This window comes from Eleutherodactylus coqui, chromosome 5 (assembly GCF_035609145.1).
Source record: "Eleutherodactylus coqui strain aEleCoq1 chromosome 5, aEleCoq1.hap1, whole genome shotgun sequence".
NCBI lineage: Eukaryota > Metazoa > Chordata > Amphibia > Anura > Eleutherodactylidae > Eleutherodactylus > Eleutherodactylus coqui.
Window position 1 is genome coordinate 144,155,125 of NC_089841.1, and position 71,841 is coordinate 144,226,965.

Sequence of the window (71,841 nt, forward strand, 5' to 3'; positions counted from 1 at the left end):
CAATTGCTGCGTACCCAGTGCACAGTCCATATTAGACCGTGGGAGGACTTCTTCTACAGGAATCACAGTCTCCCACTCCTCATGCCCTAATTTAAGTCCCTGCTTCAGCCTTATAAGGGGCACTTCCAGTGGAGCAGGCTCAACCATCCTCCTCCACCAATAAGGACTTGCTGCAGCCAAATCCACATATTTTGCATGCTCTTGCTGTAGTACCAAATTTCCATGTGGACAGTTTGAGCTGTTGTGTCATAACTAACTTCCATTGGGACAGGCTAGCACTGAACCACCTGCAGACACCCCTCCTGTCCAGCCCCCACCAACTGCCAAACCGGAATGGGCAGACTCCCTCTTGTGGGCAGTATCGGACCTTACTAGAGCATCTACCGCTATTATAGATAGGTTAAACTGCTCTATACCATCAACTGCTCCCAAACGGGTCTGACAACGATGATTTTTCCACAAATGACCTCTACCTTGGTAGACCCAGGAAGCGGGCTAGGCCTTCTTGCTTGACACAAGCCTTGGGGTCCCTTGTGTCTGCATTCCTCCAGTCCCTCCTGGGACGGGCTCTGGGTTTTCCTCCACAAACAAAAGTCGCTCTGAAGGAGAACTTTCTGAGTCTTCCTTGGACTCTGACTTGGATGAGGAATGGGCATCTTAACCTACCTACTCTGGTCGATAGCCCGATACTTGCAGTGAAGGATATCCTTCAGATAAAGGGTCATGCATCATCTACATCCACAGAAGCAGTTTCCTTTACATGCCCAAAGTGTTCCCCGAAGGTCCTCCTCCAACTCCATGCTCTGCCATCCCAGTGGGCCATTCTCTGGACTAAGAGATCCACCTATCTCAAACGCTTCAACACTCCCTTCTCTGATGGCTGGAATCTACACCGCTCCATCTGGGATGCTCCTGCCTGACTCGACACTGGCAAGTACTCATCATGGCTGCTAGCCTACTTGGCTGGGAGGGTGGGATGGCGGGGTACATTGCAGAAACTAACAGCGCAGGGCACTTAGAAAGTAAGGGATTCTGCCCTTCCGATAAACGTGTTGGAACTTCGGACCATTCTGTTGTCACTTCCACACTTCGATTCTCAGCTAACACCTCTCCCTCCCAGTTCGGGTCCAAACAGACAAAGCGACGGTCATTGCATACATAAATTCTCATCGCTACATGTGTAGTATGCAGGTCTCGTTGACACTCTGTGGCGCCTTTCTCTTTGAGAAGATTTTCTCTTACAGGACTCCTCCTTTACTTGAATTTGTCCACAGTTAGTTTCACAGTGTGGCGGTTGAAGTCATGGTCCTGAGAGTCTCTGGATTTGCAGAATCCGTTATTCAGAATATGTTGAAGGTTAAAAAACCCCTCCTCTTTCAGGGTTTACTATAGTGTCTGGAAAGCTTTCTTCATCTGGTGCGAACAACTCAACTTCCATCCTATGCTGTTCTCGCTATCCACCCGGTTTGATACTAAGAACTCTCCAATATCGATCTTGCAGCATTCGCTCTGGTGTTGCATATGGTTCTGTGTTATGATTTTAATGTTCTTATGGTTTCGATTTGACAATTTTTTATTTTTTTTTCTTTATATCTTGCTTGCTGCTCCTACCGCTTGCATACAAACTGGTTAACTTGGTGCCTGCAGGAGGGGTATAGCTGGTAGGAGGAGCTAACCCTTTTTTTGCTTAGTGTCCACCTCCCAGTGGCAGTAGCTATGCCCATGTTCTTTAGCTATGACCCCAAATTAACTGGACAAGAAAGAGATTTTATGTTAAGTACAAAAATCTTATTTTATACATGTCTTAGTATTTTATCTGGGCAGAGTCCCTGCATGTTCCTCTACACAGTTCTCCACTATAGTTCTGGCTCTTCAAACTTCTCAACAATATTTATTTTTCCTTCCAGTGCGTTTGTTCATCGGTGTGGACGTACTGCAAGAATTGGTAACCATGGCAGTGCACTTGTATTTTTGCTTCCTATGGAAGAATCCTATGTCAATTTTCTTTCTATAAACCAAAAGGTAAATATTTTATCATTTTATCTCTGTAATGTTTTTACTTTAAATACCTAGTACTTATGCAATGTTCATCAACAAGTAATTCATCCTCGCTTTCAAACTACATGAAAAGAAGCCTTATAATAATTATTAAAAATATTATTAAAAAAAAAAAATAAAATATATATATATATATATATATATATATAATTTTATTATTATTTTTTACTTTTTACTTCCACTGCTCATAGTTAGTTACACTGTCGTATGTGACCTGTAGCTATGCTATTCTGATACACACTCTATGCCACATCAGAAGGATATGCAGTTGCTTGGCCCACATATACACTATATGGAGTGTTAAAACAAGGCTCCAGTGCCTGCTGTGTTGCACTCTTTCTCATGCTGCTCCTAGCAAGAGGGCTCTTGCACACTCTTTTAACTGAATGTTAAAAACTAAAGATGAACGAGCACGCTCGTTTAAGGCAGATACTCGAGCGAGCATTGCTCTGCTTACTCGTCCGAGCAAATGCGGTGGGGATGAGGGGTCAGGAAAGAGCTGTGGGTTTCTCATCTCAACCAGGAAACGCTGAAATGAGACAATCCCTTTAAGATGGCTATCGGCCAAACACTTGTTCACAAGCTTCACTGAGCTTGCCTGTGTTCTGAATGCGGAGAGGGCTGCTGACGGACAACTGTCAGCATTTTGTTATCAAAATGTGTTTATTCAGAATTTTAAACATACAAGTTTGCAAGTGGTTGACATGCATAAAAAGCAATAACTGTCCCGAAGCCTGGTTGGCAGTACAGTAAAGGGGTGCGATTGTCCGTTGCGGTGGAGACTCCTGTCGCCGCAACAGGAAAATGTAAAATAGCTCCAGACTTCAGGGCTTAACTTCAACAGTTAATTATTATCGAAAACAAAAACAGTCTCTTGCAGACTATTAAACCATGTTTGTGACTTGTGTGAAATTAACCTTAAAAGGCATGTGGGAGTCGGATCGTCTAAGAGTGAACCTCGACTCAACGTGGATGTAGTGTGTCATGAGGTAGAAAGGTGGTGTGTGTGAAGGTGTAATGTGGGGGTTAACATCAGTGAGAGTGATTGAGTAGAACTTAAGTAAATTGGGGAGAAGGGGGGTGACTGTGTAGTAGAGGAGAGGGGAGGTGGGTGAGGAAGAAGAAGGTAAGGGGGGGGGGGGGGGGAGTAGCGTCCCGGGTAGGGCCCTTAGTGGGTTCCCTGTCGTCTATCAAGTGGGTAATACCCCGTGTTCAAGCCATTGCTTGAACTTGTCAGAATTTCGAAACGTCATCCATACCTCCCACACATCGTAGTATTTCAGCCATTTGTCGTCATCTTTGGCTCTCAGCTCTTCCATATATCGGATATCATCTAGGGCAGCTGTCCAGTTCAGGCGTGTCGGCATCGTCTGGGACTTCCAGAGTCGGGGGATCACTGTTCTCATAGCTAGAAGGAAGAATCTCAAGATATCCCTCTTAATGGCAGCGATGGAGCCTGGCAGGACTGAGAGGAGCGCAATCTCAGAAGAGAGAGCCAGTGAGCTTCTTTTCAGTACATTGTACAGGGCTTGTATCTCTAACCACAGACCTCTAATCCCAGGGCAGGACCACCAAATATGCGTGAGCGTTCCTGTTTCTTTCAGGCATCTCCAGCAGTTGGCTGTGGTGCCAGGGTATATTTTGGCTAGTAGTGACGGTGTGCGATACCATCTCATAATGAGCTTATAATTTAGCTCGTGGTGTCTGCCCGAGACTGACATTCTGTGGGTCAGACTGACGCCCCTAGCCCAGTCCTCATCGGGCAAGGGTCGCCCTAGCTCTCTCTCCCAGGCTCCACGGCAACCTCTTTCTAAGTCCCGGGCTCCCCGAGCTACCAGCATGTTATAGACCACGGAGATCAGTCCCCTCGCCTCACGGGGGTCCGCACATAGCTTCTCAAAAGGAGTAGGCGGGGTAGACAGATCTGAGGCTCTGCTCTGCGTTCTGATAAAGTGGCTTAGCTGCATGTATTGAAACCACGCACCCGCTACGGCTCCCCCCTCCTCCATCAACGAGCTCAGTGGCCTAATTCCTTCCTCTCCTAGTATGTCGTGTATTCTTGGCAGATGGACTCCTAGGTTACTCAGGAGTGCCAGGCCCCCTATCCCAAGAGGGAACTCCGGGTTTCCCACAAGAGGGGTCCAGGGACCAGGAGTAGATATCAGCCCGTTATTGCTCGCGAAGTTGTCCCATATTCGTAGAAGTGAGTTCAGAAATGGCGACACTCTGATCCCCCTTCTGCCCAGTCCGCCCCTGAGCCAAAAGAGACCCCGAGCTTGGAATGGGGCAGAGCTCTGCTCCATTTCGACCCATAATTTAGTTTGCCCTCTGTGCATGAGGTCCAGGACGGTCTTACCTATTACGGCCCTATGGTAAAGCAACATGTCTGGCAAGCCCAGCCCGCCATTTTCCTTTTTCTGGGTGAGAAGTTTGTAACTCAACCGAGGTCTGGACCCACCCCATACGAAATATGTCACCGTCTTTCGTATCTTGATAAAGAAACTCCTTGGGAGTTGTATTGGGAGGGTCTGAAAAAGATACAGGAGTTTCGGGAGGAAGATCATCTTGACCGCATTAATTCTGCCGGTCCAGGAAAGTGTTAGTGCGCGCCATTTTTCTGTGTCTTTCATCAGGGAACGGTATATGGGCTCAAAGTTTAAGTCGTATATCTGGTCTGGGTCTGAGGGCAGTTTTGTGCCTAGGTATTTAATGTGGTCTTCCCGCCACGACAGTGAGAATAAGGGTCTCAGTTGAGCTATATCAGAGGACGGCAGTGTTATATTTAAGATCTCTGATTTTTGTAGGTTGATTTTGAAATTACTAACTTTACTGTATTTATCGAATTCTCGTAGGAGGGCGGGTAGGGCTCTGTTGGGGTTCGTTATATAGACCAAAAGGTCGTCCGCAAATGCGGCCACCTTGTGCTCAGTTTGGCCTATATTGTAACCTTGAATTTCCGGATTCGATCTGATTGCGTTGGCAAGGGACTCCATTACTAACACGTACAGGGTTGGGGAAAGTGGACACCCCTGGCGCGTGCCGTTTCTGATGTTTATCGGGTGGGAGAGTTTCCCGTTTACTCTTATCTGGGCTGTGGGCTTGTTGTATAGGGCCATTATCCAGTTTCTCAGTCTCGCCCCTAGACCTATCTTCTGTAGTGTGGACTCAAGAAATTTCCATTTGACCCGGTCGAACGCCTTTTCGGCGTCCAACGATAGGAGGCATAACGGGCTTTTCGCGTTTCGTGCCCTGCTTATCAGGGATAAAGTTCTAATGGTACTATCTCTTGCCTCTCGGCCCAGGACAAAACCAGTCTGATCTCTATGTACGAGTGTGGGGATAAGTGGTCCTAGGCGGGTGGCTAGTGTTCTTGCGAAGACTTTAGTGTCCACATTCAGTAGGGAAATGGGTCTATAGTTCCCGCAAGATAGGGGGTCTCTCCCTTGCTTTGGTATGACTGTAATGATGGCCTGTAGGGCCTGTTGCGGGAAGGGGCAATTGTCGGAGATGGCGTTAAAGGTCTTACAGAGTATTGGCGCCAGTTGGCTTCCAAACGTCCTATAAAATCGGGGCGTGAAGCCATCTGGGCCGGGGAACTGTCAGCATTTTATCTGCAAACAGAACAAATGGATTGGGTAAGTTGAAATCTAAGGCCACTTTCACACACTGCGTCAGAAAACACTGCAATCTTTATTGGTGTTTTTGAACGCAGGTTACATAATTGTGATGGGTGATGAGGTGCGTTAAAAAGTGACAAAATCGAGCAGATGGTGCTTAAAAATAATTTGAGCGCAGGTCTACGAGGCCACATTGAAATAAATGGGAGTGTTGTACCGCGATTAATCGCGGTAAAAGGCGCATGTGTGAGAGTGGCCTAATAGTGCAATTATTTCTTACCCCTGAAAGTCGGGATCTCCATAAGCATTAGATAGTTGGTTGGGCCTAGCGTAACTGTCTGCATCTGCTGATGAGAAAAACTCTGTTGTTGCTATGTTATGGCCACATTGCTTTTTACCATCCACTTAGAGCTGTAAAATACGCTTTTTATGAATTCTTGAGGAATGTTGAAGTTTTATATAACTATTTGTTTTTAACTGACATTTTGTTTGCCGCTTCCCACTTGTAAAGCGCTGCAGAATATATTGGAGACACTTAAATGATTTTTACTTAGAATAATCTTTATTTGATTTAGTATTCTACATTATATCCACATTTTATTGTGGTACCATCTAACACTGTGGCTCCCAGATGAAAAAGTGTTCTGCACCCAAGCTGTAAGCTAGGCTCTGTACATCCTATTCACAGAGGGCAGAAAAAGTCCAAAATTAGATTTAGAAAGCCCTTCACAGATTAGACTTCTTAAAAATCTTTTGGATAGCTAACTTTTATTTGATGATTCACTAAAAAACATGCACACATAAGGGCTACAGAACTATGGCAAGAAGCCCCTAGAAGCTCTATATGGGGCCCAGCCACAGCCGGAAAACAGACAATACGAAACACTCAGACACACCGAAAAATTTGAAAGGGGGAGGAGCCAACTGTGCAGAATAACTGCTGATAGTCACAGTGATGAGATCCCTTATAGAGCATCAAGCCCCGATAAGACACCGCAGAGGTGCCGGCACTAGATCTCAATTACTGAACCAATGAGATTTATTTCTATCAACCAGAACAATGAGCCTTTGAAGCTCGACATCTGTGCTGTGTACATCTAGTGCATGTCTCGAAAAGTGACTCAGAAGAAACTTGACTCCATGATAGTGTTTGCATGAATCTCCTTTTTACATTTTTTTTTAAAATAGTTTTTGCCAATTTATGGACATTTCCTCTGACGTTTATTGATGGCACAGAATAGTCTTTTTATCGATATCGTATTCATTCCACAGCTTTTTTCCAAGTTCAATAGGAGACAGAAAAAGATGACTTGATTTAGTTTGTGACATTGCGTACATCTCAATGTCTTCTTCCAGCTCTAACCCATGTCAGTATGTTCTCAGTCATATGCTCTTACAGGTTGGCAGTAACTACTTTTTGTAATCTCTTGATCAATAGTGCCCTCTGCAAGAAATGAGTGAATTCAAATGTACAGTGGATCATCTGCCAAAACTGCGATCTATGGCGAAAAGTGATCGGGCAGTGTTCGAGAAAGGCATGAAGGCTTTTGTGTCTTATGTACAGGCTTATGCCAAACATGAATGCAACCTAATTTTTAGAGTAAAAGGTGTGTATACAGGGGAAAAAAAAAAAAATATATATATTATGATATAAAATGTCCTTGTGCAGCACTAAACACTTCTGATAGCAGATGTGCTCCATGTCTTCCCCACACAGCCTAATTTTCTGCCACATCTTTATATACCTGCTATTTGCCCTTGTAACTTTGTCATTTTCTTTCTATAGATTTAGATTTTTGCAGTCTTGCTCATGGCTTTGCTTTGCTGAAAATGCCCCGAATGCCAGAATTGAGAGGAAAAGATTTTTCCGACTTTGTTTCCAGTACTATCGATACAGACTCTATTCCTTACAAAGATAAAAACAGAGAAAAGCAAAGACAGAAAATGTTGCAGGAGAAAAAACTGAAACACGAAGGGGAAAGCAGAAAAAACTATGCAAAAAATAAGGCCTGGTCAAAGCAAAAAGTCAAAAGAGAAAAGAAGAAAAAGCTGGCTATTAAAAGAAAACATGAAGAGGTAAAACTAGACCAACTACCAACATTTTATATTACTTTTATGTTTCCTTTTTATGTAACTACCCAAATGAAGTAGTTAGTTGAATTATTTGGGGGCTAATATATGCTCTTATAATAGACCATTTAATCTCTGAGATCCTGGGACAGCAGCTGCAAGGACATACAATATGGTTTGTTACACATTGTACGTAGTCATTTATACGTTGTACGGGGAATTCTGGTTATATTTTGTGGCCATAGACTGATGCATGGAATAAACAAATTCTGTTCCTATGTAGACCTAGTTCAGTTCCCTGAAAATACTTCAGAGAACTGAACTGAGTTGATCCTCTGTAGCAAAAAGAGCGTTTTTGAGTGACAGTTTTGAACGTTCACTTTGCATAAGTGTGTAAATGAAGGCTCACGTGGCATACAGAAGCTGAGCGCTCCGAGTGAGGTATGTAGAACACAGCTGCAGAGCTGTCTTCTGCATACTCCTGCTGTGTTCTCCAAACGGGATACCAGCTGAAACAATAGCATCAGCGGTATCCCGCTGAGAACTCAGCGGGTGGCATTGATAAGGCTCATCACTCTTTCAGCTTGCTGAAAGACAACGCTGAACGACTCATTAACGAACACTGCACAATGTCCGTGCAGTTAGGCCCAACTATTCTTGCTCAAAAGACGGCTTTGAGCCAGAATCGTTGGGTCTAAATCGGCCTTTAGTCACTGAGATTTGAACAAATGTTGCATAAGTCAACAAATCCACTTAGCAATTCTTTTTCTTCCCCTAAACTGTCCATTTACTCTGAAATCATTCTAAAATTGTCTTAAGGCCCATTTTGATGTAACGATTGTCACTCGGACAAACAAAAGTGTGTGAGAATCGTTACGTCTAAACGCGAGTCATCGTGCACTTTTTGTTTGCTCTTCTTTGTTGCTCAGTTTCAGCCTGCATAAATATCATTGCTGGTCTGCTGACTTCTCATTACGTCGAAACCCACCCCTTCCCAGTCTTTCACATAGGAATGTGAAGCACTGAGTGAGAAGTAAACAATTCTCAGCGATTATCTGCCTGTCTAAACATTCTTCGAGTGCAAACAACTAGCGGTGATGTCACTTGCTCATGCGCTCATTTAAATGAGAATTGTCCTGTATATAAAGTGCATTAGAAAAAAATTCTTTGTTGCCTAGAGAGGATGGGAGCAGAAGCTTAGTAAGAGAGAAGTAGTGTGCTACATACTGCTGCTAATAGTGTTTTAATTGTCTCATAGCTAATAGAATCACATCTACACTGCTCAGTACTTCTCTATAATGTTTTATTTCCTTGCTTTTCTGTATGAGAGTGGTGAGAGCAGAATCTCCTCTATATTGTGTATAGGAGACCTCATAACAGCTGGTCTCTACTTGCTAGCTAAGGGGAAACTGAAAATTAGGTTGCTTGCAGAGCAAGCAATTTTAATATGCTACATTGCTTATATTTGCCCAAGTTTCTTAAAGGGGTTGACCCGCGCCGAAACGTTTTTTTTTTTTCTTCAATAGGCCCCCCGTTCGGCGCGAGACAAACCCAATGCATGTGTTAAAAAAAAACCAAAACAGTTTAGTACTTACCCGAATCCCCGCGCTGCGGCGACTTCTTCCTTACCTTAGCAAGATGGCCGCCGGGATCTTCACCCACGATGCACCGCGGGTCTTCTCCCATTGTGCACCGTGGGCTCTGTGCGGTCCATTGCCGATTCCAGCCTCCTGATTGGCTGGAATCGGCACACGTGATGGGGCGGAGCTACGAGGACCAGCTCTCCGGCACGAGCGGCCCCATTCACCAGGGAGAAGACTGGACTGCGCAAGCGCGTCTAATCGGGCGATTAGACGCTGAAATTAGACGGATCCATGGCTACGGGGACGCTAGCAACGGAACAGGTAAGTGAATAACTTCTGTATGGCTCATAATTAATGCACGATGTACATTACAAAGTGCATTAATATGGCCATACAGAAGTGTATAACCCCACTTGCTTTCGCGGGACAACCCCTTTAACATTTCAAAGTATTTATCAGTCTGGTCATTATGGTTTTGTGTATATAGTAACTTTGTTGATGTATCCTTTTAGGGCTCTGATATAGATGATGAAGATGTTAATGAGCTGCTACGTGATACCAGGCTGTTGAAAAAACTGAAAAAGGGTAAAATCACAGAGGAAGAATTTGAGAAGCAACTGACAGCTGTTGTAAGATGTGACGGTGGATCAGAATAATCACGAAAGATGCAGCTTTTTGTAAAGAAAACCAAATCAAAGGACAATTGCTCAAAGATATGTTTTATATCTAGACCAGCTAGAGACTAAAGGTGGATCGCTCCTTCCCAAAATGGAGAAAAAATATCAGATTTTCCTTGCCTGTCTTTAAAAAAACGGATAACTGGATGAGCTGTGCCCAGCTATACACTTTAGCTTGTTCACAGACCTTGCTTTTGGGTAAAGTTTGGGAGCTTAACCTCTTAAGGACTAAACTCTGTAAATATACAGTGCTTGGTCCTGGGTTTAATCTCGCCTGATTGCAGAAATACGGCGCTGGATTAAAGCCTCTGATCCTGCAATGGAGCTGGAGCAGGTCGGGTAGTCAGCTGTTAGTCACAGCTGTGAACCCGGAAGAGGAGGGAGAAGCAGTCTTTAATAGAGATGAGCGAGCACGCTAGTTTAAGGCGGATGCTCGAGCGAGCATCGGTCTTCTCAAGTAACTGATTGCGTGTCCGAACAAATGCGGCGGGGGCGGGGAGAGAGATTCCCCCCCCCCCCCCCCGCATTTGCTCGGACGAGTAATCAGGTACTCGAGAAGACCGATGCTCGCTCGAGCATCCGCCTTAAACTAGCGTGCTCACTCATCTCTATTAAAGACCACTACCAAATCTGCTGCCGTCTTTCCACAGTCGAAAACCTTCAGCAAAAACACATCCAAATCTGCAATAGCAAAATCCAAACCTAAATGGTGCAGAAATGCTTCAGATTTTAACCCTTGAATTTCAAGGGTTGAAATCTGTAGCATAAAAAGGCATGCTGCAGATTCTTTGTGGAAATTTTTCCCACCATGTGCAGATTATAGAAATCTACTCTATATGGCTTGTACTGTAAATGCTGCAGAAATTCTGCAACATTTCCGCCATTTGTGAAGGCAGCCTGTTTGTTTTATTGAGTTTTCTAACACTTTTAATTCTTTATTGTACAAAAACCTGTGAATTTGCTGTATATATACTTTTTCACAGAGTTAAATTTTAATACTATAAATATAATTAGAGATGAGCGAACGTACTCTTTTAGATTTCGCAATCGAGCATCGCTTTTTCGAGTAACTGACTACTCGAGCGCAAAGATTTGGGGGGCGCCAGGGGTGAGCGGGGGTGGGGGGAGAGGAGAAGAGAGAGCTCCCCCCTGTTCCCCACTGCTACCCACCACGCCGCCATCCGAATCTTTTCGCTCGAGTAGTCAGTTACTCGAAAAAAAACGATGCTCGATTGCGAAATCGCCCTAAACGAGTACGTTCGCTCATCTCTAAATATAATGGAAATAAAAATTCTATGTATATACATCTTTGCCTGGTGTGCTGCGATTATTCACTACTTTGCCCTCATGTGTGCATTATGACTACTACATGCTGTGCCTCACACTTGACTAATCACCATAGCAGCTACAACAAACTTCATGCCTTCCATCATCTACACCCACGTACGCCACACAAAGCTACCTCTCTCAAATGCACAAGCTTGATGTATAAAATGTACACCTTTTTTATTCATCTGCTGATGTTTCATGAAATGGCAGAATCTTGATTTAACAAATTGCAAACTTAAAGGAGTTGCCCGGGGTTAGAAAAACTTGGCTATCCTCTTCCAAACACAGGACCACCATTGCAGCTGAGCTCCATTGTGAGGGGCAGTTGAGGTCCAATACCAAACAACCTACAGACAACGATGGTGCTGTGTGGAAGAAAGCAGCCATGGTTTTTCTACAGCCGTACTTACATGGCCAATAGCGAATCTCGGGTGTGACTAGCATTGCACCGCATACAGGCATCGTGTGTGTGTGTGTGTGTGTGTGTGTGTGACGCCTCACACTTGCATGTACTAGTGTGAGATTCGCACAAAAATATTGTCACCATTCTAGCACAGGCCTTCTGCTAGTAGTACAGTTTGTCAAAAAAAAGTCAAGGACCTAGGAGGGGGAGTTCTTGCTGGAAAACTCAGCATTCAGTTCCATCTCAGGCAGATATGCAAATGATTAGAGTTGTGATTAGATGAATCTTGTGAGCCTAGGCTCTAATAGTGGTTCCACCCTTGGCCTATAATAAGGCTCTCAGAGGCTACTTGTGAGTAGTGGACCTCTTTTTCCACCTTTTTTGTAGAGCTTGTTGACCACTAGATGCCTCTACGACGCATTTGAAGAGATTTTGCCCAGTTAAGAGTTTGAGAGGGGCGCATTATTGTAAAGTTGAGAAGCTGGATGATCGTGTCAATGAATTGCTGCTGCCTGGGCTGTTAAGACCAGATTGTTAAGAGGTGTTGGGACCAGTGAAGGCATGGCTATAAGGCAACCAGGCTCAGGACGCCCTCGACAGACCACCAGTAGAGGTTCATCTGGACGAGCAGCTCCAACTGTTTCATTGTCTGCAATCCAGAGACAGGTGGGATCCTTGTTACAGGTCTCTGTGTCTGTCAGAACTAGTTCCAGGCGCTTGGCTGAAGGACAATCGGTCTCACGGCGCCCATCAAGTGTACTGACTGGCACCCACCCTCAGTTGCCTGCATTTCAAGTGGTGTCATGAACTGAGCGGAATTGGGTTGCCTTCAGGATATTCTGCAGCCACATGTGTTCCAACAGCAGGGCTTCCTAGAGGCAGCAGGATAATGCTCAGCTGCACACAGCAAGCGTGCTAAAGAAATGCCTCCACAACATTGTCACACTTCAGGGGCCTGCCCGACTGCCAAATTTATCACCAATAGAACATGTATGGGACCACTTGGGACACCAACGTCAACAGCCTTTGAGTGTGCACAATTTAGCGTCTCAATTAGAGCAAATATAGACAGATATGCTGCAGGCTACTATATGGAACCTTTATGCCTGTCCATATCACATCTTGCATTCACACAAGAGGCAGGCCAACAGGGTACTAGAGCCTCCCTTAAAGTATTCAGTTTTTCACAAATTATCTTTTTTTCCTCTTACTGTAACCTTACGGCCCTTTTACACGCAACAATTATCGCTCAAAATTCATCCAAACAGCCAAGGTGAGCAATAATCATTACATGTGAAAGTGAAACAATCACGTTTTGTTTGTGATAGTTTAAGCTGACTTCTCTTGCTCTGTTAAAGCTCCCCGCACAGAGCTTTCCATAGCTATTCCTCTTTTTTTTTTCCCCTTACAACTCTTTAGGGCACGTCCCTAAGATGGCCTCCCCTTTTCTCCACACCTGTGCTGGGGAGAGGACTCTCCTGCTGCCTTCCTCTCTCCAGCAGTCGCAGCACCCTCTACTGCAGACCTGCCCTTCTAATTTAGGTTTTGGCTTCTCAGCCTGAAGCTGAATAGTGAAACTTCTGCCAACGTCACACTTCGCCTTTTAGGAACCACCTCAATGTAATGGCACAGATCTTGCACCATCTGGCCTTCCTGATTCCTTTAGCTGCTTACCTTTACAAGTGTTGAGTCCATCCTCTCCAACACTTGGATATAGATTTCTCCTAACGCTTATCATCCTAATGGCCTACGTCAACGCATTTGGGATGAAACAAGCGCAGGAGGGTCTCCTCTCTTCTCCTTTTGAGAAATAGAAAGTAATTTTTAACATGGCTACTACCAATGGAGAGATGAAACTCAACTTTTGCTTCCTTCCTTTTCCTGCCTGATTTGCAGCCTCCTTGAAGTTTAAGCTCTGTCCCTTCAGATATCCCTTTCTATAAAGGATCCAGTGTCTTTTTAATCATACACGGTTCCATCATTTTCTTATTACGGTCTTCATTTGTGTTAATTTTTGTTTCTTCCACAACCTGATTTAGCTCAGGGTCTGCAGGAGGGATAGGAGGAACTAACCCTCTTTTGTGCTTAGTGTCTGCCTCCTAGGAGCAGTAACTCTACCAAAGAAAAAAAGTAAACTATTCCAAATGTAGATTTATCACAGAAAAAAAGACTTGTATTTGTTAGTTAATTAATGCTTAGCAGAAAATCTATTAGTTTGTAGATATCAAAGAATCATCCAAAAATGGCAGATTTTTATTCTAAAGTGTGATTGTTCTCAGTAAGAGAAACCAAATGTACAAGATTACTTGGTTTCTTTTACTGAGAACAATCACACTTTGCTCTGCTGGCTAACATAGTACTAAACTCTCTTTTGATTCTAAAATAATGCTTATTAATCTAATAATTACATTTTGTAATGAGGCAAAAAGTTCAAGAGCATTTTCATGTTGCCAAGAAATACCGGCCGGAACAGGATGGTTGTGATTTGTGCCCCTAGGACTTTGTGCTGATGTGGACCGCTTTGATACATTTCTGCATGTACGTTTGTACAGTGCATGAAAAACCATTGTAAATTCTTTAAAAAACAAAAACACATTTACTTATCCAAATTCATCTCTTGTGGAAAGTTTTTAATTTCACAACCACCTCTTATTTACAACACACTTAACTTTAATTTATAAGTACAGTTTGATAAGTTCATCACTTATAGCTGATGGAGTCAAGACACCCAGATCTGTAAAAAGTAGTGTGAGTAGGGAAGGCGATGTGTAGTCAATCCAGGGGTGTTCCTTCATCAGGTCCTTCTTCTGCAGCTGTGTGTCTGCCTTATACTAGAAGAAACATGACAGTAATTACATGCACACTGCTCAGAAGGGTCCGGTCTTAAAGATATGGATTGTATATTCATGCAAGTAGTGGTTCCATTACCGCGGGTGGGTTCACACATTGGAGTTGCTGTGGATTTCATGCTGAAATTTCACAGCAATGTACAATATAAACCCCCATTCACTTAGGGCAGAAAAATAGAGGAATGATGGGAATTTTGAAATCCACAGCACGCTTTATTTGATGGACTTTTTCTTCATTGCCATGTAGTGAATGAATTCCATGGTGAATACTGCAACAAAATCTGCAGGTTTTTTTCTGCAATATAAATCTACCCTAAGGCTGGATTCACATGAGCGTATGCACATTTGTGCTGTGTTTTTGCGGAATGGGCGTTGTCTATTTGCGTATGCGAAAAAACTGCAACGATGCTCTCAGCCATTGAGATAGGCAATTAGTTCTCTATGTGCTCTTTCCCTGCAGAAATGCGTAGGAAAATAGAGCATACAGCGTTTGTGCGCATGCAATATACATGCATGTGAATGAACTATTTTCTGTGTATTGTCAATGTAAATACAGTCATGTGAAGCTGGCCTAAGAGTAAACTGAGACCGATACCCAATAAGAAGTTGGTCTTAAGTATGTCCTGGGACAAAAGCTCTTCCATCTTATAAATATCATAAAAAAGTGTTTAATCATTCTTTCTGCAAATGAGTTAGAGAAGATTTCCAATGTCTTGGTATACAGAGCCGAGCCACTTGGAAAATAAAAAAATCTCAAAAGGGCCTTTTTTACAGAAGGAATGGACCCAGGAATCAGCGAGGAGGGCAAACTCTGTAGTCCAGGAAATGTAAGTGAACAATATGCAATTGGACAGCCAATTAATTGCCTTCCAAAAGGGAGCAGTTTTGTCACAATCCCACCAGATGTGACAAAGAAGTAGGTAACCTCCACATCTCCAACAATTTTCAAGGCATTGGGGATAAAAGGCATGCAAGACCAAGACCGAGGGTGTTCTGTACCTTAATGGGTTAATAATAATATACGAGATGGAGGAGTTATCAGTTAACAAAAGGCCTTATACAACTCCGGGGAAAAGGACTTGTGGATTTAGTCTTCTCAGACAGAAAAACTGTATCGGAGAACCAAAGGCAACCCATAAAGCAACAAAACTAAGTAGGAGGGAAAGGAGGACCCTGTGAATCAGGCTCAACAAGAAGTGAGAACCCTGCACAGCAATCACCTGAGGAGCAGGGAATTCAAAAACTTAGTTAATGGAACATTTAAGAACCAATACCTTACAGACAGAGCCCTGGGAAAGGAGGCCAAAGGAAACACAAAAATACCACCATAGTAAAAGTGTTGAATGTGAGGAGCCTCTGACCTTGAAAGAGCCAGATAGCAATGGTGATCCAAAGCCTCCTGGAAAAGCTGGGTTACTGAAGACAGGAGTCAACGGACCTGGACAAGTTGGCTTCCTTGGGTCCAGCAAGAGAAGCACCCTTCTCAGTGATGGATGGGCTACAGTGTATACACCCCTACAATGCCACCCTTTTTACAAGGCAGTATAGTCATCAGATCAACTTAATTAACAGCTGTTGGCAATAGTTCAACAACTGAAAAAAATCCAACATGGTAAATAAACTTTCACAGAAATCTGCCATGCTCATTTGCGTCATGGAAAGGCAGACTCAGCAGAAAATTAGTCTCTGGATGCCAGGAATCTCTACTCTATGGCCAGCTGTAGATCCAAAACATGCAAAATCAAAGTTAACGTTTTTTTCTATAGCCAGGTGATAAATATTCGATCATTGGGACTACACAATCCTGAGTTCTCGGTTCCTGCTCACTAGTCCGTAATAAGGACTTTGGGGCAAAAGGTGAGCATGCACGCCGTTGTTTTAGTCACTTCCACTGCGTTTGAATGGATGGATGATGCATGCTGCTGCTCAGGGTGTAAGAATCAGGGACTTGGACCCCCTTTTCTAGTGATCAGTAGGGAACCACATGAACATGTGATATAAAGAGCAGCATTTAGTTTCCAAAGTACCTGCTAACTCGACACTCTGTTAGGATCATACCGGACCATAAATTATTATTTCATTATTCTCACCTTAAACTTGTCCGGCACATCTCTCTGATTCAGTGGGAAGAGACGCACAAACTTGAAACTTTCCGCCACCACATAGAATGGTTTGTGTTGAGCTTTTGCACACACAGCCATTTGATTTGTGCCAATCTGTAGTAAAGTCCATAAAAACTGTTATTTTACAGGGCTTTTTTAAATAGTTGCCCAATACTGAACACATACTGTTATGTAAGACTATTCATCCCTTCCCACATGCAAGAATTCACGTCAACTGCAGCACTTCAAGGATATAGCATACAGGAGCTTGATAAAGACCCCAAGCAGGGTCGAAACGTCGCCAGTCTTTTTATGGAGGAATAAAAAGCAGAAATTTTTTTGCAAGACATCTGATGCTGCCTGGTCTATTTTCTATATTGGATATTCATCCCTTCCCAACATCCACTGTACACATGTACAGTGGATGTCAGGAAGAGGTTAACAGTCCCCTTCCCGACATCCCACGTCAGCACCATACTGTACATGTATCAGGAGCTGAGCCCACCCCATACATGGCAGCTGCAGGCTGTTACACAGCTGACAGCCTGCTGAAGCAGTTGGAATTGGAGAGAACTCCAATACCTGCCGTTTAACCATTTAGATGCTGCTGTTAGGATTGCCAGCAACAATTAAATGGCCTGACAGAATAAAGGCGACTTTTCTGTCTCCTTTATAGTCAGACATATTGAATACTAGAATACGTGTATTACGTTACAGCTCAGTAGAGGTGAAGGATGGAGAAGAGTTCCTTATTCTTTTTCAGATGAGAACAGTTTCTGTCCATTAATAATAGGCTATACATTTCTATGAGGTGCACAACAGGGGTCTTCTGTGCAGGTTATATTCACATTCCCTCGGCATCTGTACCTCTGTACACCAATGTAAGAACAGGCAGGGGACAGCAATAAGAATGACACCAAACACTTGTTACCTTATTGATTATTCCTCCGCTCTCCACTACTCCTTCAGCTCCTACAATCACCAGGTCGACTTTCTCCATGATATAACTATGAAAAGAAAATTATGTAAGTTGTAAAAGCCACAAACCTTCAATTTTATACCTTCGCCTCATAACTCACCCTACTGCAGCATCCAGAATTACGATTACTGGTACATTAATGTTCTCTAGAGCTTTTGCCATATTCCTCCTATAAAAGAATAAAATGAATGGCTACTGAGACTATGCATCCACTACATTCTTATGCATGTACAACCTTTTCATAATGGAAACCTTATCCTATAGTTAAAGGGGTTGTCTAGCTGTCAACTAGTGATGGCCTTATCCGAAAGCTAGGCCATCAGTAGGAGTCTGCCGCCCAGGACTCTTGAAAATTAGCTGTTTGCTGGGCCGATGTGCTTGTGCACAGGTAATTTTTTTCCCGCAGGAAACAGACAGCTCCGTGATCACTACAGTGGCCAGGTTTGGTATTGCACACCAAGTCCCCATTGAAGTGAATGAGAACTTTGACGGTAATACCAAGCCTCACCACTGCAGCAGGAGCAGAGCCGACTGCTTGCTGCAGAAATCAGCTTAGAGCATGAGTGCATCAACCGATTGGCAGGAGTTCTGCATGTTTTTTCTTGCGACTGGTTTATACTTCATAGCATATAAATATATATTAGAACTGTTAGGGTCTTTTTACACAGCCCAACACTTCTAATTCTAATGCATGAAAAAGTTTGGAATTGTTAGACTCTAATCACAGGAGACCATTATGGCTTCATATGAAAGCACTATAATTTGATGGCAGAAATAGGAATAGGTCCTTTTAGAGTGGGAAGACAATTTTTGTTTGCTTTTCTTACAGAATATTTTCTTGCTTTCCCATGACAAAGTCAGTAATGAGACTACGGAAAGAGAGCCTAAGGGCGAGTTCACACAATGGGTTTGTTGCAAAAGTTCAGCTGCAGAACATGCACTACAAAAGTACAATACAAGGTAAGTGAATATGACGTTAATCCTCTTTGACTCATAGCAGAAATCTGCAGCAGATTTTGAAATTCATAGCATGGCTTTGTTACAGAAGAGCAGCAGATTGGCACAGCCATATTTATTCATTGTAATGAATGGCATTGCTTCAAAGTCATGCTGATTTTGGTGCAGTATGTTTACTATACACAAAAGAATTATGCTGATTTGCTATATTCTCTAATACAACACACATGTAAATAAATTTCAATTCAGCAAGTTAAACCAAATTCCCACTATGCAGAGGTCCCAGTACAGGGCAGGCCATTTATACACTCATGGGACATAAGAATAACGCACCAAATGATGCAATTTGTTACAATATTAGAGCAAAACATGTTTTACAGAAGAACTGAACATCTCAAGGGAGGCTCTATAGTTCACTCTAGGCCGAACACATGAGGAGATATGGTTGGACACGAAGGCATACACACTCTGTATGTTATCCTGCAGCACATTCCTCATAGATGTTGCAACTGGGAGGTACGGCAACCTGGCGGAGGCATTTCACATAAGAGAACATGTGGCCGCAGGATTTCCAGCACAAATCACCAAACTGTTAGACTCTCTCATCGCTACTAGAGGTGACCATCTGTTGTATGCAATGGCTCCCTATATCCAACCAGTCGGTAGCCATCCTGCTTCTCATTCTAGCGATGCGCTCCCCCAGTCTGTTAACTAGGCAAAAGGTCTTCAAGTGTATCATACAGCAGTGTCTAGTAGTCAGCGAGCTCTCAACAAGAGCTACACTATATGAAAGTAGCCTCTGAGAGCACTGGGGTAAGCACTTTTATGGCCGCTGGTGGCAAGACCCAGTGGCTAATCCAACCACAACTGTATTCATCTACATACTGAATTTTGCAGTAGTCCGAAATTTCTATTTGGGTGCATTATTTTTTGTCAATGAGTTTATTAGATCACATTTTATATGGTGCAGGAAACCTCCGCCAGAATTAAGAGCTTTCCTGTTGACCACTAGGAATAAAAGGCCCATTTAGACACAACGATTATCGCTCAAAGTTCGCTCAAAAGCCATCTTTTGAGCAATAAACATTGTGTGTAACTGCACTGACATCGTGCAGTTTTCGTTAAGCCATCGCTCATTGTTGCCTTTCAGTGTGCTGAAAGACAATGATGAGCCTTATCAGGAATTCACAGCGGGATACAGCTGATACTATTGTTTCAGCTGTATCCCGCTCCGTGATGACAGGCTGAGTATGAAGAACAGAGCGGTCCAGCTCTGTTCTCCATACCCCCGCTTGGAGCGCCCAGCTGTATAACAGCCGGGCAACTCCGTGCAGAGAACAGCTGGATGCAGAAGAGAAGAGGGGACACCCCACTTGTCTTCTGCATCCTCCGCTCACAGTGCCTGGCTGAGTAACCGCTGGAGCGCAAGGTGATCAATCAACGTTTGAGCGATCATCTTGCGCTGTAAATGACACAATGATTATCACTCAAAAGACATCTTTTGAGCGATAATCGTTGTGTCTAAATGGGCCTTAAGTGCTAGCGAAGACAATGGGAAGAATTTTTACAAAACAACTTCTCCTAGGCCAACAGGAACTACCGATATATTAGTGTAAAGTGATAGTGTTGCCATAAACACCCATTTCATTAGGTTAGCATAATTGAAACGATTGTTGTTAAAAATAAAAAGGTTAGCCTTTAGATGAATAGAACGAGCGCTGTAATGACAGGTAGTGCATCATGGGATACTCACCCTGACAAGTCTGGATGGGATTCTGTAACATAGACACAAAAGCGTTTTTTAGCAGCTGCAGCTGCTTCCAGGACCTTTAGGACCACTCTGGAGGAAGCATGGGTTAAAATTTTCTGCAAAACAAAAAAGTACAAAGGAGGTTAATTAAAAGTCATACAAAAACATGTTCGGATTAAGGCCTCACGTCCAAGGGGAAAGTCAGGCCCGCCGCGGATTCTCCATGCAGAATCCTGCAGCGGGTCCCTCCTTTCCCGCGGACATGAGGCCTAAAAAGAAGAATTACTCACCTGTCCTCCGTCGCGGCCGGATCTTCTTCCTTTGGCCCGGCGGATGTGCTCAGCACGCGGCCAGCGTGCCGCGCGCATGCAACGTGCACTGTATTGTTTTTTTTTAACTCCTGCTCTCCCGCGCCGGAGAGCAGAAATTCAGGTACTGGTGTGCCGCGGATCCGGACGGCTTCCATAGGCTTCAATAGAAGCCTGCGGGAGCCGTCCCAGCGGGAGACCCACACTAAAATGGAGCATGCTGCGGGTGTTTTCCCACACATACAATCTGCGCCTCAGGGGAAAATGACATCCGCAGGTATTTAACTACCTGCGGGTGTCCAATGCATCCCTATGGGGCGCGGATCATGCGTATGGGAGAGACGCTGCGGATTTTAAATGTTATTTTGCCGTGGACATGAGGCCTAAGAGCGCCACGAACTGCCAAGGTACTAAAGTATAACAAGTAAATGTAAAACACCAACCACGACTGTTGTAGTTGGAGAACCAGAAGGGTGTATTCACACAGTTATATGCATTTTTTTGGCCCGTGAATACACAGATTCTTTACATTTTTTTTTGTCTCTTGGCAGTTTTTACTTTTTAACAGGTTCTCTCTAAATTCATGAAACCAACTTCTCTAAACTCCTTCACAAACCGGTGTGCACATTTATGTGCATACAGTACATAAGAAGAGAACTGAGATAGCAAGTAGAGGACTGCAACAGAGGAACCCTGCAACTAGATAACTAGCGCTTATGGTGGACAGTATAGAAATCGCATCAGACTGCTCATACTTACGGCTCCATCCTTTATAAACGGGCAACAGAGTTTTGCGATCTTGTCCCTTGAAAAGGAGATCCTTTTTAGGAAGAGTTCCCCTCGTTCACTCATCCTTTCTTTGCATAGAGAATAATCCTGAAACAATAGAAATTACACATATATAACCATTGGATGAGACATGCTTGCCAGCTTATAAAGACATTAATGACAGCCAATATGCCTTTTTACACTTGTTACTAATGGTCTTTGGATGCATGTGCCTTTTTAAAGGTGCATCTGTGGGAAACCCAGAAGCTCAGTCGTCTATTGAACTGACCGCAGCATCCAGGAGGGGGTAGGAGCTGCCCCACTAAAAAAAATATATATATTTAAGACTTTTTTTTTTCTTTACCTTTAAACACAATAATTTATATGTATAACCACCACAAAGTTGGTATTGTCATAATATAGCTGTATATTGTTCATTAGTCCAATTTGACTCGAGTTAGACTTCATAAAATGGGCAGAATTCTCACATCGGCATGTCATAGATGTCATCAGCTAAACTCAGGATTCTGGCACTTAATATGGGAATGCCCACACATTATAGAATTTTGAACATATAGCTGTACTTTTTTGTCCCCATTTCTATCCCTTCCCCTTACTTTGGACCCAAAAATAGCGCAGTTTTCTTTAATAGATGGGGGAAATATGGCCACACCATACCGGAATCTTCCTTAGAGGGGTCTTGTTGTTGGCAAGGAAGACAATAGCTATGAGGTGGATGGCTATGGAGTCGCCCTCTGTCACGAGCTGAAGGAGGCTGGTAGATGTAGTAATCCCATATGAGAACATAATATATCAACACAGGGGATGTCCTAACTAATTTCAGAAAATATGAGAACCTTGGCTTAACTCGCACCAAACACTATAGACTGATAAGCTGAAACAGATGTGTTTAATTTAAATTTGTTTAATTCCTGTTAACAAAAGGAAGGTAGAAAAAGAGAAAAAAAAAAAGAGAAAATCCTTCTTTTATGCTATTGGTTTACTTTCAAATTGCTTCTTTATCTACGAGAAAGAAAGCACTGGGTAAACTGCAGAATTATGTTCCTTGTACCAATGTCTGCAATATCTTTGAATAAAACGAAGTAAAAAAAAAAAGTTGGTATTGACATGTTTAAAATCCCAAATAAAATAAATTCACAATTTTTAAGAGTGGGCTCCGTGGGAAAAAAATATGAAATATCAAAATATTGTCCATATTGCTAATTATTCGTAGCCCCACCCCCAGAAAATGTATTAAAGGGATTCAGAAGGTTGCACGAACCACAAAAAGTTGGCATGAAAAACTACAGCTTATTCATCAAAAAAACAAAACAAAAAAAACAACAACAAAAACCGAGCCCTCAGAGTGCTCCGTTTATGGAAAAATAAATAAATAACAAAAGTTAGGAGCCTTTGAATGCAGCGATGCCACGCTTTGAACACAGACAGGTTTTTTTTAAAGAAACTGTATTAATTTGGTAATATACCGACCCGCAGGATTATGGTCACAATTCATTTAGAACGCATGAACATTCTAAACAAAGTAATCGAAGAGTCAATGCCAGAATTGGTCTTGAAAAAAAATTAAATAAAAAGTGATCAAAATGTCACATGTTCCCCAAAATGGTATCAATGAAAACTACCACTCATATGGCTGCATATAGGAAAAATATAGTTCTTGGATCGCAACAATGTAAAAGTATGCTAATAATGTTTGATTTTTAGGTATATACTCCTTTCTACAATGATTTGGGTTTCCGGACAAACAGCTTTGAGGCAGGTAATGGCAATAGTAGAGAAAGGTTGCTGTACACAAATCTATTCCTTAAGAACACTTACGGAATGCTCCAGCTCGGAGGTGAGGGTAATGAACCTGAGGAAGAGCTCCCCACCAGAGGAGACGGAAACAGACGAATCCACTTTTGACATGGTTTCAATTGCACCTTTCAGCATTCCAATCAGGCCTTGTATTGTTTCACCTACAACACAAGAGTTAGACAGTGCTATCTGAAACCAGAAGGAGATATGTATCATATAATAGGCTGTAATTACATGGGCAAGTGCGATATCGGTCCAAGAAAATCGAATCTATGTTGCACATGTTTATATGCAGTTTTCATGCGTACGTGGTATATATCACTTGAAAAACGCAAATTGCATCAGATGCACTTACAGGTTTTTTTTGTTTTTTTTTATATATATACACACACAAACAGTAAAGAAAGGGGTGCAAGGGGTAAGAAAAAAAATCATTAGTGGTTTCAGTAGGTAGAACGGAAAAGAAGACAAATCATACTCACACGAAAAAAATGCAGTTACATGCAAGTATAGTGCTTTTTTTTGGCTTCCATAGGAATTAATGGGAGACTCTCGCAGTGGAATAACCCAAAAAATAGTGCGAGATGAAAAAGTCGCAGGATGTCCTGTGCCGGATTCTCGCCGCAGGACCCGACCCGAGCGCCTGCAGAGAGTGGCGCGTACTCACCAGCGCCCGCGGCCCCGGCTGTTTGATGTGCCAGTTTGCTGGGCAGCCGGCGAATGACGTTTCTGTGCGGGACTCGCACAGAAATAAAGCATGCCACGGTTTGTTTGCCGCGCGAGATTTCACGCGGACAAACTGCGGCCGTCTGCCTAGGATTGCGTTTGCTAACGCAATCCTATGGCAGCTTCCAAGGACGAAAATTCCGAGGGAAATCCCGCCCGTCTGCAGGCGGCCTACAACACATAAAAGTTGTGCGTGAAACTTGCTTGTGTAAACACAGCCTTATACAAAGAAAAAGTGACTTACCAATAGCAACTACTCAGAACTTCAACTGAATGAGACTGAGCTGCAATTCAGTGTCACCCCATGTACAAGGGTGGCGCTGCTTCAAGAAAGCATCATTCTAATTCTAGACAACCCCTACAATACCATGGTGCCCATGGGGATTGCAACGCAAGACTAAACGTATTCATCCCAATGTACAAGCATATGTCATTATGTCAGTTTAGCCAGGCTACAGAAGAGATCATGTGTTCTGCAGCCTAACCCATGTAATTCCTTATGGCCATCAAGCAATAGAAACCATAGTGGCCTAGGGCTCATTTAGCCCATAGGTATTCCTAGTGATTCCGCTATAAACATACGTGCTCAGCTGAGCATATGCCCACCTTCAGGGGAGAGAAGGGAACAAGCTGCCACTGCCAGAGGCTTACCTCTCTTTGTGACAAAGGATCAGGCAAGCTGTGATCAGGTGGCTTGACATGGGACAACTAAAGGCGGACAAATCAAACAACTTTGAAGAATAGCTATCCCACGTGAACACGGGACCCAACAGGATACGGAGCGAGAAATCACTCAGCAGCCACATCATCCCAGCTCCCACAACGGAGGCAACTAGTCAGTAACTTCTGAGTGTAAACAGACAATCATTTTTTTTTTTTAACTGCCTGTTCACAGAGAAAGGAGACGGGTGGCCGAAAGAGATCTCTGGCGCTCCACCTCCATAAACTGCACAGGTATCACTCTGGTGTGAAAATACAGGAGTGATAAATCTTGGGACGACTGTCAGGTGCACCCGGCAGTCATCCCGTGTACAGACACTCATAGTGAGCATACAACAATATACACACGGCATCAAAAATAGTGTTTTGTAGACCATATATGGCTGCTTTCACACTTGGGCTTGGAATTCCTGCTCTGTTCGGGGAGCAGGAAAGGGGAACCCCCGCGGCCCTAGCTGTTCTGTCTCTGGATGGAACCGAACAGCACTGGGCTGACCCCTTTGACTATAATGGCATCCACCCGCTTTCCACCTAGCTGCCCGTTTTGGGACAGAAGAAAAGCGCTGCATGCAGTCCTTTTTTTTTTTTGCAGTATGTGCAGCCGAATCTGCGATGGAACCTTCGGCCGGAGGCCTCTCCGCAGGTGTGCAACCACCCTCAGGGCCACACCTGGTTCCTCCGCTGTTCTACTGAACTTAATATGGGCCATCCTAGGGATCTACAGCAATTTTGGGTCCATAGCATTACAGGGGTGAAGATGTAGGAGACATTACAGCCACGTAAACCAGTCTAACATCATTACCTTCAGACGGTTGAAGACTTCAGAGTAGAAAAGTGACATACCTTTATCATTCTTCAGAAACTCCAGTAGGGTCCTGATCGCTGCAACAGCCGTAGCAACATTTGGGTCCTCCTTCAGCTGACACTTAAAATATTCAATCACCTCTGTGAAGGCAATAAATGATAATGATTAATCATGTGCACACTGCTCCACAGAACTACGAAAGAAAGGACCTATCTACCCATCTCTGGAGGGGAGCGCTCTGCTACCCCTTGGACTTAGGGATTTTGTCCTGGAAGACAAGTGGAAAAGGAAGAGTTCTAGGGGATGTACAAGATTAGAAAAATATGGTCTTCTTCCAAAACCAGTACTATACCCGTCCACAGGTTGTGGGAGATCTTGGAGCTCGGCTTTATTCATGCCAGTGGGGCTGTGCTGTAATTCCACACACAACCTGTGGACATGTGTGGTGCTGTTTTTGGAAGAAGGCAGCCATATTTTTCTAATCCTGGAAGGAGGAGCAGGTAAGGGATTGAGGGCCCATTGTGTCTCTACACTTGTGTGCGTTCAGACTTTGTTTTTATTCAGGTTCTTTGATACAGTTTTTGAAGCTAAAACCAGGAGTGAATCCAGAAAGGAGCAGTTGTATCCGTCTTCTATTCTTGCTCTCCTTTTCTGATCCTCGCCTGGTTTTGGCATATAAAATCATGTAAACGCACTGTTAGGCTGGCTTCACACGGGTGTAACCGTATTTACACGAGCCTAAGCACTGCGTATTTGAAGAATGAACAATACTTTTTTTGCACATGCATGGGCGTATTTCACTGCACTTTCTGCCCCCCGCAAGGCATATTCATTTGCACACGTCAAATATAGACGCACTGATTGAAAAGGCTAATTAGTAGCAGATGTGTTCTTTCTCCAGCTCAATTATGTAGAACAGGCAGTAGATTTTCACATCCACAGCGTCTCTACTTGTTGCGGAAACGCTGCGGGGTTTCATCACAGAACTCCCTCATGCAGATGGAGCCCGGCCACCGGTGGTTGCTCCAGGGGAGCCAGCGGAGGTGTGTGGGCACTATTGGCATCTAGCAGGCAGAAGAGTTGGGGGCAGAGGTGGCACTGTGGCTTCGCCTGACTGTACAGAGTCATCAACAGAGTGGCAGTGCCACAAAGCTTTGGCACAACGTACTTGGTGCAGTTGTGTTACACGAGAAGGCACTGCTTCTTATATTCATGGGTATTTATTATGTCCAGGGGCCGACAGTAGTGTCCAGCTGCCAGGGCGATGACCCCAGGGGCCAACAGTCATGTCCAGGGGCCAGGGCGGAGACCCCAGGGGCTGACAGTTATGGCCAGGGCGGTGACCCCAGGGGCTGACAGTCGTATCCAGCTGCCAGGGCGGTGACCCCAGGGGCTGACAGTGGTTTCCAGGGGCCAGGGCGGTGACCCCAGGAGCTGACAGTCCTGCCATATAGTAGCTGTGCCCCATGCCAGGCCAAGTACAGTACACGGCCAGGCTGCATAGAGCAGCGGCTCCCTCATTAGTATCAGCGCCCCCTAGAGATCACGTGTGATACATCAGCCCACAATATAACGTTACCGCTCTCATTCATAGCCGATCTCCTGGAGTCCCAGCACCGGTATGTAGAAAGAGGTTACGTCAGCCAGCAGGGAAAGGGTTAACGGCAGCATGGCGCACGGCCGCCTAGGCGTGACGTCATCAGAAAGGGCCGGAAGTCGTGCGGTTACAGGCGGTGGTGGAGGCTTATTATGGCTTCAGGTTAGTGTTCTGTGCGCGGTACGATAGGACAACAACCCCCCCGGGGAGCCCCCCGTCCTCATCCTGCCTGCTGACCACCAGTGGGGGGCGCTGTGTGGTTTCCATGGTTATTGCAGATGGCTGATCACTGTACGATTTGTACAGGTTGAAGTGTGCTGCTGTCACTTGTATACACTGAGGGACTATATGGCCGGATTACAGGATGTCTCCTCCTTCACAGCCATATTTGACTGCTACAATGCATAAAAAATACTTTTGTAAACGGTATTGATATAGCTAATCTATCGTCCCGTTTTGTGTACACAGCTCCTGTGCAGAGCAGTGTGTCTCTGTGGTTACAGCCAGCAGGTCTGTGCAGTCGGACCCACTGGTGACGCTCGCCTCCTTTATGTACAGGGGGATCCACAATAAACACTGTGAGAGTGCAGCTGATCTCTTCCTACAGCAGCCCAAATGACCTGAGGAGGTAGAAGAACCTTTCCGGGTTATGCTGCACGTTACAGATGGGTGATGGGGACCCGGCAGATCTCAGGTCGGCTGTCCACTTCTGCCCGACGCGTCCCAGAATAGCCTCTGTTATAGATTCCACCGGAGATGCTTTAGTTCGGGTCATCTAGAGTCCCATCAAACATCTGTAAAGATACTTGAAAAGTTCTACCTCTTCATGTCACTCTGGCTGCTGTAGGCCAACTCACGTATGAATAAGGCCGTCCTTAATTAGTGCGTGGTCCGTGCGGTGGGGACCGTACTGCAGCACTAGTGTATGTCTATAGATTTACACAGATGTAGTTTTCAAGTCTGTGTTTTAAAAATGCAGCATCTGCTAATATTGTCCATTTCTGCCCCTGTAGTTGTGGCCGTTGCTATTATTTTATGTTGGGCAAGTATGGATCTAAATTTGCCCTGTATAAAATAAAATCCAGATGAAACACTAATCTGGTTGGAATGTTACCCGGAACATGTTTGTATTATGAATCTCTATGACAGGCATGTGACCACACACTCGTCCGAAACTGGAATCCCTCTGTATTATGGCTTCTATTAACAGCGACCTTCCACTGATGGCAGACTGTGCAGCTCTTCAGCCGCTTCCTCCTTCCCCTGTAGTGACCGTATTCTGAATGGACCGCTGGCTAACCATGTGCATCAGCTCTCCATTCACTTTTACTGGGACTGGCGAGTTCCCGAGCGGTGCACTCACTCTGGTATTTCTGTTGAAATGAATAGAGAACTGACAGGCGTGCTCGCCAGCGCTTCATTCAAAGTGACATCATTGTAGTGGGTGAAGAAAGGAGAGTGGGACACGGGAGTCATGTTCTCCTGATCGGAGGAGTTAAGGCCCTTTTACACGGAACGATTGTCGTTCAAAAAAATCATAAAAACAAGCAAAAGTGAACAATAATCGTTCAACCTAAACACAGCCAACAACCGAACAACAAACGATAAATCATTCAGTTTTCATTCATCGTTCATTTTATACAGGACTAAAAAATGGTCATGGTTCATTCACTTGGACATCCTGCGCTTGTTCAAAGGATATATCCTTTGGTGTAAACAGACCCGATTCCCTATCCTGTGCATCAAGGATAACTTGATATTCTGGTACAGCCCGTACAATGGCTTTTTAATGGGTTATGATAAGATAACTTTCTGCTATCACAATCAAGGTAACATTTGTCCAATCTGTACAGTATTTAGTTACACAATAATAAAACCTGCAAAATAAATATAATTGTGATCCCCGCAGGTGTTTATTAGTGGCTTCGGATACAGAGGGCTAGAACCTGTAAGCAGTTGAAAGGACCTTGATTTGTCCCAATGGGCTATGTTCATTGCACAGTGATGGCGACACTTCATCACGTAACAATTGCAGATAGTTGGAAGCAGTAAGGCTGGGTTCACAGGGGGTGGAATTTCCATATGGACTTTCCGCCGGCAGTCTTAAGCGTGAGACTAAGCAGCACACTGGACCAGATTTGCAAAAATCTTAACTGCGCTGAAACTGACATGCGGTGCGGAATTCAAAGCTGCAGCATGTCAATTGTATCGCCGTTTCTGCTGCGGGCTCTCTACTCTCTATGGGGAGAGATGGCCACAGCGGAGTAAGCCACTTTCAAAATCAGCGCCAAATGTCTTGGGACTTCAGTTGCAGAAATTTTGCTGAGTTTCTGTGTGGTCCTGCTGTGGACATTCCACGGCATTTCCACCCCGTATGAACCCAGCCTAAGGCTACCGTTGAGGAGATTGGCCCCACTATCTTCATACTCCACCCACAGCACCACAACATGACTTTCTGTACGCCAACCACCTTGGAGGGATCTGTCCAGTGTGGGTTAATGTCGGACCAGTAGTGAAGGTTTTGCTTGTTCACCTCCCAGCTCATGTAGAATTTGCTTCATCACTGAACAGTCTCTGTGAAATGTGTCCCATTGCAATGACACCAATTCTACAAATTCAAGACGGCGATCGGGATCATGTTCATTGAGATAATGCAGCAACTGGATCTTGTTCCGATGCCATTTGTACGTAGACAAGATTCGCCCAATGGTGGTTCGACTCGCCCCGCTTTCCTGTGACAGACACCAGGTACTAAGATGTTGGTCCCCAGCAGAAATGCCAGGACGGCCATTGTTGTTGCTTTGTCTCTGGCAGTTTTGTTACCCCCACTTTTTGGCAGGTCCAACACAGAACCTGTTGGGTGAAATTTGGAAAGCAATTTGCCAACTGTGCCAAGGTGGATGGGTAGTCTGTTAGGGTGCTGACCATTGACATCCATTGCAATGACTCCGGGTACTGGACTCCACGGAGTTCAGTGCAATCTCTATCCTCTCCTTGCGTTTTAATCATGCAGTCATATGGTTACCCTGTTGCTCATCATTGTCTTTCAGCATGCTGAAAGACGACGATCAGCCTTATCAGAGATTCACAGCGAGATACAGCTGATACTATTGTTTCAGCTATATCCCGCTCCCTGATAACAAGCTGGGTATGAAGAACAGAACGGTCCAGCCCTGTTCTCCATACTCGGCGCGTAGCGCTCGGCTGTATAACAGCCGGGCGCTTCATGCAGAAAACATCTGGATGCAGAAGGCAAGCGGGGACACCCAGCTTGTCTTCTGCATCCTCCGCTCCAAGCGCTCGGCTGTATAACAGCCAGGCGCTCAAAGCGGGACACACGGCTTGTCTTCTGCATCCTCCTCTCAGAGCGCTCGGCTGTATAACAGCCAGGCGCTCAAAGCGGGACACACGACTTGTTTTCTGCATCCTCCACTCCAAGCGCTCGGCTGTATAACAGCTGGATGCAGAATACAAGCAGGGACACCCCGCTTGTCCTCTGCAGCCTCTGCTGGCAGCGCAAGGTGATCGCTCATCTTGAGCTGCAAATGACACAATGTTTATCACTCAAAAGTCGCTTGAGCGACATCTTTTGAGCGATAATCATAATGTCTAAATGGGCCCTAACACAGAGAACATTGATAATAACTTTGGCAGGTATAAAGGTACGTTATATTTAAGTACAGATTTGGATACCTCCTCCAATTCTCTATCAGATGCATATATAACATGCACCCCTTCCTATTTGAAAATTCAAGATGGCGACTTTCAACATGGCCACCGTGTTGGACACCGCTCCTCACAGACTTTCCCACTTCCCCTTTGCAACATGAAAACACAGGATGGTGTTCCAACCAACGTCTCCACGCCTTTGGACCACTGCGTATAATAAGATGCACACATTTCTTACAAGAATCTTGGCACAGCTTAAGTTACTTATATAGGTAACTGCTTTGTAGAGACTTTTTTTTAAATTTTTCTATTTTTTTCCTCATTTTTCACAGAAGAAGACATTAACCTCTTAGTCATTGTGGTGGATGTGAACCCTATATGGTGGGGGCAGCAGGCGCTCAATCAGTCACAGGTAAGTGGTTATGATTCGGTCCTGCTTCCTCGTCTCCACATGTACAGGACACAATACAGTTGTCATTACGATTCTTCTTCTAGGTCGCGCTGCCAAAATGCATTGATGCAATTATGGTGATGGGAAATTCCCACTTATTTATGGGCCGCAGTAACAAGCTTGCTGTAATTGCCAGCCATTTACAGGAGAGGTACTGTTACCCGTCCCCTTCATATCCTCACACTTGTATCTACTGTAATAGAATGATAATATTTGGGGTTTGCTTTGCAGTCGACTACTTTTTCCAGGCAAGCAATGGCAATGTGGAGACTTGACTGGAGAATCTGCTGTTCTGGAATCTAATGTATCTGGAAGCAAAGATGGCAAATATGAGTTACTGTCAGCCGCCAATGACCTGATTGCTGATGAAATAAAAGATCTCATGACAAAAAGTAAGTATTTGTAAACAAAGTATCTATTGTGTTGTAGATGTATCATTCATAGATTGCTATAATATCACTGGAAAACATCTACAGAACAGTCTTTTCTTTCTAAAGGCCCATTTACACGCAAAGATGAAAGCTCAAAATTTGTTAAAAAGATAGGGAGAGTGACCGTTTTAGCAATCGTTTTACCTAAGCTGCTAATAGGCACTAATGCCCATTAGCAGCTTATTACCTTCATATGCATGTAAATGACTCTCCAGGAGCTGTATGCAGAGAACAGCAGATGGCCTGTTCTCTGCATACACCTCCTTTGTTCTGCCGCGGGGCTGCAAGTTGAACACAATGTAATCAGCTGTTACCATGGAGAACACAGCATGCGGTCCCTCCTATCAGCACTCCGGCCGAAGGATGGATTTTATGCTCCCCTAAAAATCCTTGTTCGGCCGAAAAGTAAATGATGGTAGCATTTACACGCACTGATTATCGCTTAAAAGACATTGAGTGAATTTTGAGTGATAATCGTTGTGTGTAAATGGGCCTTTAGTGTGGCTTTATAAATAAATGAAGGTTAACCATTGTACAAGTATGATTATCATTTGACACTTTCTGATTTCATTTTAGCTGGGGAAATTAAAGGACAGCAGACCGACACTGTTCTGGCGGGATCTCTAGCTAAAGCTCTATGCTGTATCCTTTTTTATTTCACCTGTAGTATTGGAAGATTTCAATAAAGTTTTGACTTTACAGTTAGTTTTACATGAATGAAAGTACTACTTCTACTGCAGCTATAGACGGTAGCTAAAAATGTACAAAGATATTTCTTGATTGAGCTCAGCAGCCAAGATAGGATGTTTACTGAGGACCAACCCTTTCCATGTGCCCTATAAGGACATCATATGGGAAAGGGGACACTAACCTGTCAGGTGAGCCTGGAAAAGTGGTTGTAATTGGTTGGGCAGGAAATGATGAAAACTTACAAGAATAGGTTCATCTTCAGCTTATCAGTGAACCTACACTTAAACATTAACCCCCTAAGGACAAAGTCTATTATGGCCATAATAACACAACAAATTATTTTGGGATTTTCATTTCCACTTTTCAAAAGCCATAACTTTTTATTGTCCTGTCGACATGGCCATATGAGAGCTTGCTTTTTTTGCATGGTAAACTTTAGTTTTTATTGGTACCATTTTTGGGTGCATATAATGTATTATAGAACTTCTTCTTTTTGGAGTGCAAGAAGAAGGAAAAAAAACATCAACTCTGCCATTGTATGTTTTGCTTCTGTCTTTGTTGTTTGTTTTAAAGTGTTATCCATGCAGGATAAATGACATGACACATTTTTTTTCTCAAGAGTTGGTACAATTATGACATAAGCAACATTACAATTTTTAGATTTTTCAGCAGAAGACGGGCGCTCAGAGTGGGAAACAGCTGGATGCAGAAGACAAGCGGCCCCGCTTATCTTCTGCATCCTCCGCTCCGAGAGCTCGGCTGTATAACAGCCAGGTGCTTAGTGCAGAGAACCGCTGGATGCAGAAGACGAGCGGCCCTGCTTATCTTATGCATCCTCCGCTCAGAGTGCTCGGCTGTATAACAGCCAGGTGCTTAGTGCAGAGAACCGCTGGATGCAGAAGACAAGCGGCCCCGCTTATCTTCTGCATCCTCCGCTCCGAGGGCTCGGCTGTATAAAAGCCAGGCGCTTAGTGCAGAGAACAGCTGGATGCAGATGACAAGCGGCCCCGCTTATCTTCTGCATCCTCCGCTCCGAGAGCTCGGCTGTATAACAGCCAGGTGCTTAGTGCAGAGAACCGCTGGATGCAGAAGACAAGCGGCCCCGCTTATCTTCTGCATCCTCCGCTCCGAGAGCTCGGCTGTATAACAGCCAGGTGCTTAGTGCAGAGAACCGCTGGATGCAGAAGACGAGCGGCCCCGCTTATCTTCTGCATCCTCCGCTCAGAGTGCTCGGCTGTATAAAAGCCAGGCGCTTAGTGCAGAGAATAGCTGGATGCAGAAGACAAGCGGCCCCACTTATCTTCTGCATCCTCCGCTCGGAGTGCTTGGCTGTATAACAGCTGGGCGCTTAGTGCAGAGAACAGCTGGATGCAGAAGACAAGCGGCCCTGCTTATCTTCTGCATCCATCGCTCGGAGCGTAAGGTGATCGCTCAACGTTTGAGCGATCATCTTGCGCTGTAAATGGACACAACGATTGTCGTTCAAAAGGCATCTTTTGAGCGATAATCGTTGTCTAAATGGGCCTTTAGATACAGTAGTTTCAGCATTATATATATGATGTAAATATTTCTAGAAGTAGCATGGGGTAAGGCAAATTCCAACTGCAATTGAGTAATGTGCTTCACTTTAGAACTGAATGGCGGATCTCTTTGTGCAGCCAAACTGCCTTCCAGACAGTTCCATAAGCCAAGAGCTCCTCTGTATAGAAGTGCATCCAGTTATCCCCTGTAAATACCTTGCTTTTCACCAGATGTTATGTATAAAAGAAATATTAGCATTTGGAGTTATTCATGAATGTCTTACAGCTTCTAAAGCCTCAAGTAATATAAGGTACCAAAGTGTTTCCAAAAGGTAGTGCTAACGTCATCCGTCTGACCTAGTCCTCACACTAGAGGGAGCTAGAGTTCATTTATAATGTACATTACTGAATACCCTGGCCTTGAGAATGATGGGTGGAACTTGTGTGAGATATGCTGTTTCCTTATCAGAAATGTGCCAGATATTAACAGGATAAGCAAAGAAACTAAAGGTATGTAATTACTGGATCAAATCCTAAGGTGCATTTACACTCAAAGATGATCGCTCAAAAGATGGCTTTAGAACGATCATTTTACATAAACTACTACTTGGTACTAACGCCTATTAGTACCAGTTAATAGCGTGTGAGCCGCCTGGAGCTGTATTCAGAGAACAGACCACCCGCTGTTCTTTGAATACGTTCCCTTTGTTCGGGCATGGGCCTGACAGCTGAGAAAATGTAATCAGCGCTCCCCAAGCAGAACACAGTGTGCGGTTCGTCTTATCAGCTTTTCTGCTGAACGGTGGATTTCATGCTGAACTGAAAATAATCGTTTGGCAGAAAAGTGAAAGATGGGCACATTTACACGCTACAATTATCGCTCAAAAGATGGATTTTGAGTGAATTTTGAGCAATAACTGTTGTCCAAATGGACCTTAACTGCCTTCAGTGATTGAAAATGGTGGTAGACTCTGTGTTAATAACATTTGTGTTGTTTTGTCCTTTCCTACACAGCTGGAGAGGAAGTGAAATCCAGGATACTGGTGAGTATGTAACAGTTGAAGCTCAATTCCTGCATATGGATTTATTGAGATGAACATTGTGATTCTTCATTCATTCTGTCTTTCTACAGGTGATTAAGGCGGCTGAAGACAGTGCTTTACAGTACATGAATTTCATGAATGTTATATTTGCAGCTCAAAAACAGGTATTTTGTTTTGGGCTGTATTTATTATTTAGGAAGACATCTATTAAATGTATTTGCTTTTAAGATTACTGTCATGCAATTTATGCAACTGTCAATGCCATTAATAAGCATTTTTTTCAATGGGCAAAGAGTCAAGCAGCAGGACAGATGTATCGGGTATTACTCATCTCAGGGGACACATATAGCTTAGAAAGATTAATATAAGTTTTCCATACAAACTGACCAATGATCTGAAAAGATGTATAACTGTGGAAATTGAAAATGCTTTGGAAAGGGATGGGGTTTGTCATAAACTTTGTTACCGCTGTGCCATGAAATCAAGCTAATCCTAATGTCCAACCACATTAGATTGTCAGCAGATATTTATTTAATCTGCATAGGCAGCATAAAACGTACCCACACTCCCAGATACCTTTTCAGAATATGCTGCCATATTAGTGTACATCAGGGATAACATTTTCTGCCTATTATTTGACTTGTATATTGGATTTATTACCAATTTTCCCCTCTGCAGGCTGTATCCCTAATTTTCAGTCTTCCCTGAACTGGTGGTAGAACATACTACTTGTTATGATGTCTGCCTAAGACTGCACTTAAAGACTGCAGACTCTGCTCCCTAACTCTGTAGTACAAGCAGAGAAATAATAGCATCATGGATCACAGTATACAGAGGTACCGAACAATGTAGATGTGATTTAAGTAGCTTTAAATCACCTACTATAAGCTGCAGCCACCTCTGTGTGAGACTCCCTCCTGCAGCAGCTTCCTCCTTCTTGCTCTGTAAACTTCTATGGGCAGCATGAGTGGTCATCCTGATTCACTTTTAGTTATCTATCTTATCTCTCTTAGGGTGCTTTTTATACAGGCCAATCTGTTGGGCACAGATGCCTGACAGGTCGTCCCAGTGATAATCGCTCCTGCACTTTTACACAGGAATGAGCATTGTGGCCGAGGATCATTCTGGCCAGCCCGCCTCTATTAACAGTAAGCAGGCAGTTGTTCGTAAGTGAACGACTGACTATTTACACGGGTTGATCCATCATGCAGAAACTGAACAATAAACGAGAAGCTAACGAATTCTCATTCGTCGTTCAGTCCGGGCATGCATTTACACTGAACAATAATCATTCAGATTGTTGCGGGAAGCCGAACAATTATCAGCCTGTGCAAAAGGGCCTTTACTAGGGATGAACTTCACATCACAACAGGCAGTGGATAGCAAATTAGAAGGAACGGAAGCATTTCCAATTTAAAAGAGATCTTGCAGACTTTAAGGAGAACAGGGTTTATGAATCACGCTCCCATACGGAATCGGAGCTAAGTTCATCTGAAGGTGAGCTCTCTGGTACAGAAACATCTAGAAGAGCTCATTTCTCGGAAAGATCTAGAGGAAATGTTGAGAGATCAAGTAAACGGGAGGACTTCCCAGCACAAACTAACGGCCGTACAACAGAAACAGGGAATATAAGAAACAATCAGGGTAATCCCGATGAAGATGAACTACAAATAATAAATCTTTCTTCAAGAACTTTATCAGTGGATGAACAAACACTTCTGAAAAAAGGTCTCTCGTTTATTCCCACCAATCGATTTAATTGTTTTGAGTGGACAAAAGATATTTCCCTCTTTCTGCGCAAGCTGCGCTGGAGGAAACATTTTGTCATTGAAGGGAAGAAAAAGTGTAAGGAGATGGGTCTGGATCCTGGAGACCGGGAGGCTCTCGAAATGCTTGAATGTCTTGAGCAAGAAAATGAAAAGGATCCGGGACATGGACCATTCACGGATCTTAGACTAAAAAGTACCAGCACACCACTAGGGGATTGCCCCTTTATTGATCTTTTTGAGTCGATGGTCTTAAGGGACTTTAAAGACCTGTCGCAGAAGAGGAATTTCAAACAGCAAAATTTAACATCTAAACAAAAGGATGCACTGTTAGCCCTTGAAATGGATACGGAGATTATAGTGAAACCCTCTGATAAAGGGGGCAACATTGTGGTCCTTAATCGGGAGGATTATCGATAAATGTGCCTCAAGATACTCAATGACAGATTGACCTATAAAACTCTGGGGTCTGATCCAACTGATGGCTTCCTTAAAAAACTTGGAGACATCCTCTTGGCAGCTGAAGAGAAATCATTGATTAGCTAAAAAGAGTTTTCCTTTATGTATCCAAAGAATCCTCAAATTGCGACTTTTTATGGGTTGCCTAAGATACATAAAGGCCTAACGCCCCTGAAAGGGAGACCTATCGTCTCGGGCATTAACAGCTTAACCCAGGGGATCAGTAAATATTTAGATCAGTTATTGAGGCCTTTTGTCGAAGCATTGCCCACCTATGTTAGGGACACGATGGATGTGCTGAAAAAAATAGAGGGAATTTCCTTGTCTCCAGGAACTGTGCTGGCGAGCCTCGACGTAGAATCCCTGTACAGTTCCATCCCCCATGTAAAAGGGTTGGAAGCTGTAGAATTCTTCCTGTCCCAAAGAGGGAATCCTCTAAAAGAGCATAACTCTTTCCTGTTACAATTGTTAACGTTTGTCCTCGAACACAACTACTTTCTGTTCGAGGGTAAATTCTCCCACCAGCTCAGGGGTACAGCTATGGGGAGCCCATGTGCCCCCAGTTATGCTAATCTGTACCTGGGCTGGTGGGAGGAAACAAAAGTGTTCTGCGAAGAAAATGAGAGATGGACTGCATCTATTGATTTGTGGCTACGTTTTATAGATGATGTGTTTATCCTATGGACCGGCGATCTGACTGAATTTCAGAATTTTGTATCAAGTTTGAACAACAATGATCTCAACTTGTTCCTCACATCAGAGATTAATCCGGAAAAAATTACATTTCTTGATCTCTCCATCTTGAAAACGGAGAATAATCAGTTGGAAACTACAATTTTCCGAAAGAAAACAGCATCGAACACCCTTCTTCACTGGAGCAGTTACCATCCAGCCTTGCTAAAAAGGGGAATCCCAAAAAGTCAGTTTATCAGAGTGAGGTGGAACTGCTCTAGTGAAGAGGAGTTCAATGTAAAATCCCAAGAGATGCGGAAAAGATTCCTTGACAGGGGCTATCCTGAAAATGTGGTGGCAGAAGCTTACCATCAAGCGGAAAGATCAAAAAGAGAGGATCTTTTAGAGGTGAAACAAAAGGCCAAAAATGATAAAATGATCAGGGTGATAGGTCCCTTTGATGAAAAATCTCAAGATGTACGTAACATTCTGAGCAAATATTGGGATATTCTCACCAAGGATGGAGATATCAAAGAGTTCCTATCGGAACGGCCTATGATTACATACAGACGTGGGAGAAATCTCAAAGATCGCCTGGTCCATAGCCATTTGTCACAAAGACCGTCTAGAAATACTTGGCTACAAACAGAACCAGTCAAGGGTTCCTACCCTTGCTCAGGATGCAAGGCATGCAAATTCATGCATCGATGTAAGACCTTCAGGAGTTCTTCCACTGGAAAAGAATTTATCATAAAAGACTTTATTAACTGTAGAACAAGCGGTGTCGTCTATATGGCGACGTGTCCGTGTCCAAGAGATTACATTGGCTAGACGATGCAACAATTGCGTCGTCGGGTACTTGCACATGTGGGAAATATAAACCGGAATGAGAAAACTAGTCTGGCATCACATGTCAATGAAAAACCTGGTGGAAATCCTGATGTAGTAACATTTCGTGGGATTGAGGTAATAAGAAGTAACGGCAGACGTGGAGACGTGGACAGAAAACTTCAGCAAAAAGAATCCGGATGGATTTTTAGATTGGATTCGTGTGCACCAAAGGGGTTAAACGAATGCTTATCCTTCACGTCGTTCATTTAAAACAATGCATGGATTAAGCTATATGGCTTTAATGCAAAAGGAAATACACGAATTCGATGCTGAAAACATGAAATTAGGCAGAGATTATCCAGAACCTGAGAATAAAACCAATTTGTATGCATTATCCCCTAAGGTGATACGAACAAAATCAAGACACTTACTATTATCATCTGGGGTTTCGTAGCCAAAGTGTAAAATCTGTCCTTATTCTGTGCTGGTACGATTGATTCCAAGTAAAACCATTTTTTCATTGATGCGTAATTAACTCTAAATCCCAAAAACTTGATATACAATTTCACACCATCTGGCTAAAAACCTTAGTAAAAGAATACCAAAGAAAAAGTTTTTTCTTATTCTCTGTTTCTGACACTAACAACAAAAATACTTACCTGTTTGGCATAAAATGAAAAGATGACCTGAAGTATCCGGTATAAGGAATGACCTTTGCTGTCTATATCATCTTTAATGGGGCATATCTGTCTTTCTCCCAAAAATCTTAAAAAGCACATATCTACATATCAACTACTTTAACATACCATAAATTCTCCATATCTAAGGAGAATAGGTGGTATGACTTTTAAGTGAAATTGTATCAAAACGGACCCCACAATAGAATGCCTGTATAGGCAGATAGCGGGGTGACCACCGGAAAGAAGAAGAATCCACCAATTACCCGTTTTGAGAGCAGGACGCATGTGCTGGTATCTAGCGTCCTGGTAACGATGGCAACACCTCCGCGATGTGAAGGAGCTCTCAGAACCCGGCGGCGCTACGTACGGAGTGACGTCATGACGCAATGACGTCACTGTTATCGCGAGATCTCGCTGGTGGCTTCAAATGAAAGATTGTGCTGATTGGTTGTAAGGGACGAGCCCCCAATAAGAAAGGGTGGAGCTATACATATTTAAGAAGGTGAAACACATTCACAGACCAGCTCTGTCTCACTATGGTCACGCTGGCTGCTCGCTACCTATCGCGGCCGACGTGGCTCTAATCTGTCTCCTTGCCCCATAATGGTGGGCGTTCTAACTTCTTTGCCCCGTAAATGTGGGCTTCTTTACTCCTCTGCCCCGTAAATGTGGGCTCTGCAAGCTCTCTCTGATGTACAACTGCAAATCTGACCACATATATGCAGGCTCCGCTTTAATGCATTAACCCCATAAATGTGGGTTTCTTCATCATTCAAACTATGTGTTCAGTTTGAGTGCCTGAACCACAGCAAATTGAAGCTGATGCATTAATTGTCTACTATTATCAATCTGATCACATATGTGCAGGCTCTGCTTAAGTGTATTTACCCCATAAATGTGGGTTTTTTCATCTTACAAACTATGTGTTCAGTCTGAGAGGCTATATGTACCTTGACCTCAGCCAACTGAAGCTGATGCACTAATTGCCTACTATTATCAATCTGATCACATATGTGCAGGTTCTGCCTAAATATATTAACCCCGTAAATGTGGGTCTTTTCATCATATAAACCGTGTGTCCAGTTTGAGAGGCGATATGTGCCGTAACCACAGCGAATTGATGCTGATGCATTAATTGTCTACTATTATCAATCGTGGACCTATGCATCTACCTTACGCAAGCTGGATTTTTTACCACCTTGCATAAGCTAGGTTTTAAGAGGAGTAGGAAGCGTCAAGCCGTAAAAAATCACATTATTGCTTTCAATAAAGCACTAGTGATCTATGTTATGCTGACGCAGTGAGCCTTGATCTGTCATTATCAGTACAGTCCGTTGGGGTATAGAGAGCAAAATAAATCTATAAGTATTAACCCTAATAAAGCAAATATATGATTCGAAGTGTACGCAGCCAGTCCATCCTGATGAAGTGACACGCTGAAGCAGTGTCATAGAAACGCGTCGATGTGACAGTGTGTATAGATATAGAAGATGTGACAGTGTGTATAGATATAGAAATTACAACACAAAGTGCTGACACCTTATCAAATATTAATTTTTGCCTATTCTATCTGAGGGTACTACCTTACTAAATACTTCTTATCCATCTGATCAAAGTTGATAAGAGTCAAAATCAACAAGTTTTCTTACCTCTTTATGATACGTGATAAAAGAGCAAACTTGTGAACACAACGTGTTGGTGACAGATTCAGACTGTCTGTAACACCTTCAACGTATGTGGTTATTTTCCCAACATAACGTGGTGTGACGGATAAGAATCTTCTGGAGCACCCACAATTTATGTGGGTAGTGAACTAAGAAATGAAAAGTTGTCTACACTTATAAATGATCATGGTAGTCAGTGTAGCGACGGTCAAGTCATTATAAAGACAGACCAGTACGTTCAAAAATTCTTTTTTCTTTGTTTTGTGTACATTTGTGTATGGTCCCCCCCCCCCCCCCCCTTTCCCTTCTTTTAATGAATATTAATAAAATTTAAAATTTTAGTATCAGTAAAGTTCTTGTCGGTGAAGAATTGTTACTTAGTTTATGAGGACTTAGAGGCCACTGTGACTTTTAGCTTTCATTACAAAAACATTATTTAAGGTAAATGAAGTGATTTGCTAGTTGGCTGTCATATTAAGAGATGTCTCAAAATGTGGTGAACATTTAAATAAATATAAAAGAATTTTATCCAAGACAAATCCATACAATCTTTTTCATGTCCTTCCAATCAAAAATGTTAGTTGCTGTTTCTTATCCTCAGAACATTCTCATTGATGCCTGTGTGCTGGACACAGATTCTGGACTTCTACAACAGGTATGGTAATAGCCCTGATTCTGAATGCCCCACTGTGGTGTTAACATTTTACTGTATGTGATAATTACAAAAATGTAATGTAGGTTCTCTTCTATGTTACAGATGCAATAAACTGGGGACACGGTGCAACCTTCCAAGGACAACTAGCAGTCGAGCAGGAGTGTAATCCAACCTTTTTTATTTAAAACAGCAGTAAGACATGTTTAGCTGGGACAGGTACTTCCACTCCCTTCCTAGTTGTCATTGGAAGATTGCGCTCCATCACCAATTTTGTTTTTTTTTGTAATTTGTTGCATAAGTTTCTGGTTACGCCCACCCAATGGAGCATTCATTTAGTTGTCAGCACCTTGATATCCCCTCAGCTTTTTTTTCCGGTCTTCTCGTTCTTCACAGTCTTTGCTCTTTATTTGAGGCTCTACCTGCACCATGGGTTTGCTCCTTCCATTTTCTTTTCTCTGCCCCTATCACCTCTACGTTATGCTGGATTCACATCTGCATTCCAATTTCAGTTTTCCTGTTTCTTCATAGGAATAGAAAAATAAAAAAGACTGAGTGGCCAATCTCTCACATGACAGCCAATAATGGTGCCCAGCAGATCCCATTGACTTAGAGTGGGGTCTGTCACTTTACCATATAAAATGGTGCAGCATGCCGCACTATTTTATTTATTTTATTTATTTTTGTGGCACATTTGATGGAATCTGCGATGGAGGTTCATCTCTCAGGTTTGAACAGAGCCCTATAGTCATAAATAATTTTAAAAAAAATTCTATAGGAAAAATGTGCCCATGATAATATGAATCTATCGATATCCAGGTAGATCCTAAAGCAGTAAACCTATTTCATAAAAGTTTTCCTGAAAATGATCCAAAAGAAATATTCACCTTGCAAAAGCACAAGACCTCTGAAGTCATGATTTGTCTTGTAACTCCTATTTCTTTTCAGATCTTTCATTATTTTATTTGTGGTGGTATTGCTAAACTGCCATTATTTAATTTCTATCTGATCAAACGGGGGTCCTTTATAAGCTGATGTCCATTTCAAAGGGTTTTACTTTTGCCATCACTTCCAGGTTATGGTATGTTTTACAGTAATTAGATGTTCACTAGAGATGAGCGAACGTACTCGGTAAGGGCGATTTCGCAATCGAGCACCGCGATTTTCGAGTACTTCACTACTCGGGTGAAAAGTACTCGGGGGCGCTGTGGGGCGGGGGGTTGCAGAGGGGAGTGGGGGGTAGCAGCACGGAACAGGTGGGAGCCCTCTCTCTCTTCCTCTCCCCCCCCCCCCCCCCCACTCCCCTCTGCAACCCCCCGCTCACCCACAGCGCACCCGAGTACTTTTCACCCGAGTAGTGAAGTACTCGAAAATCGCGGTGCTCGATTGCGAAATCGCCCTTACCGAGTACGTTCGCTCATCTCTAATGTTCACCCATAGAATATAAATGGCAGGATCCTATGCATCCATGGAACTTCGATAGTAAAATGGCTATTAGTCCTCTACCATAAAGATTTAAAGTGAACTTGTCATCAGGGTCATGCTGCCCCCGGGGATGTTTTTATTTTGAAATGCTACAGTGTTTCAAAATAAACACACTTTGAAGTTTGACCTGCAACAGAGCTCCAAGTCAGAGGTGGGCCAAAGGCTGGATTCTCTCCACCAACAGTATGCAGGTTGATAGGTCTTTCCCTATAAAGAGAAGAGAGCTGTCAGTGTACATGCTGCGGGTGCTGAGAGCCCTGCACATCCTGCCTCTTTAACACGGAGATCCGATTTGAGTTATACTTCAAAGTGTTTGTTTTGTGCAGATCTGTGCAGGATTGCCTTTAATACATTTAAAGACATCAAGAAGTTCAGTAATTGGGATGCAGATTATATTAAGGACAGCATTTGAAATGCTAGTCCTGATACATTTCCCCCATTTATATTTACACAGTGGAGGTTATTTGTCTTTAGCTCAGGTTTGGGAAATCATAATATCTAGGTGCTGTGTGTGTGTGTGTGTTAGTTAAAACTGCGCAAAGCAACATTTGCGTTATATGTCCATTCTGATTGTCTTTACAGGCCTGTGACATAACCGGTGGTCTATATCTGAAGATACCACAAGTGAACTCCTTGCTGCAGTACTTGTTGGTAAGATGTTTTATGCTGTGAGGGACTGTGATGTGACCTCACAAATATATGTACTATGCAAACATCATTGTAGAAATCCTGAAGAGAACACAATCAGCTAATGGGGTGGAGCTTAGTTGAGGGGCGGGGCTTAACAGTATTTTTGCCCTGTTGCAGACAGGGTGAAGGGGGGAGGTTCCTGCTGTAGCCAATTATCTTACAAATAATGAGGTGGACTCCATGCAACAAAGCTTTATTGGTCAACAGAAAGTAAACCAGTGACATTTTGGCTCAACACCCTACAGGAATGTAACGGCCACCTTAGTATACCACTCAGGTTGAAATAGGGTGATTGACCATGTAGCACCCCTTAGGAGAGGAGATGATCGTGAAAGGTTGTTGAGAAAAAAGGAAGTGAATTGGATTTATACCTTGAAGATATTGTATCTTAAGAGTTTGAATGTGAAATTCAACTTGAGTGGTGTACAGCCTTGTAGGTGGAGATGGTATACTAAGTTGGCCATCAGATTCCCGTAGAATGTGGGCATTTAGTAGCTATATTGAAAAGTATGTAACCTGTTGAAAGAAGATGTAGAAGTTGAGGCTTATGTTCTGATCAAACGTCAGACAGGACATGCGTAACTGTGATCGATGAAGTTGAGGAAAGATCGGGCGGAAGTATTATGAAGTCATGAGACCCGGAAGTAGGCGGTACGGATACAATCATGCACTTGGAAACAAGAGGGCTCTGAAACTGGGTGTTAAGCTCAATCACACTATGGATTGCAGCTACGATTGGATATTCGTGTAGACATAAGGTGATTGTGATTTATATTCTAGTTGGGTGATACGATTGGTCATGCACTTATGATGTAGGTTTGCTATACTATATATAGCTTCACTGATGCTTTTGTTTACTTCTTGAAAAGGCTTAGTGTTGAGCTGAAACGTCGCTGATGTAGTTTTTACTTGACCAATAAAGCCTTGCTGCATGGAGTGCTGTCGTCCACCTCGTTCTTACTAGTGGATGGATATGGACTCACTCTCTTAATGTCATGTGCATCTTTCTTATTGTGAGGGCATAGGTACCGCTACTATTTGCTGAGTGGCCAATTGTCTTACAGTCAGACATAGGAGAGTGAAGAAGAAGAGGGGTGACATGGCTGACCCCCTCAACACATATATAAATAAATATTTTCTATGTTCAGTTTTAGTTGTAATGTAAGAAAAATAGGAGGAGATTAAAGGAGTTCTCCAGCTTTTTTGCATTTTTTTTTTTTTTAAATAAATAACATATTCTTGGGTCGTGAGTAGAGATGAGCGAGTATATACTCGGTAAAGGCAATTGCTTGAGCGAGCATTGCCTTTACCGAGTACCTGCCCGCTCGAGATGAAACGTTCGGGTGCCGGCGCGGGAGAGCGGTGAGTAGCGGCTGTCAGCAGGAGGGAGCGGGGGGGAGAGAGGGAGAGAGAGATCTCCCCTCCGTTCCGCTCTGCTCTTCCCCGCAGCTCCCTGCCCACCGCCGGCACTCAAACGTTTCATCTCGAGCAGGCAGGTACTCGCTAAAGGCAATGCTCGCTCGAGCAATTGCCTTTACCGAGTATACTTGCTCATCTCTAGTCGTGAGTAAAAGATCAGCTGGGGTCCAATACCCAGCATGCCAATTAGCTGTTTCCTGAAGCTGCTGCATAGCAGAACTAGCACAGCTCTGTACACTGGGTAATTGATTACCTATCTAGAATTGATCATCAGTCATAATAATAAAGGCTGAAAAAAACCTTTGATGGGAATCTGTTAGCAGCTTTACGCTGCCTTATCTAAGGGAAGCTTAAAGTAGGTGACAGAGACCGTTATAGCAGTGTATACCTTATTTTCTTGAAATGATAGTTTATCAACAAGAGCATGAGTCGGGAGCTTTCTGAGCATATACGCTAAACCTAAAAGCATGTTGTCCACAGGCTCTTAGAATCCGTCTTAGCTTGATTCCATGGATTCAAACAGAGTAGAAAAGTAGGCAGCAGAAGCTTGACAAAGACCATCTATGTAACGGTCGAAACGTCGCTGTATTTCATGATGATGTGATGTTCTGATAGAAATATAAGTATTTATTGCACCTGAAGATCTGGACTCTGCTGCCTATTTTTCTTTTCTACTCTGTTTGAATCCATGGGATTAGGATTCAATCCCAGTTAGGCGTGCAGGACACTACATGTGGAAGAAACCCCCCCCTTATGGGTTATGGTGAGTGCTGCTGAAAAGAATTTTCCTTTAGCTTGATTCCAGACTGAAACCGTACCATGTCCTTCACTTCACATGACATCTGCATTCTTTGTTCAATAGTGGGTTTTCCTTCCCGATCCGGACCAAAGGTCGCAACTGAATCTTCCTCCTCCTGTTCACGTGGATTACAGGGCAGCGTGCTTCTGCCACCGGAACCTGATAGAAATTGGTTATGTTTGCTCTGTTTGTCTATCAAGTAAGAATCAAGTTTATTTTTTATAGTCCTATATTGTCTTGTGCAGGGTATAAAGAGGCAGCGCATGGCACAGAGACTCTCTATTTGTTGTATTTAAAACTCCCGTCATGCTCTGTCCCATCAGCCCTGACCCTAGGCAGAAGTATAGGGCATTATAAATCATATATCAGGGGTAGATAGTATCTATTTTATATAACCCATATATAACAAAAAGTCTGTCCTATATTTATATCAAACAGAAGAAAATATCCAACCAATCCCCACATAATGATATGAGTCCCTGATAGCTTAATACAGTAGATGCACTAGTCCCCACATTACGGTGGCTCTCTGGGGCGCTTTATATTATATTTATAGGTATTTAACTCTCTGCATTATCTGTGACATGCACTTTGCTTTTTCCTCCTGGATGGGGGTAATACTGGAGATGCATTGATGGCTATTGCCCTGGATATATCTAGTGATATACATCTATTTGGATTTGTATTATGCTCTCAGGGACTCATATCATTATTGGGGGATTTTTTTTCATTTAATGTGTTTTTATACTTGTGTGTATTTCTGTTTTTTTTTTTCCTTTTTGGATGCATGACTTTTCTATAGTTAATAAGTCCTGCACTTCTGTTTGATATAAGTATAAGTTTTTACCTGATGTCTTCCTTTAAGTGTTCTCTTTTTCTCATTGCTAAATTTATATACAGAATTAAGGACTTTGATTGCAAAAACAATTGCTGAAGGCCGTCTCGTAGCAACAAATCGCATCGCCTTTATTTTGTTTTTCTTGCCTAAATTTAAAAAAAAAACTTGGTTGCTGCTTTATTTTATTTTTTTTATTGTATCTGAATGTCCTAAGATTGGCAGATGGAGTTTTTCTTGCCTGCAATCCAGGATTTTATATTTAAAAAAAAAATCCTGTTCTTGTATAAACAGTATTTTGTATAATCTGTCATTTTATGGCCCCGCACTGGCCATGTTATCTGTCTATGTATATCTATGCACACACGTAGCCCTATAATTACTTACTTACTGATGTTCACATGTTCATTTCAAAATGCAGAAATAAAGGTTGTACTGATCCTGTTAGGATAACATAAAAAAAAAATTACATTCTGTTTACATTTTGTTAGACACTTAGAGGCTTTGTCTAGGTGTAAACTATTGATGGCCTACCCTTAGAATAGGTCATAAATAGTAAATTAGCAGGTTCTGTCATCCTGGACCCCTGCTGCTCTGGTATGCTCTTGCACTGAGCTGACTTCTGCAGGAAGCAGACAGCTCTGTTTTCACTGCTGTGGCTGACTTGATATTGCAGGACAAGTTACTATTTGTTTCAATGGGAATTAGACCTATAATGCCAAGCCACTGCAGTGAGATCACAGCTGTCTTCTTGCAGAAATTGGCTCAGTGCACAAGCACACTGGCCCCGTTGCTCCGTTGAACAGGGGGGGGGGGGGGGTCCTGGGCAACAGATCTCTGCGAATCTTAAGGGTAGGCCATCAATAGTTTACAGCTGGACAACATCTTTAACTCCAAAGTTGTACTATATTGCATTCATTTGTTTTTGTTTTTTGTATTTTCTCAGTATTCTGTAATTTCAGTCCCATATGCACAACCTGCGAGTAAGTAGCATCATTTTTTTTCCTTGTATAACTTTAAAATAAGATATACTGTGCATTACATTTCACAAACCTAAGACTTGCCCTTTTCAATCTTAGCAACACCACCTTATATATGCCAAGAATAAAAATAAAGCACAAATCATTTTGGTAGCCCAAGAAAAAAAAGTAGGGCCATAAAACTGCCACATGCATAAAATCACTAGATATCTGGTTATTGAGGAACAAAACACTGGTCATTAAATGGGTTAAATGATAAAAAAAAAACTGCTGTGTAAATTGACAAAACCTATGGGCTTTTAAGTCCGCAGTATGTAAATTTATTCTGCAAATTACCTCCCCACTCATATAAAGGGGTTACATCTGTAGTGAATCCGCATGAATCTCATGCAGATTTTGACACAGATCCATTGCGGATTTTGCTGCGGAATTGCAGTGTAAGGCTGCATTTATGCGGGGCGGATTTGCCGCGGAAATTCTGTCCGGAATTTGACTGCGGCAGATCCGCTTGCGGCCATTAATCCCGTGATTAGCCAGCCATGTGGACAAGATTTGTCAAAAATCTTGTTCACACGGGACGACTAATCCGTCGAGGCAAAGCCGGTGCTGCGGCGTGAATTTCCGGGATGCAGCATGTCAATTTTTTTTTATTTTTTTCCGTTGCGGCTGCGCTCTCCTGTATGGGAGCGCCAACCGTAATGGAAAAGCGTGCAGCTAAGCCGCTCCAAAACCCGCAGCTAAGTGCCGCGGGTTTTGAAGCGGCGCTTTTCCGCCGGAAATCTCGCGTTTTTTTGCTGAGGCCAATCCGTGGGATTTCTGCCGGAACTACGTCCTATGTGATCGTAGCCTAAAATAAAAATTTGTTTAATTTGGCATCAGTAAGACCTTTTGTAAAATAGATTTCTCAGGAGGACCGTACACAATATGCCTTTGTTCTTAAGAATTCCCTAACCAGTTACCCTTACTCGGTCTTCTGCTTCCTGGCTTAAATTCCCACATTATGTTACACTTTAAAGACACTTTCTGCATTATTACATTTTAAGGTTTTTTCACAGCTTGTATACCCACAGTACAATTCCATTTTATGTTGGAGCTCAAATGTTTTTTCTTTTCTGTCTTTACAGGACTGCCTTTAAGATCTCATTGCCGCCAGTTCTGAAGGCAAAGAAGAAGAAATTAAAACCTTTGTTTTAGGAGGATTGGTTGCTATGCAAATTGCAACAAGACTTAGATGAACTTCTTGGACCTTCTTTAATAATTAAAACTATATCATATTTTAACAACAGAGCATCAAATGACAGGAAAGCCATAATTCACATGTCACAAGGAAAGCGACCTCACAGCAAAGCAGCGGCATTACGGGAAGTGTTCATACTGAGCTTCTTACAACCAGCTGCACCAGTCATAAGAACTAATTCATGGATAATTGTAAATCAAGCACATCACTGTATTGCATACCAAGAGAACATTACTCTTTATGATGGTTTTTATTTGTTTCCGTTATTTATACATGTACAATTTTTGTAAAAAAATTTAAAAAATTGTGAGCAGTTTATGGAGTGTTACTAAGTATGTATGCTAAGGGCCTATTTACACGGGTCTATTTTCTGTCCATGTATTTCATGAAGCCAATTGGGCTATTCACACAGACATTTTTTGGACTGTGTATGGGTAAACAAAATTGCAGTATGTTCTCCTTTGGTCCATATCACAGACCAAAAAAGCACATACAGTGTCCATTGCCTGGAGTGATTAGACACCACACAGTGAGGGGTGGGGTTGGGGTGGTTTTAATGGATATAGGCTACAAACACATCCTGCTAATTGTTTGCAGATGAATGGTCTTACTATGTATGGGTGACATTTAAGGCCCATATACACACACAGATTATCTTTCAAAAGATTGAAAGATCAGCAATCGTTTTGCATAAAGTACTAATAGGCACTAATTGCTGTTAGTACTTTATCAGCTTCATGTGCATGCAAATGAGCTTCTGGGAACTGTTGTAGAACTCAGTAGGAGGTCTGAGCTCTAATTATCTCCATTGTTAAGCCAAGGGCTGCTAAGAGAAAATAATGTAATCTCTAACACCATGGACAGCAGACATAGCCTAAGGACCTGCTTATCAGCTATTCTGCTGACAGCTAATACAATGTTATCAGCTGTAATCATCTCTTCCCGGGCAGAACACAGCGTGCGGTCCTGCTCATCAGCTGTTTTGCCGAACAAAGGTTTTCAAGCAGAACTGAAAACCGCCGTTCGGCAGAAAACTGAAAGATGGGCACATTTACACACAATGATTATCACTCAAAAGTTGGCTTTTGAGTGATAATTGTTGTGTCTAAATGGGCCTTTAATCATCCTTTCAGATCAAAGTTAAAGCAATCCTCTGAATCTGGATAAACAAAAATGTCTGGAACACTTCTCTGACTACCTGATGCACACTATGTATCTGTAGCCTAAAGACCCATTTACACTGAAAGATGATCGCTCAAACGACAGTTTGAGTGACAGTTTTGAATGATCATCTTTGCATAACTCATAAGTAGCTAGATAGCTACTTAAAGAGTTAAATGCAGGCGGAGCAGGACACCGCTGACAGCTCCGAGAACAGCAGCTGCTTTGTATATGCAAACGGCTGCTTTGTTCTCTGAGCTTTCAGCTGGTATCCCGATGAGCGCAGAGAACAGCAAGAACTGCATAGACCTAAGATAAACAGTGGATGAAATGGCTCATTTTGACAATTTTGGTAATTCATTCTGCTCAGCTCCGGCTCTATAACAGAATGGCTGCAGTTTGGACACCATGTTCAATGTCACAGGTTCCCTTTAAGAGAAAGTCCAAATCGCTATGTAAATTGACTTTCAGCCAATACTTGTTTGAATGGTAAAATTGGAAAGATTTTTGTAAAGACCTGATGTAGTTTATGGATGACAAAAAAATCTGTTTCCACCTTGGGAAGGAGGCAAGTTGGATGGCTAAAGCCTTGGATTGCTTTGATGATTTATACAGCTATTTTAGCATTGATTTCATTATCTAAGTAAGTTCCTTCAGAGAATTGCCGCAATGTATGATCTGATGATAAATATGCTGATATGCAGAATTATGCACAGCAAAATGCCGTAGTAACAAAATGGATGAGAGTGTAACAAATCCCATCCACACATTACAGAAAAAGATCCGTGTAGAAATTGAGGTGCAGATTTTAAATGTCCATTTATGTTGTGGATTTCACCCTTTGCAATTCATAGGGCGAAATGTGCAGCAAAAGTCACTACAAATCCACATGCATGCACTACAAACTACATATATCTATAATCTGGTGTGCTGTAAATGTGTACAGACCTGTGGGATCAGAGATCACCCAACCATGCTGGTTCTGGCTCTGTAAATTTTGAGTATAAGCCTGAATAGCAAGTCCAGTTCAGTAAAGTTTAGGACATGTTTCGGATACAGTAGGTACATGTGTGCAGGCAGCTGACTCCTGTGCGTACAATAACAGTAAGAGACAATGAGAGCATTATAAATGTTACAATTTGTATGGTTTTCTCTACCCGCTGTGAGACCGAAAAATATTATTGTATTCCCATTCGCCTCTTATTTGACCCTGTAAGCTGTCCGGGAAATAGTTTTGCCAATGTTTTCTGAATGGAGGGCAGAGAAACACCTCTCACTTCTTGTTGGTTTAGGCGTCTTTCCATGCTGATCCCTTCCAGCTGGCAGCAGAGTGACAAAGAAATACTGGGATTCCTGAAGAAAACAAGATATTAAATAAAAGTAATGAACCTCAGGCCTCCCTCACACAGGTGTTTTTGTATAGCGTTTATCGCTTCTTCTTTTTTAGCTAAATGCTGTACGACGCTCCCATTCATTTCAACGGGACTGTTCACACAACACTGATTTCCAACGCTGCACTTTGACAGCGATGCATGTTCCATCTTTGGCCGTTTTCGGCTCTGCGTCGCCCATTGAAACGAATGGGCAGTGGTTTCAGCACTGCCAAAAACGTGGCACAACTTTGTACCACGTTTTCAGCAGCACTAAGCACCCTAGCTACACTACCTGAGGAAAAAAATACTCACCTAGCTGCCGCCACCGAGTTCCTGCCGCTGCTTTCCGTAGCTCTGTGCGGGCTTCCCCTGCACTTGTCATCCCTGAGAAAGCATCTCTTTCTGGTAACTGGGATTGAAGACCCCGCCTCCAGCAAGAGATTGCTCTGACTGGCTGAGGCACTTGACCAATCACAGCCATTCATTAAATGGCTCAGCCAATCAAAGCAATATCTTGCTGGAGGCGTGGTCTTCAACCCACGTTACCAGAAAAAGATGGTCTGTCGGGTATTGCAAGTCCTGGGAAGCCTGCAGAGAGCAATGGAAAGCAGCGGGAGGGACCCTGAAGGCCTTTGCTAGGTGAGCATTGTTTTGTTTTTTTTTCAGCCTTCTTGGCTGCATTTTCAACTGTACTGAAAACCCAGCCAGACCGCGTGCCAGCGCTGCTGAAAGCACAGTGTTGAAAAACGCTGCATTTCTGCAAACCCTGTGTGCGGGAGGCCTTACAATTAAAGGGCAAATGTTTATTTTTCAGTATGTATTTATTTTGTTACTTTTTTTGTTAAATAGAAAGATAAAGAAAATAAATATTTCCTCCATTATACTAGAGACTCGCAGCCACATTTTACTATGGGTACTTTCACACGGTGATTGAAGTGTCAGATCCACATCAGATTTTTCCAACGTGGATCTGACCCTATGATCCAAGGTAGAAATCCGCAGCCAAGCCTTGGAATTCTGCTGCGAACTTGCATGTGCTATGCATGTTGATTTAACCCCAGTCAAATGGGCACATGTTTCATATAGATGCCGACATGGTTTCCATCTGTATCAAAAATTGACAGGTCAAACCTTTTTTCCATGATGCATATTTCAAAATTGACACCAATTGAACTAAGGTGTGGACTTCCAGAACATTTAATTGAATACTAAAAAAAAATGCACTAAAAATACATTGTGTGAACACGGCCTAAGCTATAGGGACAAATGGTATCACTCTTGTTTAGCTGTACTGTTCGATGTACCTGTTTCTATGGACTAGAGGAATAGTCAGTGTGTGCTTGTCAAGAATATCCATGTAATAACACTGTCAAAGTGATAAAGCGTTCTTCACAAAGGAGTTCTGCAGCAGGTGCAGTTTGCAATATGTTTCCACAGCTGCTGCAGAATCTAATAATATACATACAGCTAAGCTACTCCAAAACTATCTGTAATATCTAACCAAATGACTTACTTTCATATGACCCTTGCCATTGTACCATTCAGTCCTACAAGATGATGTGGATCCTAATTGTTCTCTTCTGTATCTGGATACTGTCGATGTAGTCTCAAAACTTTGACTGCTGGATTTAATAGATGATAGATCTGTAAAGTTAATTGTAGATAGACTCCTGGTTTCTCTGGCTGCTTCCAGAGTAAAGAGACGACTAGTGTTTGGGAGCAACTTCCTTTTCATCAATAGAGTAAACTGTTTCTTCTCTTCATTTAATTCCGCCATTCTGCTAAGCTGGCAGCGATCTATCGTCTTCAGTGACTGTAAAACATGGAAACAACAGATTTCACTATGAATAACATCTCATGAAGGTAGATCTTACCTGGTCTCAATTTCATTTAGGCCGCTTGCAGACGAGCGGAAATTCCGCAGGAAATCCCGCCACGGAATTTCCGCCCTTGGAAGCTGCCATAGGATTGCGTTAGCAAACGCAAATCTCGCGCGGCAAACAAACCGCAGCATGTTCTATTTCTGTGCAGGGCTCGCAGAGTCCCGCACAGAAACGTCACTCACCGGCCGCCGACTCCAGTCTGTGCATGCGACGGCAGCCGGCACATGAAAGATCCGGAGCTGCGGGGCGCGGGTGAGTACGCGCTGCTCTCTGCAGGCACTCACGTCGGGTCCCACGGCGAGAATTCTCGCTGACAAATCCGACCCGGCCATCTGCAGGCCTTAGCCAGAAGGGGTGTTTACAACATCCCTAAAAAACGGAAATTGCAAAAATTTTGGAGCGAAAACACCTGCTTATAGCAGATGTAGATTTTATTTTCTGACTTTAGTACAGAAAATGCACCAAATTTATTAACTTGGCACAACTTAAGGGCTTATTCACACGAGCGTATAACGGCTGCATCAGATCACACAAGTGTATTCCCGCGGCATGACTGTTAAACTCCCTCTCCCTTCTCTCCTCCCCTCCGATTGTTTGCAATGGGAGGGGACTGAGTTAAGCTCTGCCCGCCCCCTTCCATTGCTGGCTGCAGACAAGGGGAGGGGGCAGGAGCTTAGCTCCACCCCTCCCCCTTCCAATGCAAACAGCTGGAGGTGGGGGGAGATAGTTTAGCTCTGCTAGGCTGTTTCCCCCCGCTCGACAGTATATACGCCGAGCCTGTGCATCAGATCGTAGCGGATATCGGCTGGCCATGAAAATGCCGGCTGATATATACTCGTGTGAATAAACCCTAAGGACGGTTTACACGCAACGATTGTCATTTGAACAAATGAAAGACTTTGAGTTTCATTTAAGCCTGAAGAAGAGCCCTGCGTTGGTTTGGAAGCTCACATTAACATCATGTATTTTTGTTAGCCATCATAAGGTATTATATCTACAAGATTACGTGGCTTCTCTTACTGGGAACAATCACATGGTACTATTAAAAACCTGTCCTGCAAAAGAAGTAAGCCCTGATTTGGCTATGTCGACAGAAAAATTTAAAAAAGTTATAGTTTTTGAAAACTAAATTGAAAATTGGTAGGTGGTTAAGAGGTTAATAGAAGCATGTGTAAACAAACAAACTTTGTAGTAGTGAGATCATGCGCACATTTTAAAGGGCGCATTTATACGGGTGCGTGAAATATCAGTCTGAGAAACTTCAACCAATATCGCACTTGCAAATCTTCGGGCTTTATGCGAGTGCAATGCATTTTGTGAGAAAAATGCATCACAATACTTGCGATTTTCTTGCATGTGAAAAATGTGTGTGAAAATTGTCCATTATTGCTATTGGAGAAAATTGCATGGTATCGCACTTGCTCGAAATTCACAAGTACATTCAAGCATAGTGCTTTTTTTTCTGCTCCCTTAGGGAAGAGTGGTGATTTTGAAAACAGAATTACCGAAAAATAGGACATGCCATGATTTTTCTCTTCCATCGCTGTAAGAGAAACATCACACATGTAGATGCACACGTTGAAAATAATGGATTCTCTCCCAGTGTGATTTCTGTGCATCTCACAATGCACAGAAATATGCGTGAAAATTGCCCATGTAAATGCACAATTAGGCTAGGACTACATAATGAGTCTGGCCATGACACGGGTCGTGTGACGAAAGTTCGCTGTGTAGCCCTGCAACCTTGCACTGTTATTGAAGTCAATGGGGTTGGTGGTGCAACTTGCAAATTGCCATGACTGCGATTCGCAGATTGCAAAACAATCCAACCTACTTCCTTTCCATGCTGGTTCATTCTGAAGCTGTTAGAAATCAGAATCCCTAAATCCTTCTCTCCTGAAGTCCCAGATAACGCAGAAAAGCCGATATGATAGAGAATTCCTTCTCCCTAAGTGCATTATTTTACATTGCGAAACATTAAACCGCAGTTTCCATTGTTTTGACTATTTATCCCATAAGGCTAAATAATTGTCCATGCTAGACACCACCAGGAGTATCAACCCTATCATACACCTTTGTCATCAGAAATTACATACCAAATCTTCCCCTATATCACCTACAAACCACCTGCAAATATACAGACAGGTGAATACAACAAAATCTAAAATGTCTACACCTCCATGTCTCATTATAGACGGCGCAGATCTATGTGGAGCTCCATCACTCACCTTGGTTAGATTCCTTTGCTCCTTCAGGAATTGGTTGGTGACACGTTGTGGAGCAGTCATTAATTCCGAGAGGCAAAGAGAATAAAATGGATCATTTTTATACAAAAAAGCCAGTGATACACCAGGGATAGAATCCATAATCAGTCCATAACTAAGAAAATCCTGCAATTCTAGTAAAATAAGTTAACAGCACAGAGTATATTGCTGGAGCTGCAGTCGTTCATCTGTATGTAGAGAGCACTCACGGTTTCTGCTTGTTTATGGGAGGGATGTGCGAAATCCTATCTGCTTGGGTCTGAACCACTTCAATTTTACATCACCTCCTGGGGAAGTCTTAGTAGATTTAGCTATTCCCATTAGCCAAACATTTACTCAGCCTTTGGGAGGTAAAGCAATCATCTAAGTGCAGTGAAGAAAGGATCTGATTACTTTCTGTGTGGTGGTGGGAAGGAACTCAGACACTTCACAAGTAAGAGCCTAGAATGACATTCCTGCTGCCTATGCCTCCCATCGGGTGCTTTAATAGCCAATATAAGTTAAACATGATCTGGCAAAATGTTGGAGTGTAGCTGGAAATCGAATGGACCCCATTCTAGTCCATGGGGGTCCGTTCAGTTCCAACACGAGACAGAATCATTCCACCAGGAGGTGTAATTTTGCTGCTCTCTGAACGGAGCAGGAAAGTGGAAAAGCCTACCGCTGATGTGAACAAGTCCTTAAAGGGGTTGTCCCGCGACAGCAAGTGGGTCTATACACTTCTGTATGGCCATATTAATGCACTTTGTAATGTACATCGTGCATTAATTATGAGCCATACAGAAGTTATAAGAAGTTTAATGGCCAAATTAGCCGCGCTTGCGCAGTCCGGGTCTTCTTCTGTTCTCAATGGGGCTCCGTGTAGCTCCGCCCCGTCACGTGCCGATTCCAGCCAATCAGGAGGCTGGAATCGGCAATGGACCGCACAGAAGAGCTGCGGTCCACGGAGGGAGAAGATACCGGCGGCCATCTTCAACTGGTAAGTAAGAAGTCACCGGAGCGCGGGGATTCAGATAAGCGCTGTGCGGTTTTTATTTTTAACCCCTGCATCGGGGTTGTCTCGCGCCGAACGGGGGGGGGTGGGGGTTTGAAAAAAAACAAAAAACCGTTTCGGCGCGGGACAACCCCTTTAACTAAGTGTTGCTTGTAAAGACTGTAGGATGGTGAGTGGTTAATGATCCAGTGTGCTCTACATACAGTAACAGGAATTAGTGTTTTCATGAATCAGTGAGCAAAGCAGGGAGATATTCCTCTCATCTCATCCTACATATAGTTACACTGCAGCCACTTAAGTAGAACGGTGACTGAAAAGACATTTATCTCAAAACGTGCAATATGCCCCCCAGGGCTGCAAATGCATTATTTTCCATGGGAAAAAAATGCAGTGACGTTAAAGGGTCTAGCAAAGGCGTAACTTGAAGCTCCCGGGTCCCAATGCGAAACCTGTAACAAGGCCCCCAACTATAATGCTTTATTCCTAGTACTGGACTTCCTATATGGAGAAGAGAGGCCTTATGGGCCCCCCAAGGCTCCTGGGCCTGGGTGCAACTGCATCCCCTGCATCCTCTATAGTTACACCCCTGGGGTCTAGAGTTCCCAACATGCTAGTGGCATATGTCACCTATAGGATCCCATTGTGTACTGCATAGTTTTTGTTGTGGTCCTCTGTATAGGAAAGCACAGCAGATTAAAAAAAGATACGCTGACATATTTCATCCAGAACGTTGCTAAAAAGATATTTTTTGGCCTCTCTTCAGTGAATTGAGCACTGTGGATCCCTTTTGGCCCAATGTCCACAAGTGGAATTGAATTGCGGAATTCGCAGTGGATGATCCGCAGTTCAAGCCGCCCATAGACAATCATGGGCGCCCGCAGCTGAATTTAAGCATGCAGATTTGTGAACCATCTGGTCTGGAAAACAAATTGCAGCATGCTCCATTTTGCTGCGGATTCCGCACTGACAGCTTCTATTGAAGACAATGGAAGTTGTCCGCTTCGCGGCCCGCCCACAGCTAACACTGCAGTTGGGACGAGGAGCCCGCGGGAAAGCAGGAGATTTAAAAGAAAAAAAACCTCCACTGCGCATCTGCGGTTGTGCGCCAACTGGCGCGCCCCCCCACATCTGCAGTGGAGAAGATGGAAGACCCGCACAGCCATGCAGAGGATCCAGACGGGTAAGTAATGTCCTCTTGCCGCGGGCAGGGTGGAATTCGGCTGCGGGCTCTCGCCCACTGAATCTGTCCCGCCCGTGGACATGAGGCCTTTAACATAGTACATCAGGAGCATTTCCAGGGTAGACTCCATTCACCGCATGTTACGCACAGGAAATACGCATGCGTAATATGCAGTGGCAATATGCCAGTGTGAATAAGCCCTTAGGTGAACTAAAAATGGCTAAGTATGTGCAACTAACTCGTTTGCAAAATTTCCTTTTGCAGTCTATTATACTGTATAATCATAAGAAATCACATCATTTCTAATGAACCAGCTTATATACATGGATTTCCCATAGTAGGCTTGCTGCGCTTGATATCCTGGCTCTGTCTTTCTCTTCTTGAATTCTGTTGTTCCAGGGTCTCTGTAGCCCTTGATGTCCTGGTTCTTTCCCATTCTTAAAGGGGTTGTCCCGCGAAAGCAAGTGGGGTTATACACTTCTGTATGGCCATATTAATGCACTTTGTAATGTACATTGTGCATTAATTATGAGCCATACAGAAGTTATCAGAAGTTATTCACTTACCTGTTCCGTTGCTAGCGTCCTCGTCTCCATGGTGCCGTCTAATTTTCAGCGTCTAATCGCCGGATTAGACGCGCTTGCGCAGTCCGGTCTTCTTTTCTGAATGGGGCCGCTCATGCCGGAGAGCGGCTCCTCGTAGCTCTGCCCCGTCACGTGCCGATTCCAGCCAATCAGGAGGCTGGAATCGGCAATGGACCGCACAGAAGCCCTGCGGTCCACCGAGGGTGAAGATCCCGGCGGCCATCTTCACCAGGTAAGTAAGAAGTCACCGGAGCGCGGGGATTCAGGTAAGCACTGTCCGGTTTTCTTTTTTAACCCCTGCATTGGGTTTGTCTCGCGCCGAACGGGGGGGCTATTGAAAAAAAAAAAAACCGTTTCGGCGCGGGACAACCCCTTTAAGTTGTTGGTCACATTGTTCACTTGTCTCATTTGCAATAACTTTACTTTCTTTGCTTTCGGCTGGATTTGTCTGATTTCTGTTTTTTGGATGCATTTCAGATCCACCATATGTCTAAATTATTAACCATGCTGATTCACAATTATCTTACTTTACCATAGATTATACAATAGGCCTCATTTATTAAATCTATGTAAAAAGTGTTTGTTGCACATTGCAACCTATTATTCCTTAACAGGAACTTGTCACATGCAAACAGCACCATGAACTAAGTTATCGTGCTTTTTGAGGAGGCGATGGGGAGCAGGGTGATGAATTTTTAATACTCACCCGCCCTCCTTATCCCACACTATCACCTGCTGAAGATTGAACATGGCACAAAAATGTGACTCTTCAGATTGGCGTGCGCATACTCTTCCATACACTTATATGGGAGAGCACGTGTATGGCAATCTCAAAAGAGTCAGATATTCTTGCAGCGTGCAGACTTCAACGGGTGACAGTACAGGATTGGAAGAGAGGGCAAATTTAAAAAATTCATCTTCCAGCTCATCGTCACCTCACTGAACAGCACCATAACTTAGTTTAAGGTGCTATTCGCCGGTGACAGATTCCCTTTAAGCTGCTCTAATAAAATGAAAGCTGTGCTTTGATTGGTTGCTATGAGCAAAAAGCACTTGAAACCCCCCAATCTGGATCATGAAGAGTATCTGTACTAAGTTTGGTTGAAAAAAAAATCATTCCTTCAGCCACTGTAGTAAAATGAAAACTGTGCTGTGATTGGTTGCTATGAGCAAAAAGAGCAACAAACAGTTGACACCCCATTCCCACTGGTATTTTAAGTTGGATCAAGAAGAGTTTGTGTGCTGATTTTGTTTGAGATCCATCAAGGCATATAGAAGCCTATGAAGAACAAATACATTTTTGCTTTTATGGATATACATGAAATCTTTATAAGGAATGATGGGTTACTTTTTAGAGTAAGTCTTGTTATACATCTTCATGATCAATCACCACTTGTCAATTATCAAAACCTACTGACAGTAATCAGAGGACACATGTAGAGGAAGCTTCAGAGGCTACTTTAAAAGAAGGAAGTGTACTGTGAAAGTCAGAGCTTGGATCTAATTTCACCTAATAAATAGCACAGTGATAATAATTGATGAGCTAGGATAAGGAGATAATGTTCCATTATTACGGACAATGATGTTTTTGTGCATTGACAATAGTTTATTTATAAGTGAGAGTTCAGTGGCTGAAAGGAACTTTATGGGAAAATCTCACTGCAAAGCTTCAATGAGGCCTTTTATAAAAATGAAGAATGAACAATTGGAACGAGGCTTCCAGCATGTGATGAATCCTTCATAGCTGTGATAAGTATGCCAGTTGATCCCTTTTTGTGATTTTTGAGAGTGATCCTGTTCTGTGATTATTCCAGCATGTTATTGAGTGATTACCATCAGTAAGGGCTCCTGCACACACACTTTTAGCAGCGTTTTAAAATGCCTGTGCAAAAGCAACATACATTTCAAGCATTTTAACACCTTAAAAACAGGACCATTTTAGGCCAGCCAATGACCAACCAATGTTTTCTGTTTTTATTTAATTGTCACATTTCTAGAACCATAACTTCTTGAATTTTTCTGTCAACATAGCCCTATTATTATTTTTTTTGGCAGCTCAAATTGTATTTTTAACAGCATACTGTATATATAATGTATAATTTTTATTTTTGTTTGGGAGGGGGGAATAAATTCTGCTATTGTTTTTTTTTAATCTAATCTTAACAGTGTTCAACATGCAGAATAAATAATGTGGTAACATTGTTAATTGTTTTTGGCCGGATAAGCTCTTCATTGATCCCATTCTTGGGAACATATAACATTTTGATTATAGAATGGTAGAGTTGGAAGGGAGCTCCGGGGCATCTGGTCTAACCCCCTGCTCAGTGCACGATTTACTAAATCATCCCACACTTTTTATTCCTTTTTTTTCTGGATGCAAGATTAACAAAATTTGCAATTCTGGCATTTTAATTCATTTTTTATGACGTTTCACCATGTGGTATAAATATATAATATAAAATTTATATATATTTTTTTCTTTTTTGTGACTATTGCACACTTAAAAAAATGTATTTTTTTGTATTGACTTTTTTTTATTTCCGTTTCAAGCAGAAAGCTGATATTTTGGTGATTTTTGCTAAAAATCGGATCAGGATAATCCAACTCAATTTAACAAAAATCTGACCTATTTTATTGCCCGATAAAATTTTACCGGCCAATCACGAAGAACAACACTAGTAACAACTACATTTGTGTGCCCATAGCAAAAACTTTCTGCATTATAAAGGGTCTGTCATGAAACAGTGGCTTGGCTGGGGTTGAATTAGAAAGGAGAGAAGAAAAGAAGGGGTTAAAGAGGGAAATAAGGAGGGGCTGAGGGGGAAGCCCTCTCCTGCTGATCCAAGAACCCAAATGAGTGGCCTAAAAACATGAAGCTTGGGTTTAAGGGCCCCACTACAGAGAAATTAGAGGCCTACTAGTTTGGAAGGGAAGGATGTAGTCTAACCATGGGGTCCAGACTCTCAGGAATCAAGTACCAATTTAGACACTTGTCAGGGCTCGAACCACAACCTTCTGTACTCCAGTCAGTAGCTCTCCCCAGTGAGCAATCCAGCTTGCTGGACAAGCTCCCCTGCATAACCCTGTTCTTGTCCCTAATTCCTGCTTCTGGTTCCCGACTGGCTTCTCCCTGCTCCTTGATTGGCCTTCCTATAAAAGCCTGGCCCTGCAACCCCCTCAGTGCACCATTATTCTGCTCCCCAGCATTGATTGATCTAGCTACAGTTCTATCTGCTCCTCTGCTATTGTGACAAGACCTCCTTATACCGACTTCTAGTTTTCCATCTGACTACGTTACCCGCCTTATCCATTTGTACTGCAAACCGGAACCTCCCGTTGCTAACCCCTGGCTTTCCACCTGACTATGTTACCCACATCATCCATTTGTACTGCAAACCAAGACCTCCTGTTGCTGACTTCTGGCTTTCCATCTGACCATGTTATCCGCACTCATTCATTTGTACTGCCAACAGAGACCTCTCGTTGCTGACTCCTGGCTCTTCCCTGATTACCCTCCAGACCTGCAGCTATTACACCTGAGGCTCCACCTTAGTGCCTGAATTTGCTACAACACTTTTTAACCTCAGAGAAATCCAATAACACCTTCCACCAAGATTGAGCAATGGACCTGCTTGGTAGCGAGAAAAAAAGATCAGTTGCTGAGTCTGGAGGAATATTGGCAATGTGCTTGTTCAGAAGGGCTTCCCATGGCTTTTGCTATGTATTACAACCTCTTACAAAGTAAATTAATGAGTAAACTCTAAACCAGAGCCTTTGTACATGAGGACAAGACTACCAAATATGAGGCATATCCCCAGGAGATTGACAACTACTGAAGCAGTTTGAGGGGTAATCAGACACTCCATAGGCTATTCTAGTAGGAACCAAGTACCAATGAAGCAAGAGTTTAAATAAGGTCTCAAATATTAATATATTACGGGCAGTCTTATTGGTCGATTTCCATATTTGGGACAAATAACCCAAGTCTCCCTCCCATCTGAATATATACGACAGTTGAGCATGGTAGAAGAAGTGAAATAAATTGGAATAGATTTGAGAGATGAGGCCTCTAGCATGTGGATATTTACAGCAATGCATCTCAAAGGGAGTTATGGTCAGAGGGGAGTGTTGCAGCAGTGCTGAGATCGCTGCCGGATTAATGAAGTCCGGTGCGGGTTTCAGATTTGGTTCTGCACCTTCTAGCTCAGTAGGTGTGACGTAATGTAGTCACATTTGTGGCTATTTACCATGCCTAGATACTGAGCTAAAGTGCTGTGAATTGCTAGTTGCTCGCTGTCTGAGCTTGTAGTAAGTGGCTCCCATAGACAGCGTGGTCTCCGCTGTGACGTGAAACTGAGGACGGCTCCGTGTGCTGCGGCTTCACCACCAGCTAAGTGTGGTGTTTCATTTGTGTTTCCTTTTGGGGTTTGCTTTGTCCTTTATTTTGTTGGCCAAGTAGGGTTACTTAGGTCCCAGGAACGAGTGCAGGCCCTCATCTACCAAAGCGATAAGTCTGTCATGCTAGGCAGGGCCCTCTCCCTCGTCGTCACGTATTTAGGGAAAGACTTCCTGTTTATTTTGTGTTGTTTATTTCAGTTGCTGGGACAAAAGGTTTCAATAAAGACTTATGGAATGCCCTGTGAACCTCCATATAGCTGGCAAACCCAGTTCATAGGCGAGAGGGTTCACCACACGTATGATGACAAAGGACCCCACGTAATGCGGCGCCAGCTTCAAGGACGGGACGCTTAATTTGAGATTTTTAGAAGACAGGTATACCTTCTGTCCCACCCTGTAAGGTTCAGATACCGACAGACTCCTCCCACTACGCAACTGCATACGAGCCCCCGTTGCTTCCAAGTTTTTCTGTACCTCTTTCCATACTCCCTGCAGCGTATCTGTGGTGACGTCAGCTGCAGGACGTAAGTTCGTCCCTCAACTACAGAATGCTCAGCAGGATGCTCCTTCGGGGGTGCCGGAGGGCAGATGGTTTGTGCCAGAGATCTTACGTCTCAGAGTCATTGAAGAATCTCACTCGTCGGTTTTCACAGGTCATCCGGGATTTCAGGGGACCTTGGATCTTTCTTCTAGACACTTCTGGTGACCAGTTATTATGTTACGGTATCCTACCCGATGATACGCCAGCCCGGGTTGCCCTAGAACTTACCCGCCACCCCTGTCCCTGCCTACTTGCCTCCACTCCTAGCTAACCCCAGGCGGGCAACTGGGCGGCGGCCCTACTCGCTAGGGACCGAGGAGGGACGCTGATGTTCCAAGATGAAACAGGGTAGAATACCGACAGGAAGGGCAGATGAACAAACCAACAGAAAATACAAGCAGACCGAGGCAGATGGGATAACCTGCAGATAAAGCAAAAGCTGAAACACAGGAGACTGACAGAGGCGGGATGCTAGCACATTGAACAGCCTTGGTACTGCCAGCCTTATAAACAGAAGCCCCTGCCCAGGGGCGGAGAGAGGGAGGCGACTACCTCCCAACAGAATCCTATAACCAGGGAAACGTGCATAAAGCTGCACTCACAGGTGTGCCCGCAAGTCTTCAAATTAAAATTGTGGAAGGCTTATTATGTAACCCGTAGTACCGCTGGCAAGACCACTGAAGCCTACATTCAATGATGTCTGTAAGGCACAAATCGAGTTTAGTTCATGCCTGAGAAAGTGCTTGGAGTTTAGTCACTGAGGGGTACGCTTTAGCTGCCGCCTCCAATTGTGAGACCTTCTGTTCAAGCTCCAACTGTCTTGCCACACGCTCCCATTTCTATTGTGCTGAATAAAACATCCTTGGAGCTCTAGCTTATGAGCCTCCGGTAAGGAGGGTAAGAAACACAGGGACTTTTTATTGTAAATCGCCATCTAGTTGGGCTTTCAATGAAGAAGGGAATCTCCAGGATTGTCAAGAGCAAATAAAACTCTATTAGCAAGCTTGGACATAAGAGAGCAGCACGAAATAGAGACATGGCAATGATCCTGTCAGGACAGTGTCCGGGATATGGGGGTCCCTGAGATATCCCGCAACCCCTGTCCCTGCCTACTTGCCCCCCTGGGCTAACCCCCAGGGCGACAACTGGGCGGCGGTCCCTACCCTCACTAGGGAAGCGGGACACGGGAAGACAAACAGACACTGAAGACAAACAACGGTAGAATGGTCAGACAATCCGGGTCGGCAACAGGAGGGTACGCAGTACAGGGGGGTCAGGCAAAAACGTAGTCAAGGTCCAAAAGCAGAGGTCAGGAAAGCCGGGGTCACAAACAGGAGTCAAAAGAATACGCGGGTGCAGCTGGAAGACCAAACTAACACTGGCAAGGGCTGAAAGGAAAACACACCTTTTTAAATGCTGTCAGCGCTCCCGCCCCAGAAGCCGATTGGGGCGGGGAGCCTGACAGCAGCAGGGCTAATCAGGGAGGTGCTGGGGACACACCCCCAGTCTGCAGCACAGACAGTTACTAGGGAAGCCAGCCTGGTAGTCAAGTGCCTAGAGAAGCACCTGCTGCCTCCCTAGCAACCCGGCGGCGACCAGTCTGACAGCGGCCCGGGGAGATCACAAGAACCGGGGCTCCCCTACGCCGCACTCCTGTAACCCGGGTGGCAGGACCGGTGGTGTGGGCACGGGGCCCCCGAGAATTGCTGGTTCTGACAGTACCCCCCCTTCTACGGGGGGACACCGGACCCCCATGGCCAGGAGCGGGCTTGAGCGGGAAGGCCCTGTGGAATGATCGGACTAGGCGTGGGGCATGAACGTCCCTGGCAGGGACCCACGTCCTATCCTCAGGGCCAAATCCACTCCAGTGGACCAGGTACTGCAGTACACCTCTAACCCGTCGGGCGTCAACAAGCCTTTCTACTTCATACTCCAGTTCCCCCTGTACCAAAGAAGGAGGGGGCGGGTTCTGGGTGGGTAGAACTGGAGTCACGTATTTTTTAAGCAAGCTTTTATGAAAAACCTTGTGGACCTTCCAGGAGTCCGGAAGTGACAACTTATATGACATCGGGTTGATAACCTGCGACACAGTAAATGGGCCAATGAACCGAGGAGCAAGTTTCAGGGAGGGAACCTTAAGTCTCAGATTTTTGGATGACAATAAAACCTGTTCCCCGACCACAAAAGGTGCCGAGATAGTACATCTTTTCTCAGAGTATTTACGTAGCTTCTCTTGGGAGCCCTGAAGGTTCTTACGAACCTGGGCCCAAACTGTGCACAGTTCCTCAGAGGATATGTCAGCGGCCGGATTGTTCGAGACAAGGGGAGTAGAAAGCGAGAATCGGGGATGGAACCCATAGTTACAAAAAAAAGGTGACACTTGAGATGACGAGTTAACATGGTTGTTAATAGCAAATTCGGCGAGAGGCAGGTAGTTGGCCCACTGAAACTGGTTATCAGAGACAAAAAGTCGCAGGTACTGGATAAGTTCTTGATTCATCCGTTCTGTTTGTCCGTTACTCTCGGGATGGAAGGCGGAAGAAAAAGACAAATTGACATTTAGGTTTTTACAAAAAGCTCGCCAGAAGCGAGCGACGAACTGTACCCCTCTATCTGACACAATATCCTCGGGGATCCCATGTAGCCGAACAATCTCCTTGATGAACATTTCAGACAGAAGTTTGGCGTTAGGTAACTTGCAAAGCGGAACGAAATGTGACATTTTAGAAAAACGGTCAACTATGACCCAAATGACCGTATTCCCCAGCGAGGATGGCAGATCAGTAATAAAATCCATGGACAAATGGGACCATGGCCTGGACGGAATGGGCAAGGGAAGAAGAGGACCCTCAGGACGTCTCCTGAGATTCTTCCCCCTTGCGCAAACCGGGCACGCGGACACAAATAACCGTACATCCCTGGCCATGTGCGGCCACCAATAGAGTCTGGATACTAACTCTAGTGTACCCCTGATACCGGGGTGTCCAGCTAGGACTGAAGCATGTGTCTCCTCTAACACTTTCAATCTCAGTGACAACGGAACAAAAAATTTGCCTTCCGGAAGGGCTTCAGGGGCGGATTGTTGAGCAGCGTGTATGAGAGGTGAAAGGTCGGAGGAGACAGCAGCGAGGACCACTCCAGGAGAGAGAATGCTCTCAGGCTCAGACTCGGAAGGTTCCGGAGAACCAAAACTCCTAGACAGGGCGTCTGCCTTGACATTTTTAGAACCGGGTCTATAGGTAACAACAAAATTGAACCGAGAGAAAAACAAGGCCCAGCGGGCTTGCCGAGCATTTACCCTCTTAGCGGAATCTAAATAGGTGAGGTTTTTATGGTCTGTGAGTACCGTGATCTGGTGACGAGCTCCTTCCAAAAAATGCCTCCACTCCTCAAAAGCCCACTTAATAGCCAGCAATTCCCGGTTGCCTATATCGTAGTTCCGTTCAGTGGAAGAGAACTTTCTAGAAAAATAGGCACACGGTCTAAGGTTAGTGAGTGTGGAGGGCCCTTGGGACAGTACCGCTCCCACACCAAACTCTGAGGCATCTACCTCCACCACAAATGGGCAGGACAGATCCGGTTGTACCAGGACAGGCGCTGAAGAGAACGCCGCCTTTAGGTTATCGAAGGCCCTCAGAGCCTCAGAAGACCAGGTACTCACATCTGCTCCCTTTCTGGTGAGGTCCGTTAGAGGTTTAGCCACCACGGAGAAGTCTTTGATGAACTTGCGATAGTAATTGGCGAAGCCGAGGAAGCGTTGAAGAGCTTTCAAGGTACCTGGCCGAGCCCACTCCGTGATGGCTTTCACCTTCCCAGGATCCATCTGGAAGTCGCATGGCGTGATAATATACCCCAAGAATGATATCTTTTGTACCCCAAAAACACATTTCTCGAGCTTAGCAAACAGCTTGTTATGTCTGAGTCGAGCTAGCACGGTTTGAACATGAGTACGGTGACTCGGCAAGTCGGAGGAAAAAATCAGAATGTCGTCTAGATATACAACGACAAACACCCCCATGATATCCTGAAACACAGAATTCATGTACCCCTGAAAACTGGCGGGGGCGTTACACAAGCCAAAAGGCATTACTAGGTATTCAAAATGACCGAGAGGCGTATTGAAGGCAGTTTTCCACTCATCCCCCTCCCGAATGCGAATGAGGTTGTATGCCCCCCTGAGATCAAGTTTAGAAAACCATTGGGCACCAGCGACCTGGTTGAGGAGGTCAGGAATGAGCGGAAGGGCATACTGGTTTCTGACTGTGATCTTATTTAGCTCTCTATAGTCAATACAGGGCCGGAGACCCCCATCCTTTTTCTCGACGAAGAAAAACCCGGCACCCACCGGGGATTCTGAGGGCCGGATGTGCCCCTTGGCCAAGCTGTCCTGGATATAGTCCCTCATGGATTCTCTCTCTGGAACCGTAACATTATAAATGCGGCCCTTAGGAAGTTTGGCCCCAGGAATCAAATCGATTTTACAGTCCCATTCCCTATGAGGGGGCAGGGCTTCAGATAATTGCTTGGAGAAGACATCCGAGAACTCGGAGAGGTAATCTGGTAGGGGAATCCCCTCGCAGGTGGAGATCCCCACCTCCACCGGACATAGGTGGTTGGCACAGCGGGGACCCCACTCTACCAGTTCCAACGTGTCCCAATTTACTACCGGGTTGTGCTCCCGGAGCCAGGGGAGACCTAGGACGACGTCCACAGACAAATCTCTCATCACCAGAAATGTGCAGGTTTCAACATGTAGGGCTCCTATAGTAAACCTTACCTCAGGGGTAACCAGATTAACTACCCCTGCTTGCAGTGGAGTGGAGTCCACTCCTGAAACAAGAATCGGAGTCTCTAAACGTAACAGAACCCCGGACAGTTGAGCAACGAAATTAAAGTTAACGAAATTAGCAGCAGCCCCAGAATCAACGAAGGCTTGCCCAGTACGGTGGAAAGAATGGAATTCTAGGGTGCAAGGCAATAACATTTTGGACAACACAGGGAGTACCTTGGCTCCTAGACAGTCCTCCGGACAACTGCCTAGGAGCGGACGTTTTCCCTGCCATGGCTTCTTGGCGCAGGTTGCAATGCGGTGACCCGGCTCCCCACAGTAGAAGCAGAGGTTCTTCTTCAGGCGATTTTCCCGTCGTTGCTTGGGGTTCATGGCTCCCAGCTCCATGGCCTCGGTGGTGGGAGGTGGAAAAGTCGGGTCAGTAGAAGAAGTGGGCGTGGGGAGTGGAGTGGTCCGAGCGGCGTGTCTGGCCCTCAAACGTCGGTCAGCCCGAATAGCCAGCGACATGGCTTGCTCCAGGGTTCTTGGCTCCGGGTGGGCCACGAGTAGGTCCTTAAGACCCTCAGACAGACCGGTCAAAAATAGGTCTTTTAGGGCGGCATCATTCCACCCGGATTCTGTACAGTGCTGGCGGAATTGGGAACAGTAGTCCTCCGCCATCTTGCAACCCTGGCGCAGGGCCAGAAGCTTGGAGACTGCGTAGCCGGCACGGTCGGGTTCGTCATAAATTTGACCCAAGGCGGAAAAAAAGGCGTCAAGGGATAGTCGGGCGGGAGAGCCAGCAGGTAATGAGAAAGCCCAATTTTGGGGCTCTCCCCTCAGGCGGGTAATTACAATTCCCACTTTCTGGTATTCAGTACCAGAGGAGTGGGGGCGGAGATCAAAGTAGAGCTTGCAGCTCTCTCTAAATGCGAAAAACTGACTTCTCTCTCCGGAGAAACAATCCGGAAGCGTGGCTCGAGGTTCTGTCATTGTTCCTGGAGCGGAAGGGGGCTGCATGGGACCTGCAGCTGCCGCTTGTTCCTGTCGCTGCAAGCGGGCTGTTAGGTCCTGGGCAAGGTTCGTAAGGAACTGGACCTGGTTCGCTAAAGCTGCCATGGCCTCCATCGAGGGGTTCAGAGTTGCCGGGCGGATGCAAGGGTCTGACCTTCGTTCGGCCAGTGTTACTGTCAGGACAGTGTCCGGGATATGGGGGTCCCTGAGATATCCCGCAACCCCTGTCCCTGCCTACTTGCCCCCCTGGGCTAACCCCCAGGGCGACAACTGGGCGGCGGTCCCTACCCTCACTAGGGAAGCGGGACACGGGAAGACAAACAGACACTGAAGACAAACAACGGTAGAATGGTCAGACAATCCGGGTCGGCAACAGGAGGGTACGCAGTACAGGGGGGTCAGGCAAAAACGTAGTCAAGGTCCAAAAGCAGAGGTCAGGAAAGCCGGGGTCACAAACAGGAGTCAAAAGAATACGCGGGTGCAGCTGGAAGACCAAACTAACACTGGCAAGGGCTGAAAGGAAAACACACCTTTTTAAATGCTGTCAGCGCTCCCGCCCCAGAAGCCGATTGGGGCGGGGAGCCTGACAGCAGCAGGGCTAATCAGGGAGGTGCTGGGGACACACCCCCAGTCTGCAGCACAGACAGTTACTAGGGAAGCCAGCCTGGTAGTCAAGTGCCTAGAGAAGCACCTGCTGCCTCCCTAGCAACCCGGCGGCGACCAGTCTGACAGCGGCCCGGGGAGATCACAAGAACCGGGGCTCCCCTACGCCGCACTCCTGTAACCCGGGTGGCAGGACCGGTGGTGTGGGCACGGGGCCCCCGAGAATTGCTGGTTCTGACAGATCCAACCAGAAAACAGAAAGAATTTTCAAATGTGTTATTTTAGGAAGAAAATAAACAGGGAACTAAAATATGATTTATTCTTGAGTATAATGAGTGAGCTGCGGAAAAGTGTGTGAAATCTTTATTAGTGTGAGGGATTAGCGTTTAGGATCGGTAGCAACCTGGGCATAAGCAGTCAGAGACAGTGACACTTGCGATAAAGTCTTTAGTCCAGGCTTTGCCTGGGTTTATTTCCAAGCAACCAAAAGCAAAATACAGGCCTTAACATCAGGCAAACATAACGTAAATCCTGCTCGTCTGAGCACTTACTATACATGGAGCGTCCCTGTCTACACACTGGTAACACAAATGGCTCCTGCACACAGCCAGCCAGGACTCTCAGACCTGCAAAGGTCTCAGCTCTCTCTCTAGGCCCTGTAGGCCCAGGCTTTATAAGGCCTGGTACCAGCCCCACCTGGTACGTGGGAGTGACCATCCCACCCTTCACTTTGGTCACTCCAGGAAAAGCCGGCCCGGATTATGTGGCTTGGAGCCACTTACACACTACAACGTGTTAGTAGCTTAATGCTACTAACACTATACTGCCGGCTTCCTCCACCGAGCCCAGGCTGCTCGGTGGCACGTATCTGCCCAAGCGCTCCCCAAGGCAGCATAGGAGAGCATCCTAGGCGACACATACCTGCCCTCCAGCACCTTGCCGGTCACCGTCTCACATTAGTCATATTTGTTACACACCAAGAATTAATCAGGTTATATTGAATAAGGATAGATTTAAAAAGTTCCCAACATGGAGTGCTGGGGTAGCGAAAGGAGGGTAGAGAGGAACACAACACTCCTGTCCAGATTTGGATTCAGGACACAGAGGATCACAGTACCTACTTTGTTGGCCTCTACTAGCTCAAAGAGCTGGGAGAAGAAATGGGTCTACCTCCCATAGTATTAGGGGCATAGTGCGCGACAATGGTTAATGGGGTGTCTTGTCTAAAGCCCGCAAGGAGCAGGTAATGACCCTCCAGGTCCACAATAGTTAGGGCATGAGTAAATGAGACTGCTCTGCTAAAACAAATAGTAATTCCATTAGTTTTATTTGGAGCAGTAGCTGAGTTAAAGGTTGAGAAAACGGGTTAAAGATAATGTGGATAGGAATTTAGGGAAAAATGGGTCTCCTGTAGACAAAGAATATCTGCATGGATGCTTCTATAGTACCGGAAGGCTTTTGAGCACTTCTGAGGGAAGTTGAAGCCCTGAACATTATGGGGTACAGTTTTGACAGACATGGGGAACTATAATGAGAGTTGTTTTGATTAATGGCTCTGCTCGAGAAGGGATTAAGAAAGAGAGAGAAAGAAGAAAAAATTGGGGGAATCGCCAGTAAACCAGTAAGTATCAAAACCTAAGTATGTGAATAAACATTAAAGTAAAAGTGGTGGTTCAGGCTGCACTGGTGAATGTCACAGCACAGAACTTGGAAATAACAATCGGATAACGGCACTGGAGAGGATTCCAATATAAGGAAAGACTAGCTCTCATATAAAACAACAAAGAAAAGAGACCTGGGGGCGAGATAGTGGGGAAATAGAAGAGGAGAAGAAACAGAAATTGAGATTTAAGATTTTCCACAAAAGAGAGAGTAGTACTCAAACAGCACAACTGACATATGACAAAGCAGAGTCCATAGTAAACATCCAGTAGCATATAAAACTAACATGAATCAGCAGATACCCTGTAAAGGGTAGAAATTATCTGC

The 71,841-nt window shown here is 44.1% G+C and overlaps 3 protein-coding genes across 4 annotated transcripts in view; 2 read left to right on the plus strand and 1 right to left on the minus strand.

Annotated features, from left to right (window-relative positions):
* The window catches only part of DDX55 (DEAD-box helicase 55), a 21,885-nt gene extending 11,448 nt beyond the window's left edge, over window positions 1-10,437 (plus strand). The window contains exons 11-14 of the mRNA XM_066603352.1: window positions 1,908-2,022; window positions 7,114-7,282; window positions 7,462-7,751; window positions 9,841-10,437. Coding sequence (XP_066459449.1) covers window positions 1,908-2,022; window positions 7,114-7,282; window positions 7,462-7,751; window positions 9,841-9,984 — 718 coding nt within the window. The 3' untranslated portion in view covers window positions 9,985-10,437. The remainder of the gene's footprint in view (window positions 1-1,907; window positions 2,023-7,113; window positions 7,283-7,461; window positions 7,752-9,840) is intronic.
* Window positions 10,438-14,352: 3,915 nt separating this feature from the next.
* Window positions 14,353-27,232, minus strand: EIF2B1 (eukaryotic translation initiation factor 2B subunit alpha). Its single transcript, XM_066603356.1, has 9 exons — window positions 27,099-27,232; window positions 25,558-25,659; window positions 23,290-23,429; window positions 21,442-21,558; window positions 20,378-20,490; window positions 17,768-17,836; window positions 17,620-17,695; window positions 16,677-16,802; window positions 14,353-14,568 (listed from the first exon to the last, which is right to left on the minus strand). Exons 1-9 carry the CDS (start codon window positions 27,109-27,111, stop codon window positions 14,413-14,415), a joined length of 912 nt encoding a protein of 303 aa, XP_066459453.1. The 5' UTR covers window positions 27,112-27,232; the 3' UTR covers window positions 14,353-14,412.
* GTF2H3 (general transcription factor IIH subunit 3) lies at window positions 27,213-49,399 on the plus strand. Of its 2 annotated transcripts, none has more exons than XM_066603354.1 (13): window positions 27,213-27,278; window positions 31,118-31,197; window positions 31,281-31,387; window positions 31,468-31,628; window positions 32,244-32,309; window positions 34,358-34,387; window positions 34,892-34,920; window positions 35,010-35,084; window positions 41,594-41,647; window positions 43,712-43,780; window positions 46,101-46,236; window positions 47,819-47,855; window positions 48,977-49,399. In XM_066603354.1, exons 1-13 carry the CDS (start codon window positions 27,269-27,271, stop codon window positions 49,044-49,046), a joined length of 924 nt encoding a protein of 307 aa, XP_066459451.1. In that variant the 5' UTR covers window positions 27,213-27,268; the 3' UTR covers window positions 49,047-49,399. The 2 variants fall into 2 exon arrangements, with proteins under 2 accessions (XP_066459451.1, XP_066459452.1); XM_066603355.1 differs by having other exon boundaries at window positions 27,254-27,278; window positions 31,121-31,197.
* Window positions 49,400-71,841: the final 22,442 nt, after the last annotated feature.

Excerpts from the sequence above, each read along its gene's own strand:
- EIF2B1 (XM_066603356.1), bottom strand. Across the intron at positions 23,430-25,557 it reads GTTTCTGAAGAATGATAAAG|GTGAAACAATACAAGGCCTG; the intron begins GTATGTCACTTT and ends CTTGTGTTGTAG. Across the intron at positions 17,837-20,377 it reads TCCCATCCAGACTTGTCAGG|GAGGAATATGGCAAAAGCTC; the intron begins GTGAGTATCCCA and ends ATTCTTTTATAG.
- GTF2H3 (XM_066603354.1), top strand. Across the intron at positions 43,781-46,100 it reads CCTTGCTGCAGTACTTGTTG|TGGGTTTTCCTTCCCGATCC; the intron begins GTAAGATGTTTT and ends TTTGTTCAATAG. Across the intron at positions 47,856-48,976 it reads CCCATATGCACAACCTGCGA|GACTGCCTTTAAGATCTCAT; the intron begins GTAAGTAGCATC and ends CTGTCTTTACAG.